Source organism: Cyanistes caeruleus, chromosome 3, assembly GCF_971803275.1.
Source record: "Cyanistes caeruleus chromosome 3, bCyaCae1.hap1.1, whole genome shotgun sequence".
Lineage (NCBI taxonomy): Eukaryota > Metazoa > Chordata > Aves > Passeriformes > Paridae > Cyanistes > Cyanistes caeruleus.
This window is the reverse complement of record NC_141703.1, coordinates 115,695,862-115,767,950: the sequence shown is the minus strand read 5'-3', so window position 1 is coordinate 115,767,950 and position 72,089 is coordinate 115,695,862. Positions and strand designations below refer to the sequence as shown.

General features: G+C 40.6%; 3 protein-coding genes across 3 annotated transcripts; 2 read left to right on the top strand and 1 right to left on the bottom strand.

The window, feature by feature from the left end:
- Positions 1–14,303: 14,303 nt before the first annotated feature.
- On the bottom strand, positions 14,304–16,511 carry LOC147654490 (protein NYNRIN-like). The gene has a single exon (XM_086883806.1). It carries the CDS (start codon positions 16,509–16,511, stop codon positions 14,304–14,306), a length of 2,208 nt encoding a protein of 735 aa, XP_086739932.1.
- A 23,426-nt stretch (positions 16,512–39,937) lies between these two features.
- LOC147654489 (protein NYNRIN-like) lies at positions 39,938–42,145 on the top strand. The gene has a single exon (XM_086883805.1). The coding sequence runs from the start codon at positions 39,938–39,940 to the stop codon at positions 42,143–42,145; it is 2,208 nt and encodes a 735-aa protein (XP_086739931.1).
- A 24-nt stretch (positions 42,146–42,169) lies between these two features.
- Positions 42,170–46,177, top strand: LOC147654488 (endogenous murine leukemia virus Env polyprotein from Emv-2 locus-like). The gene has a single exon (XM_086883777.1). The coding sequence runs from the start codon at positions 42,727–42,729 to the stop codon at positions 44,782–44,784; it is 2,058 nt and encodes a 685-aa protein (XP_086739903.1). The 5' UTR covers positions 42,170–42,726; the 3' UTR covers positions 44,785–46,177.
- The last annotated feature ends 25,912 nt before the right edge of the window (positions 46,178–72,089 follow it).

Genomic DNA, 72,089 nt, shown 5'->3' with positions numbered 1-72,089 from the left:
GAATTTGGTGGGCCTTTTCAAGGACTTTGTGTGGTTTTGAGGAGAGTTGAAGTATTTTGAGGAATTTTTCTTAGATTTTGTGGAAACTTGTGGAGGTTTTGTGTGATTTTTGTGGAATTTTGTGGGATATTGAGGCGATTTAGGGATCTTGAGGGATTTTTCATGTATTTTGTGGGAATTTGTGGAGATTTGGTGGGATTTTTTTTTAGAATTTGGTCATGTTTTGAGAAGATTTCGGGAATGTTGTGGGATTTTTCCTGGAATTTTGTTGGATTTTGAGGAGATTTTGTGGGATGGTTGTGGAATTTTGAGGGTCTTTTCTGGAATTTTCTGAGATTCTGCAGAGAATTGAGGAATTATCTGTGATTTTTCATGTATTTTGTAAGAATTTGTGGAGATTTGGTGGGATTTTTGTGGAATTTGGTAGAGTTTTGGAATGATTTAGGTCATTTTGTGGGACATTTCTGGAATTTGATGGGGCTTTACAAGAATTTTGTAGTATTTTGAAAAGATTTAGGGAATTTTGTGTTGTTTTTCTTGAATTTTGTGGGAAACTGTGGTGATTTTATGGGGCGTTTCTGGAATTTGGTCAAGATTTCAGAAGATTTAGGGATTTTTGTGGGATTTTTGTGGGATGTTCTGGGAATCGGTGGAGATTTTGTGGGACATTCCTGTGAATTGGTAGGGTTTTGAAATGATTTAGGGAATTTTGTGGGACTTGTCTGTAATTTTGTGGGGGTTTTTCTGGAATTGTGTGGGATTCTGAGGAGACTTGAAGAATGTTGAGGAATTTGTTTTAGATTTTGTGGGAATTTGTGTAGATTCTGTGGGATTTTTGTGGAATTTGGTGGGCCTTTTCAAGGACTTTGTGTGGTTTTGAGGAGAGTTGAAGTATTTTGAGGAATTTTTCTTAGATTTTGTGGAAACTTGTGGAGGTTTTGTGTGATTTTTGTGGAATTTTGTGGGATATTGAGGCGATTTCGGGATCTTGAGGGATTTTTCATGTATTTTGTGGGAATTTGTGGAGATTTGGTGGGATATTTTTCTAGAATTTGGTCGTGTTTTAGAAGAATTAGGGAATTTTGTGGGATTTTTCTTGGATTTTGTGGACATTTGTGGACATTTTGTGGGATGTTGGTGGAACTTTGAGGGTCTTTTCTGGAATTTTGTGAGATTCTGCAGGGAATTGAGGAATTATCTGTGATTTTTCATGTATTTTGTAAGAATTTGTGGAGATTTGGTGGGATTTTTGTTGAAATTTGTAGAGTTTTGAGAAGATGTAGGGAATTTGGTGGGATTTTTGTGGAATTTGGTGGGCCTTTTCAAGGACTTTGTGTGGTTTTGAGGAGAGTTGAAGTATTTTGAGGAATTTTTCTTAGATTTTGTGGAAACTTGTGGAGGTTTTGTGTGATTTTTGTGGAATTTTGTGGGATATTGAGGCGATTTAGGGATCTTGAGGGATTTTTCATGTATTTTGTGGGAATTTGTGGAGATTTGGTGGGATTTTTTTTTAGAATTTGGTCATGTTTTGAGAAGATTTAGGGAATGTTGTGGGATTTTTCCTGGAATTTTGTTGGATTTTGAGGAGATTTTGTGGGATGGTTGTGGAATTTTGAGGGTCTTTTCTGGAATTTTCTGAGATTCTGCAGAGAATTGAGGAATTATCTGTGATTTTTCATGTATTTTGTAAGAATTTGTGGAGATTTGGTGGGATTTTTGTGGAATTTGGTAGAGTTTTGGAATGATTTAGGTCATTTTGTGGGACATTTCTGGAATTTGATGGGGCTTTACAAGAATTTTGTAGTATTTTGAAAAGATTTAGGGAATTTTGTGTTGTTTTTCTTGAATTTTGTGGGAAACTGTGGTGATTTTATGGGGCGTTTCTGGAATTTGGTCAAGATTTCAGAAGATTTAGGGATTTTTGTGGGATTTTTGTGGGATGTTCTGGGAATCGGTGGAGATTTTGTGGGACATTCCTGTGAATTGGTAGGGTTTTGAAATGATTTAGGGAATTTTGTGGGACTTGTCTGTAATTTTGTGGGGGTTTTTCTGGAATTGTGTGGGATTCTGAGGAGACTTGAAGAATGTTGAGGAATTTGTTTTAGATTTTGTGGGAATTTGTGTAGATTCTGTGGGATTTTTCTGGAATTTGGTGGGCCTTTTCAAGGACTTTGTGTGGTTTTGAGGAGAGTTGAAGTATTTTGAGGAATTTTTCTTAGATTTTGTGGAAACTTGTGGAGGTTTTGTGTGATTTTTGTGGAATTTTGTGGGATATTGAGGCGATTTAGGGATCTTGAGGGATTTTTCATGTATTTTGTGGGAATTTGTGGAGATTTGGTGGGATATTTTTCTAGAATTTGGTCGTGTTTTAGAAGAATTAGGGAAATCTGTGGGATTTTTCTTGGATTTTGTGGACATTTGTGGACATTTTGTGGGATGTTGGTGGAACTTTGAGGGTCTTTTCTGGAATTTTGTGAGATTCTGCAGAGAATTGAGGAATTATCTGTGATTTTTCATGTATTTTGTAAGAATTTGTGGAGATTTGGTGGGATTTTTGTTGAAATTTGTAGAGTTTTGAGAAGATGTAGGGAATTTTGTGGGATTTTTGTGGAATTTGGTGGGCCTTTTCAAGGACTTTGTGTGGTTTTGAGGAGAGTTGAAGTATTTTGAGGAATTTTTCTTAGATTTTGTGGAAACTTGTGGAGGTTTTGTGTGATTTTTGTGGAATTTTGTGGGATATTGAGGCGATTTAGGGATCTTGAGGGATTTTTCATGTATTTTGTGGGAATTTGTGGAGATTTGGTGGGATTTTTTTTTAGAATTTGGTCATGTTTTGAGAAGATTTAGGGAATGTTGTGGGATTTTTCCTGGAATTTTTTTGGATTTTGAGGAGATTTTGTGGGATGGTTGTGGAATTTTGAGGGTCTTTTCTGGAATTTTGTGAGATTCGGCAGAGAATTGAGGAATTATCTGTGATTTTTCATGTATTTTGTAAGAATTTGTGGAGATTTGGTGGGATTTTGGTGGAATTTGGTAGAGTTTTGGAATGATTTAGGTCATTTTGTGGGATATTTCTGGAATTTGGTAGGGCTTTTCAGGAATTTTGTAGTATTTTGAAAAGATTTAGGGAATTTTGTGTTGTTTTTCTTGAATTTTGTGGGAAACTGTGGTGATTTTATGGGGCGTTTCTGGAATTTGGTCAAGATTTCAGAAGATTTAGGGATTTTTGTGGGATTTTTGTGGGATGTTCTGGGAATTGGTGGAGATTTTGTGGGACATTCCTGTGAATTGGTAGGGTTTTGAAATGATTTAGGGAATTTTGTGGGACTTGTCTGGAATTTTGTGGGGATTTTTCTGGAATTGTGTGGGATTCTGAGGAGACTTGAAGAATGTTGAGGAATTTGTTTTAGATTTTGTGGGAATTTGTGGAGATTTGGTGGGATATTTTTCTAGAATTTGGTCGTGTTTTAGAAGAATTAGGGAATTTTGTGGGATTTTTCTTGGATTTTGTGGACATTTGTGGACATTTTGTGGGATGTTGGTGGAACTTTGAGGGTCTTTTCTGGAATTTTGTGAGATTCGGCAGAGAATTGAGGAATTATCTGTGATTTTTCATGTATTTTGTAAGAATTTGTGGAGATTTGGTGGGATTTTTGTTGAAATTTGTAGAGTTTTGAGAAGATGTAGGGAATTTGGTGGGATTTTTGTGGAATTTGGTGGGCCTTTTCAAGGACTTTGTGTGGTTTTGAGGAGAGTTGAAGTATTTTGAGGAATTTTTCTTAGATTTTGTGGAAACTTGTGGAGGTTTTGTCTGATTTTTGTGGAATTTTGTGGGATATTGAGGCGATTTAGGGATCTTGAGGGATTTTTCATGTATTTTGTGGGAACTTGTGGAGATTTGGTGGGATTTTTTTTTAGAATTTGGTCGTGTTTTGAGAAGATTTCGGGAATGTTGTGGGATTTTTCCTGGAATTTTGTTGGATTTTGAGGAGATTTTGTGGGATGTTTGTGGAACTTTGAGGGTCTTTTCTGGAATTTTGTGAGATTCTGCAGAGAATTGAGGAATTATCTGTGATTTTTCATGTATTTTGTAAGAATTTGTGGAGATTTGGTGGGATTTTTGTTGAAATTTGTAGAGTTTTGAGAAGATGTAGGGAATTTGGTCAAGATTTTTCTGGAATTTGGTGGGCCTTTTCAAGGACTTTGTGTGGTTTTGAGGAGAGTTGAAGTATTTTGAGGAATTTTTCTTAGATTTTGTGGAAACTTGTGGAGGTTTTGTGTGATTTTTGTGGAATTTTGTGGGATATTGAGGCGATTTAGGGATCTTGAGGGATTTTTCATGTATTTTGTGGGAATTTGTGGAGATTTGGTGGGATTTTTTTTTAGAATTTGGTAATGTTTTGAGAAGATTTAGGGAATGTTGTGGGATTTTTCCTGGAATTTTTTTGGATTTTGAGGAGATTTTGTGGGATGGTTGTGGAATTTTGCGGGTCTTTTCTGGAATTTTGTGAGATTCGGCAGAGAATTGAGGAATTATCTGTGATTTTTCATGTATTTTGTGGGAATTTGTGGAGATTTGGTGGGATATTTTTCTAGAATTTGGTCGTGTTTTAGAAGAATTAGGGAATTTTGTGGGATTTTTCTTGGATTTTGTGGACATTTGTGGACATTTTGTGGGATGTTGGTGGAACTTTGAGGGTCTTTTCTGGAATTTTGTGAGATTCGGCAGAGAATTGAGGAATTATCTGTGATTTTTCATGTATTTTGTAAGAATTTGTGGAGCTTTGGTGGGATTTTTGTTGAAATTTGTAGAGTTTTGAGAAGATGTAGGGAATTTGGTGGGATTTTTGTGGAATTTGGTGGGCCTTTTCAAGGACTTTGTGTGGTTTTGAGGAGAGTTGAAGTATTTTGAGGAATTTTTCTTAGATTTTGTGGAAACTTGTGGAGGTTTTGTGTGATTTTTGTGGAATTTTGTGGGATATTGAGGCGATTTCGGGATCTTGAGGGATTTTTCATGTATTTTGTGGGAATTTGTGGAGATTTGGTGGGATATTTTTCTAGAATTTGGTCGTGTTTTAGAAGAATTAGGGAATTTTGTGGGATTTTTCTTGGATTTTGTGGACATTTGTGGACATTTTGTGGGATGTTGGTGGAACTTTGAGGGTCTTTTCTGGAATTTTCTGAGATTCTGCAGGGAATTGAGGAATTATCTGTGATTTTTCATGTATTTTGTAAGAATTTGTGGAGATTTGGTGGGATTTTTGTGGAATTTGGTAGAGTTTTGGAATGATTTAGGTCATTTTGTGGGACATTTCTGGAATTTGATGGGGCTTTACAAGAATTTTGTAGTATTTTGAAAAGATTTAGGGAATTTTGTGTTGTTTTTCTTGAATTTTGTGGGAAACTGTGGTGATTTTATGGGGCGTTTCTGGAATTTGGTCAAGATTTCAGAAGATTTAGGGATTTTTGTGGGATTTTTGTGGGATGTTCTGGGAATCGGTGGAGATTTTGTGGGACATTCCTGTGAATTGGTAGGGTTTTGAAATGATTTAGGGAATTTTGTGGGACTTGTCTGTAATTTTGTGAGGGTTTTTCTGGAATTGTGTGGGATTCTGAGGAGACTTGAAGAATGTTGAGGAATTTGTTTTAGATTTTGTGGGAATTTGTGTAGATTCTGTGGGATTTTTCTGGAATTTGGTGGGCCTTTTCAAGGACTTTGTGTGGTTTTGAGGAGAGTTGAAGTATTTTGAGGAATTTTTCTTAGATTTTGTGGAAACTTGTGGAGGTTTTGTGTGATTTTTGTGGAATTTTGTGGGATATTGAGGCGATTTAGGGATCTTGAGGGATTTTTCATGTATTTTGTGGGAATTTGTGGAGATTTGGTGGGATTTTTTTTTAGAATTTGGTCATGTTTTGAGAAGATTTAGGGAATGTTGTGGGATTTTTCCTGGAATTTTTTTGGATTTTGAGGAGATTTTGTGGGATGGTTGTGGAATTTTGAGGGTCTTTTCTGGAATTTTGTGAGATTCGGCAGAGAATTGAGGAATTATCTGTGATTTTTCATGTATTTTGTAAGAATTTGTGGAGATTTGGTGGGATTTTGGTGGAATTTGGTAGAGTTTTGGAATGATTTAGGTCATTTTGTGGGATATTTCTGGAATTTGGTAGGGCTTTTCAGGAATTTTGTAGTATTTTGAAAAGATTTAGGGAATTTTGTGTTGTTTTTCTTGAATTTTGTGGGAAACTGTGGTGATTTTATGGGGCGTTTCTGGAATTTGGTCAAGATTTCAGAAGATTTAGGGATTTTTGTGGGATTTTTGTGGGATGTTCTGGGAATTGGTGGAGATTTTGTGGGACATTCCTGTGAATTGGTAGGGTTTTGAAATGATTTAGGGAATTTTGTGGGACTTGTCTGGAATTTTGTGGGGATTTTTCTGGAATTGTGTGGGATTCTGAGGAGACTTGAAGAATGTTGAGGAATTTGTTTTAGATTTTGTGGGAATTTGTGGAGATTTGGTGGGATATTTTTCTAGAATTTGGTCGTGTTTTAGAAGAATTAGGGAATTTTGTGGGATTTTTCTTGGATTTTGTGGACATTTGTGGACATTTTGTGGGATGTTGGTGGAACTTTGAGGGTCTTTTCTGGAATTTTGTGAGATTCGGCAGAGAATTGAGGAATTATCTGTGATTTTTCATGTATTTTGTAAGAATTTGTGGAGATTTGGTGGGATTTTTGTTGAAATTTGTAGAGTTTTGAGAAGATGTAGGGAATTTGGTGGGATTTTTGTGGAATTTGGTGGGCCTTTTCAAGGACTTTGTGTGGTTTTGAGGAGAGTTGAAGTATTTTGAGGAATTTTTCTTAGATTTTGTGGAAACTTGTGGAGGTTTTGTCTGATTTTTGTGGAATTTTGTGGGATATTGAGGCGATTTAGGGATCTTGAGGGATTTTTCATGTATTTTGTGGGAACTTGTGGAGATTTGGTGGGATTTTTTTTTAGAATTTGGTCGTGTTTTGAGAAGATTTCGGGAATGTTGTGGGATTTTTCCTGGAATTTTGTTGGATTTTGAGGAGATTTTGTGGGATGTTTGTGGAACTTTGAGGGTCTTTTCTGGAATTTTGTGAGATTCTGCAGAGAATTGAGGAATTATCTGTGATTTTTCATGTATTTTGTAAGAATTTGTGGAGATTTGGTGGGATTTTTGTTGAAATTTGTAGAGTTTTGAGAAGATGTAGGGAATTTGGTCAAGATTTTTCTGGAATTTGGTGGGCCTTTTCAAGGACTTTGTGTGGTTTTGAGGAGAGTTGAAGTATTTTGAGGAATTTTTCTTAGATTTTGTGGAAACTTGTGGAGGTTTTGTGTGATTTTTGTGGAATTTTGTGGGATATTGAGGCGATTTAGGGATCTTGAGGGATTTTTCATGTATTTTGTGGGAATTTGTGGAGATTTGGTGGGATTTTTTTTTAGAATTTGGTAGTGTTTTGAGAAGATTTAGGGAATGTTGTGGGATTTTTCCTGGAATTTTTTTGGATTTTGAGGAGATTTTGTGGGATGGTTGTGGAATTTTGCGGGTCTTTTCTGGAATTTTGTGAGATTCGGCAGAGAATTGAGGAATTATCTGTGATTTTTCATGTATTTTGTGGGAATTTGTGGAGATTTGGTGGGATATTTTTCTAGAATTTGGTCGTGTTTTAGAAGAATTAGGGAATTTTGTGGGATTTTTCTTGGATTTTGTGGACATTTGTGGACATTTTGTGGGATGTTGGTGGAACTTTGAGGGTCTTTTCTGGAATTTTGTGAGATTCGGCAGAGAATTGAGGAATTATCTGTGATTTTTCATGTATTTTGTAAGAATTTGTGGAGCTTTGGTGGGATTTTTGTTGAAATTTGTAGAGTTTTGAGAAGATGTAGGGAATTTGGTGGGATTTTTGTGGAATTTGGTGGGCCTTTTCAAGGACTTTGTGTGGTTTTGAGGAGAGTTGAAGTATTTTGAGGAATTTTTCTTAGATTTTGTGGAAACTTGTGGAGGTTTTGTGTGATTTTTGTGGAATTTTGTGGGATATTGAGGCGATTTCGGGATCTTGAGGGATTTTTCATGTATTTTGTGGGAATTTGTGGAGATTTGGTGGGATATTTTTCTAGAATTTGGTCGTGTTTTAGAAGAATTAGGGAATTTTGTGGGATTTTTCTTGGATTTTGTGGACATTTGTGGACATTTTGTGGGATGTTGGTGGAACTTTGAGGGTCTTTTCTGGAATTTTCTGAGATTCTGCAGGGAATTGAGGAATTATCTGTGATTTTTCATGTATTTTGTAAGAATTTGTGGAGATTTGGTGGGATTTTTGTGGAATTTGGTAGAGTTTTGGAATGATTTAGGTCATTTTGTGGGACATTTCTGGAATTTGATGGGGCTTTACAAGAATTTTGTAGTATTTTGAAAAGATTTAGGGAATTTTGTGTTGTTTTTCTTGAATTTTGTGGGAAACTGTGGTGATTTTATGGGGCGTTTCTGGAATTTGGTCAAGATTTCAGAAGATTTAGGGATTTTTGTGGGATTTTTGTGGGATGTTCTGGGAATCGGTGGAGATTTTGTGGGACATTCCTGTGAATTGGTAGGGTTTTGAAATGATTTAGGGAATTTTGTGGGACTTGTCTGTAATTTTGTGAGGGTTTTTCTGGAATTGTGTGGGATTCTGAGGAGACTTGAAGAATGTTGAGGAATTTGTTTTAGATTTTGTGGGAATTTGTGTAGATTCTGTGGGATTTTTCTGGAATTTGGTGGGCCTTTTCAAGGACTTTGTGTGGTTTTGAGGAGAGTTGAAGTATTTTGAGGAATTTTTCTTAGATTTTGTGGAAACTTGTGGAGGTTTTGTGTGATTTTTGTGGAATTTTGTGGGATATTGAGGCGATTTAGGGATCTTGAGGGATTTTTCATGTATTTTGTGGGAATTTGTGGAGATTTGGTGGGATATTTTTCTAGAATTTGGTCGTGTTTTAGAAGAATTAGGGAAATCTGTGGGATTTTTCTTGGATTTTGTGGACATTTGTGGACATTTTGTGGGATGTTGGTGGAACTTTGAGGGTCTTTTCTGGAATTTTGTGAGATTCTGCAGAGAATTGAGGAATTATCTGTGATTTTTCATGTATTTTGTAAGAATTTGTGGAGATTTGGTGGGATTTTTGTTGAAATTTGTAGAGTTTTGAGAAGATGTAGGGAATTTGGTGGGATTTTTGTGGAATTTGGTGGGCCTTTTCAAGGACTTTGTGTGGTTTTGAGGAGAGTTGAAGTATTTTGAGGAATTTTTCTTAGATTTTGTGGAAACTTGTGGAGGTTTTGTGTGATTTTTGTGGAATTTTGTGGGATATTGAGGCAATTTAGGGATCTTGAGGGATTTTTCATGTATTTTGTGGGAATTTGTGGAGATTTGGTGGGATATTTTTCTAGAATTTGGTCGTGTTTTAGAAGAATTAGGAAAATCTGTGGGATTTTTCTTGGATTTTGTGGACATTTGTGGACATTTTGTGGGATGTTGGTGGAACTTTGAGCGTCTTTTCTGGAATTTTGTGAGATTCTGCAGAGAATTGAGGAATTATCTGTGATTTTTCATGTATTTTGTAAGAATTTGTGGAGATTTGGTGGGATTTTTGTTGAAATTTGTAGAGTTTTGAGAAGATGTAGGGAATTTGGTGGGATTTTTGTGGAATTTGGTGGGCCTTTTCAAGGACTTTGTGTGGTTTTGAGGAGAGTTGAAGTATTTTGAGGAATTTTTCTTAGATTTTGTGGAAACTTGTGGAGGTTTTGTGTGATTTTTGTGGAATTTTGTGGGACATTGAGGCGATTTAGGGATCTTGAGGGATTTTTCATGTATTTTGTGGGAATTTGTGGAGATTTGGTGGGATTTTTTTTTAGAATTTGGTCGTGTTTTGAGAAGGGTTTGCAGGGACTAGGTATGGTTTTATTTTTTTCCCTGGGAGCCACCTAGGACCAGATGGTGTTAACACACAAGCATACCCTCTCCCCCAGCTAATCAATGGGAAAGGTCCTGATGTCTGTTGTGACTCAGGATCCTTGATCCGCATTGGTGACCTCTCTGTGAGTTTGGCATGGGTCAAATTAGAGAAGTGCCATACCTCTACAGGGGTATGTAGAACTACAGGGGGGTCGGGCTCTGTAGGTGAACAATTTAAAAAATTCATAACATGCAGAGCCTTACAGAGCCTCTCAATGGGAAGAATGATCTTTGTTCCTCCCCACTGCTGATCAAGGACTCTTTTAAGGTTCTGATGTGTCCTTTCCACTATTGATTGCCCTGTGGGAGAGTGAGGTATGCCTGTGGCGTGCTTCACCCCGCACTGGCTGAAGAAATCTCTCAGTCTATGGGAGGTGTAAGCGGGCCCATGATCTGTTTTTATTTGTTCTGGGACTCCCAGGGTAGCAAACACAAGGAGAAAATGTTGGCTGGTATGTTTGGCATTTTCTCTTGTGTGGGCTGAAGCAAACACTGCACCTGTGACCTAAGTCCCCATGGAGGCGGGATGGTAGTTTTTGCAGGAGGGATGGAGTGGTGCGGCATTTGATTTGATGTCAGTGCACGGGGCTGTCCCATGCTCTGATTGAAGTTTCCTTAATGCCAGTTTGGTCTGGGTAACCATTGGTGGTTGGGTGGCTATAAAAAATGTCTCTCGGGGCAATCCTTAAAAAAGTGTCCAGGCTTGCCGCAGTTAAAACAGTGGCTTGAGCTTGAGTCCTTTATCATTTCAGCTGCATAGGCACTGGATATCCTTTCTGCCAGCCCTTTAGAACCCGCAAGGGCTACTGTGTTTTCGGTAGAAGTGGAGACATGCTTGGCGCAGGCTTCAACCATTTGGTCTTATGGTTGGTTCAGGGTCAGGTGGGAGGGCCTGTAAAACTGCTTTACATTCCATGTTGGCATTGGCCATTGCTATTTTTACCAACAATTCTTTTTGTGCCTTTGGGCACTCTATTTGCTTTTCAATGGCAATTTCAGCTTGTCTATATATTTAATGAAATACTCACTTGCCCCTTGCTTAATGTTAGTGAAGCACTGCGTTGGCACCTTGTTACCTGGGGTGACAAGAAGAGATGTCAGAGATTGCAGCATTGGCAATATCATGGAGAGTGTTATGAATACACGAATACACTAGAAAGAGAGATATATAAGGAAAGGTTTTATTAATTATAGCAAGCCAGCAATAAGCAAAGTCGGCGCCGGGCGGCAGGGAGGAGAAGGAGAAACCTCTTCCCACGGAGCTGCCGCGCTTCCTGCTTCCATGTTTGTCCTTTTATTCGTTTCGGCCTCCTGATGATGTGGCTTTCCTCTGGCGTTTCTACGCATGCGTCTCTGGTCATTAGATGATCTTTCTCTGCCCTCTTGTGGTCGTAGAAGGGAGGCTCCAAGTCTTCCTCACTCCTACTCTACTGACCTTTTCTCACTGTTTCTGTCTCAAGGTTTATCTTGTCCTAGTGTTCCAGGAATTTCTGCTAGTCTGTTATTAATTATGCCAGCTTCAGCAAGTTAGTGGCCTTCAGCCCCTTCTCAACTTTATATCTAAAGTACAATTTCGCAAAGCATTCTATCATATCTTTTTATTTAGGCGAACAAAAGAGTTTCTATCTATCACAACCCCCCCTTTTTCTATTTCTTACTTTTGTTCGCTGAATCTTTGTAGTTCTTTTTTACTTAATTCTAAATAATCTTCTGTTTCTTCTCCCTTTAAGGCCTCATATTTAGCATGTATTAACATAAGGTGTGCTGCTTCTAATCTGTTTTTTACGATATTAATAATTTTATTAAGAATGCAAGGGCCTAAAGTAAGTACTAAAATTAGTAAAATTGAGGGCCCCATTATGGTGGATAATAAAGTACTTAACCAGGGGGAGTAATTAAACCAAGATTCATACCAATTCTGTTGCATTTCTTGTTCTTCTTTTCTCTTTTTCAGTCCTTCCTGTAATTTGGCCATGGTTTCTCTTACTATTCCACTTTTATTTACATGTACACAACGTTCTTCCTTAAGGGCAGCACAAAGGCCTCCTTGTCGTAAAAATAATAGATTTAATCCCCTTCTATTTTGTAAGGCCACTTCAGCCAGTGGGTCTAGGGAGTCTGTGAGATCCTTTATAGATTTATCAATTCTTCTTAAATCCTCATCTACTGAAATTCTAAGCTCTCTGAGTCCCTGGTGCTGATTTACTAAAGATGCTACACCTGTTCCTAATCCAGCCCCTCCTATGCCTAGCAATACAGCTACTGTTAGTGCTGTGAGGGGTTCTCGCTTCACTAAATGATGTTCTGGGTTTTGATATTGTGTATACACATATTCTTCAGAATGATAAATAATTCTGGGAACTATTATGACCTGTATGCAGAATTCATAAGTTTCATTAAAGGCTGTTATAGAAACACATGGGGTTACTCCTAAAGTGTTACAAACCCATTTAGTATTAGGTGCTGGAATCAGCCACTGAGCTGGCTTGCGAGGGTCATTAATCAGTATTTTTGTTTGGCATAAGTAATTCTTATCTAGGGGCACATTTCCCACACATTTCCCTTTTCCAGTGACTCGAGATAATGTTATTCCTGGAGTATTTTCCCTTCCTGATTGCCATAAGCAAGCAGCAGGATTGGTACCATTCACTCTTTTTGGTTCTGCTATGGAGCCTATGGCCTCATAAAAGGGTGGATTAATGTTATAACATAACCAACATTCTCTAGTTAAATTTGGATGTGTATCATTTAATACTTTAAAGGTAGCTTGCAGAATTTTCCAAAGAGCTTTGTTTCCATATTCTTGGGGTGTCTCTACTGTGGTTAATACTTGGGTGTTATTTTCTAATTTTTCTGAATGGTTATTGTGATCCCTTACTTTAGGGTCTTCTACTCCCCACACCACTGGATTTGGTCCAACAGATCCCAAGTCATGGGGAACTACCTCTTTCTTTATGAGTATATGCACCCCCCGATCCCTTCCGGGTTCCCATACTCTGAGACCCCAGGTTCTTCCCAATAACCACCCAGGATCTTGGGATTGTGTAATATTTATATAGTGAAATTTGCAAGTTCCAATATATGTTATCTCCCCTGAGGGGCCTATCCAGGGCTTTACACATCCGTGTGGACCCCGTTCAACCTTTAGATACTTATCTGGGTTTTGTACTTTCCATCCCATGGAAATTGTCTCACAGCCCCAATATCTACAGTAAAATTCTCCGGGATAATTACAATACCCTCTGCCTGGATTAGAAGCTGGGCACATGTATAGTACCTTATGCCCAGGTGGGAAATAATTAATACCCTTCCACTTAATGAGAGAGTCTAGTGTAACTTGAAAGCTAGGGGCTCCAGAGGTAATTTGTGATAGAATAATAACCTGGTCCTCCCATCGGGTTAAGGACCAATTAAAGGGTTCATGAGTCTTACTTGTACAAATGTTAAATGTGCTAATTAAAATTATAAATATTACTGACCTTTTTAATGAGCATTGGCTTCCCTTGCTATAATAGAGGCTTTTCTTTTGTAAAATACCAATTTGGGCTTCCCATAAATTATTTTGCTGGGTTGTCTCATTCCCATTCTTGTGGCATTTCCAGGACCATGACCTTTTGGTCCCATGTATTTTGGAGTGTTTCCCTCCACAGTTTATTACTCCTCTGCCTCTCCCGTCGTCGACCCGGTTGCCTCGGGCCACGGGGTGTACCATCGTCTCGGCAGCAAGAGTATTCTTCAGGAGGGAGATTACTCCTTTTTTTATTCTTTCTTTGTATATATTTTTCCCAACTTCTATGTTTTACTAAAGGGGTATCACACCTCAATTCCTGGAGCCACCGTCTGCACGACCCAGCTACTATATTTATTACAAAAGGTGCAGGTTCGTTTGGATGGTAACAATAATACAAGGAATTGACTCCTTTTGAGTAAATGGCCCACCACTTTTCTGATCCTTTCTCAAATTCCCCTGCCTGTGTTTTGGTTCTTAAGGCCCAATCGGTGAGTCTCCTCTGGGCAATGTAGCAAAATCTACACACCCCTCTCGGTGGGTAGCCTCTATGACAGTGGGTCCACCAATGTTCTTCACATACTATACTTTTAAAACAAACAAAAGGGTAACAATTCTGGCATACAGCACAACCTATTTTAACATTACTATTATATATTTCCTCCCTACTAGATGGGGGTATCTTATATTCTATATAAAAGCCTTTATGGAGTTTACTATTCATAAGTTTCTAAGCAGATTAATAATTTTCAGATTTTTTTTTTTTTTTTTTTTTTTTTTTTTTTTTCAGGATATTTTAAGTCTCAGGTCCCCAGCCGGGCTAACCACTTCCCAGTTATTAGTTTTTGGTGGCTCCACAGGTCCCTTAATTCGACTGGCATGTGTCCATCCCTTCTCCGCAGTTCGGATTGCAGAATCAGTTGTTAGCAGGACTTGATACGGTCCTTCCCACTTTGGTGTTAGGGGGTTCTCTTTCCAACTTCTTATCAACACCCAATCTCCGGGTTGTACTTGGTGTAATATAAAATCCAATGGTGGTCTTTGAGCTAGCATTCCTTTTTCCCACAATGCCTTCTTATACTTCATTAATTTTATTAAGTACTTATTGATATACTGATCACTTACATTTGGATGTGTTTGAACTTCTTCTATATTATAAGGCATACCATATAACATCTCAAAAGGGGAAATTCCCAAATCTGCCCTTGGCTGAGTTCGAATATTCAGAAAGGCTAATGGAACACATTTGACCCATGATAGTTTTGTTTCCATTACTAGCTTAGTAAGTTGTTTTTTTATTTCTCCATTCATTCTTTCTACTCTCCTAGAACTTGGAGGGTGCCAAGGGGTGTGTTGTTCCCACTTTATTCCTAATGCCTCCGACACCTCCTGAGTTATTTTTGATGTAAAATGGGGACTTTTGTCAGAGTCTATTGTCTCTGGTACCCCATATCTGGAAATTATTTCTTCCAATAACACCTTTACAACTGTTCGTGAAGTTTCCCTAGATGTAGGGAAAGCTTTTACAAAATGGGTGAGATGATCCACTAGGACCAGGAGATATTTAAGTCTCCCTACCTTTGGTAGTTCTGCAAAGTCAATCTGAATATTTGCAAAAGGTCTTTTTGCTAAGGGTCTCCCTCCATAAGGTAATTTTCTGAGATTCTTTCTATTTGTTTTTAAACATGGGAGGCAGCTTCTAGTAATTTGCTTAGCTAAGTCTCGAATACCTGTGCTCATATACTTTGCTGCAAAATAATCGATTAGTCCTTGTGCTCCCCAATGTGTCCTTTGATGCATTTTTTCTAATATTCTCTGAGCTATGGCTTTTGGTAGTACTTCTCGGCCATCTGGAAGGAACCATCTCCCCTCTGAGTTTTCTATCGCTCCTGTCTCTGGGAGTTTTAATCTCTCTTCCTCAGTAAATTTACTTCTTAAATCACTATCCTTATGTTCCATAATTTCTTCATGCCCCCCTTTTTCTTTTAGGACCATTGTCCGTAATGCCACCCGTTTTGCCTCCTGATCTGCGGCATTATTTCCCCTACTCCTCAAGTCCATTCCCGTCTGATGTCCTTTCAAATGAACCACTGCCAACTTTTTGGGCCCTCTCAGGGCTTTTAATACTGCAATTATGAGTTTTTGATGGACTAAATCTTTCCCTTGGGAATTTATTAAACCTCTTTCTTCCCACAGTTTACCAAACGTATGCACCACTCCATAACTATATCTGGAATCTGTATATATTGTCCCCTCCTTTCCTTCTAATAATTCCAATGCTCTTAATACTGCATACAATTCACAAGCTTGGGCTGACCAAGATTTGTCTAATGGACCTGATTCTAGGACTTGCAAATCAGGTCCTCGTACAATGGCATAGCCTGTTTTCCTCTTTCCTTCTATTACTCTGGAGGACCCATCCACAAACAACTTTTCTCCGCTTTCTAATTCCTCTGCTTCCAAATGAGGTCTAATTTTGGTTTGTTCCTCAATTGTAGTTATACAGTCATGTGTCAGGGATTCGCCTTCGGGTTCTCCATACAAAAATGCAGCCGGATTTTGTAAAGTGGTGGTTTCTAATATTAAGTTTGGGGCCTCAACTAAAATTCCTTCATATTTTAGAAGTCTAGCATCTGAAATCCACTTATCCGCCTTTTGTTGTAACACACCCCGAATATTATGGGGGAACATTACCTTCAAATTGCTATTAAAGGTGATTTTCCTAGCTTCCTCCACCAGCAGGGCACATCCTGCTACTGCTTGCAAACAAGTTGGCCAGCCCTTACTCACGGGGTCCAAGATCTTTGATAGATACCCTATCGGCTTCTTTCTCCCTGCCCACTCCCGAGTCAAAACTCCGAAGGCAATTCCATCTTCCACATTTACAAACAAATAAAAAGGTCTCCTTAAATCTGGGAGACTCAAGACAGGAGCATGAATTAAACTTTCTTTTAGCTCCCGGAATTTTTCTGTATCTTCTAAACTCCATTTCATTAATCCCTCTTGTGTCAATTTATGATATAAAAATGTAACTTTGCTACTATAATTTTCAATCCACTGTCTACAGTATCCTGTTAATCCCAAGATTTGACGTATCTGTCTTTTATTTTTTGGAATTGGTAATGATAAAATTCCTTGTACTCTTTCAGGATCTATCTTTTTTTTTTCCTTCTTTAAGGTAATGACCTAAATATCTTACCTCTTTTTCAACGAATTGGAGCTTTGCCTTGGATACTTTCAATCCCTTTAAACCCAGAAAATTTAACAACTTAATACTCTCTCTCTTTACGTCTTCTTCCTCTTTCCCAGCTAAAAGCAAGCCATCCACATATTGTATCAAGGTCACTCTTGGGTCTATCTGATAATCCTGTAAAATCTGTTCTAATGCTTGCCCAAATAAATTGGGGGATTCGGTGAATCCCTGGGGTAATACCGTCCATCTCAGTTGTTGTCTCCTCCCCGTATCTGGATCTTCCCATTCAAAAGCGAAATAATCTCGACTAGCCTCATCAAGAGGACAGGCCCAGAATGCATCTTTTAAATCTATAACACTGTACCACAAACTGTCAGGCCCCAACTTACTTAATAACGTGTACGAATTTGCAACTACGGGGAACCGTGCTACTGTGCGTTTGTTAATTTCTCTTAAATCTTGTACCAAACGTTATGTCCCATCTGGCTTCTTTACTGGCAGTATGGGTGTGTTAAAAGGTGACATACATGGTTCTAATAGTCCCTTGCTTAACAATCTGTCAATTTCTGGTTTCAACCCTCTTCGTCCCTCAGGTGACAAGGGATATTGTTTTATTCTGACTGGAATTTCTGGGTTTTTAATAGTAACCGAGAATGGGGTTATCTTCAGCTGTCCCACACTCTCAGGTGTATACCACACTTCTGGGTTTATTTTTTCTTCATCTTCTATTCTTAAAGGACATAATCTTATTTTCCACTCCTTATCAACTACATCTAAATGTATTCCCAATTCAATAATTAAATCTCGTCCCAACAAATTATAATCTGCTTCTGGTACTAATAAAAAAATTTCCCACCCCAATTTTTGACTCTGATTCTATTATCACATCTTTAATAACCCCCACTTCAAAGGGTTCCCCCTTTGCTCCCACTACCGTGGCAGTTTCTTTAGATATACTACATCCTGTAGGTAAAAACTGAATGGTTGATCTCTCAGCTCCAGTATCCACCAAGAATGTTATTTCTTGGTGCTGGGGACCCACTTTTAGCTTTATCAAGGGCTCTTTAGGGTGGTCTTGGGTCCCTAAAAAAAAGAGCCCCTGACCTCCCTAGTCTTCTTTGAACATCTTTTCATCCTGGATCCTTACCCTACATTCTCTTTTAAAATGTCCTTTCTTTCCACAGTAAAAACAAGTTTTAGCGTTTTGTTTTTCTTTTGAATCTCTCATTGGTCTCTGTTGTTTCCCTTTCCAGGTTTGATCCCTACTCTCTCTTACAGCAGCCGCCATCATTTTAGTCTGCCTCTTCTGAGCCTCCTCTTCTCTTCTAACATACACTTTTTGTGCTTCTCTCAAAAGTTCATCCAAACTTCTATCTTGCCACCCATCCAATTTTTCTATCTTCCTCCAAATATCCTCCCAGGCTTTTGCCACAAATTGTGCTTTAAGCAGTGCTTGTCCCAGTTGGGTATCTGGATCCATTCCAGAATATAATTGAAAATTCTTTCTTAGTCTTTCTAACCATTCTGTAGGAGTTTCATCCTTCTTTTGCCTCTCATTAAATGCTTTATTAATATTATGACCCCTTGGGACTGCCTCCCTAATTCCCTGAATTATAATAGTTCTTAAATCCTGCATGTGTACTCTATGGGCTGGATTCTGATGATCCCAATGGGGATTTTGAAAGGGGCCATTTTACATCTGCCAGTGGTCCCTGGGCATGCTGAGCATCCCAGATGCGCATTCCTTCCCTTCTAATCATGTTTCTCTCTTCTGCCGTAAATAAAATACTCAAAATAGATTGTAATTCTTCCCAGGTGTATATATTAGGTCCTAAGAATTGATCAACTCTTTCTGCAACCCCCAATGGATCTTCCAATAAATGCCCCATCTCCTTTTTAAAATCTCTGACATCCCCCGAACTAAGGGGGACAGATATAAATCCTATTCCAGCTTGGGGGCCACCCATTGGCATCTCTCTCAATGGGAATAGGTTCTCCTGTCTCCTTCTGAATCTATTCCTGGTAATAGGCCCCACCTCTGGCATGTCTAAATCCTCCTCCTCGGGATTCGGAGGGGGAGGGGCTCGTGGTGGTGGTGGTGGTGGTACAAATGGAGGGGGGGGGATTATCAAAGCATCTTCTTTTCGAGGTTTCTTTTTCTTTCCCTTCCCCTCCCCCGAATTCTCTGTCAACCTAAATATAAAAGCCTCAGGATTTACTACCCGGATCTCTGCATAAGCACTTTCCTCTGGGTTAAAGGGAATCTTTGTTCTTACCCATGAATTTAATTTTTGTTTAACCCAATCTTCAGTTGATCCAAATACAGGCCAAAATACATTCCTTGAAATTTCCTTTCCTCCCTGTATTTCTACACAATAATGAATCATTTTTGCCTTATCCTTATTTTCTGTTCCTGGGAAATGCTCCCAATTCTCTAATATAAAACCCAACGGACTATCTCTAGGTACGGGTGGAAGTTTAATAGATACAGGGTGCTTGCTTCTCCCCTGCCCCATTCTTCCGGAGTGCCTTCAATCACACAGCCGCTTTCGCTTCCCCTTGTTTGTGGCCCACGCCCTCGCGGGCTAATGGGAACCGCACTACTGAAGGGCCCGAACTCGCTTGGGGAATCCGTCGACCAGTCCCCCTCTCACACACACCCCACTCGCCACAATCCGGGATCCCGACCCCGACCGAACGGTTCCCGTAATACTCACGCGTCCTGCGTCTTCGTCCGGACTCTGTGCACAGATTTTAAGGGGTCGACCGGTCTCCCTTTTGCTTATTGCTTAGATCTTTTAGGTTCGTCGGTGCAACTGAGGCAGGAACCGGTCCTCCGGACCGCTAAATATTAAAGCGGGGGCGCCCACCGGTGGTGCCGAGTATCCGTCCTGCAGATTGCATCCGAGTCACGGGACCAAATTTGTTATGAATACACTAGAAAGAAATATATAAGGAAAGGTTTTATTAATTATAGCAAGCCAGCAATAAGCAAAGTCGGCGCCGGGCGGCAAGGAGGAGGAGGAAAAACCTCTTCCCACGGAGCTGCCGCGCTTCCCGCTTCCGTGTTTGTCCTTTTATTCGTTTCGGCCTCCTGATGATGTGGCTTTCCTCTGGCGTTTCTGCACATGCGTCTCTGGTCATTAGATGATCTTTCTCTGCCCTCTTGTGGTCGTAGAAGGGAGGCTCCAAGTCTTCCTCACTCCTACTCCACTGACCTTTTCTCACTGTTTCTCTCTCAAGGTTTATCTTGTCCTAGTGTTCCAGGAATTTCTGCTAGTCTGTTATTAATTATGCCAGCTTCAGCAAGTTAGTGGCCTTCAGCCCCTTCTCTACTTTATATCTAAAGTACAATTTCGCAAAGCATTCTATCATATCTATATATTTAGGCGAACAAAAGAGTTTCTATCTATCACAGAGAGCTGCCTCAGGCAGTTCTCAGGCCTGTTCCCATGGTTTCTAGAAGTCACTTTCTCCTGCCAACTGCTCTAGTGTTAAATTAGGTTTGTTGGCATCTTTCATATATGATGCGTCTGCCAATTGCTTAAAATGTTTCTTCCACTGCCTTTCCCACAGCATATATTCTGATGGGGAGAGAAGACAGTTCATAATATTTTTAATGTCATGGGACACCATGACATGGGCTGCAAAGGTGGCTTCCAGTAAGTGTTTAAAAAAATGAGAGCCTTGACTATGCTCCTCAGTGGCTGCACAGCACCTGCAAATCCCTGTAGTCTAGGGACTCCCATACATTTATGAGTGCCCCTGCCCTGTTCTTCTTATATACCACAGGGAAAGCTAATATTGTTTTAGACAGGGCTGAGTCTCCTGCCCGCGTGGCTTCCCTTTGTACCTCGGCCCAGTGGTCTTCACATTCAGATTCTGAATATGAGGGCTCACTGCTCTCATCTCCTGGTGGGGATGGGGGGGCTCTTGATGACAGTGCATGGCTGTTTCCGGCAACCGGTACTGGCTTGCTTGTGAGCATCTGAAGAAGCCAAGATGGCTTCCTTCCGGTTGCCGCCATTCTGACTTCCAGTCCTCATGTTGGGAGGACTGGAGGTTGGAGTGACATCGGGAGTGGAGCTCTGGTAGGAAGGGGCATGACTGGGGTCCACAACGGGGAGGAGTTTCCCGGTGGATGGGGAAGGGCCTAACGCGGTTACACCCAACGACGCAGTGGAAAGGGAGGAGGAGCAGGGCGTGGCAGGAAGAGAAGGGGTAGAGGCGGGAAAGTGGCCATTTTGAGGTACAAGGGCAGGAAAACTGGCGTGTGAGGGAGACAAGACGGCAGGGCTGGCCATGTTGCCAGCGCCATCTTTAGCATTATCATGAACCGTGGGGGATATAACTGGGTATGTAAGCATAGGGAGGAAGGTAGAGGAAAGACCCAGAAGGGCATGGCCAGTACCATCCTGGCAAGGGTAGAGAGGAGGTGGGGGGGTGTTAGAGAGACGGAAGCAACCCTGTGCCTGGTGGCTACGTCCAGCCACCAACTGCCCCTCAGATAAGGAAGAGGGTTTAAGGACACTCGGAGAGGTTAATGGGGATGGGGGTTTTAACTGGGGATTCCAAACACCCTCAACATTTTTCCCCTCTTTCTCAAATGAAAGAATAATAGTTTGAAACAAAGGAAAAAGCTTAGCAACAAAAAAATCTCCATCCGCTTGAACCATGTACAACTTTCTCTCCACATTGTCCCAAAAATCTCCCAACTAAACAGAATTAGAATCAACTTTAAAATGCTTAAAAATCTAATGAATAGATCTCTCCAATTCCTCTTTTGAAAACTTAAAATTTCCCGCATTAAGGGTGCCCACAACTTGGAGGTAAAAATCTCTCTCAAGAGGGCTCAGCTTGGGTCTAGAAAACTGATTCCCCATCCTTTTCACTCCCCACCCAGCAGCGAAATGCAAACTGAAATAAGAAAGGCCAAAAAAACCCTTGAGAGTATAAATTTACAACTTTTCTTCGGCCGATGCCAATGGAGCCAATGGAAAGGTGGTGGGCAGGTGGTCATCTGGTGGCCGGTCCTCAGGGGCTCTTCTGTCTTCTGTCTTCTTGGCCCCAGATGCTCAACGAGGGTCCCAGTCGCAGCCCTTCGGATTGCCTCTTGCTAGAATGCGAGAGGTTCTCCTCAAGGGGTGGCAGCTCCAACAGCAACACACTCTGCAGTTAAAACTGCAGGCGGACGCTTCTTCCGGGGCTCTTCAGATGCCCCATGTTGGGCGTCACCTGCCGTGATGGGGTCGATGGCAGGGAGTGCCACGACTACTCTGAAGAAGCTGTCCTGAAAAGGACAGCTCAGGGGCACAGGCACGTCCCTTGCCCGGCGAGTGATCTCAGCTCAGCGGCAGCTTGCAGACGACGCGGAGAGAGCGATTAGAGCGCTGTATGGCATTCCACCAAGAAATGGCCTTTATTATAACACAGTCCTCAGTGAAGGGAGCCAGTGACAGCAGCTCTCTTCAACTGGGGAAAAACCACAGTATATATAGGGAAGGAGAGGGGCGGGGGAAACTTAGATACAAGTAGCAGGGTGGAATGACAATGCACCAATGGGGTGCAACAGTTTAACAGAAAACAGGAAAGGGTGTCTGGGAGATACATTTCTCTCACTATGAGGGGAAGTGCCTGGCCTAGTATGAAGCTTTCCAGGGGAGTGCCAGCACTCATCTGTTTGCCAGTTCCTTGCCCCCCACACTAGCAGTAGTTCAAAGTGATCATTGAATTGACAGGATAATCTCCTAGCCTTTGGAGAAGGCTATTGAGCAAAACAAACCTTTGGCAGAGGCCTGTAATTATCTAGTCTAAATTAAATCTTGATGAAAAGCAATGCTTCTCTTAAAATCGAAGTCATGAGAAAGAAGGAAAACTTCTCCCTTGTTGAAACGATGATGGATCAGTTACCAAGCTGTTCTGCTCTTCTCAGGGGTGTCTCTCACAGCTCCCCTTTGGAACGTGTTTGATGGAGAGATGTGGCCATATACCCGTGCATCCTGCCTGGACCAACTTCCTCTCTTGGCAGCCCTTTGTCTCTGGACCAGGGGCAAAGGCTTTCCCCACTGCCTGATGCTGCTGCTTCTCACTCTGCTCACCTCACTCCCTAGCTGTTTGGGCTCACCTGTTTTACAGTAAAGAAATGGGTGCTTCAGGCTGTGCAGAGGCTGGCTCTGCCCACTGTGTATGAGCGCTTTACTGGCGGGGCGGGGTAACACAGATGTGGCTCTACTCCTGCTGGGGACGGAGATGGAGATGGAGGAGGCCTTTGTAGTGGCAGGGGTGTGCGGTGCCTCACGGTGTTCCTGGCGCTGCTGCAAGTGGGGTGGGGCCGCCGGGGCTCTCCACACAGCTCCGGACTCCAACTCCCTTTTCCATTTTCTCGACATTTGGGGAGCTGGAGCATGGCTTTAGTTTCTCTTTCCGCAGTGCAGGCAGCATCCCGGAAGGGTGCAGGCTGAGCCAGCACGGCAATGCTGCTTCCAGGCACAGGCTGCTGCTGACACGGCTGGCCGGCCCAGCTCCAGCCAGAATGCTACACGCCTGCTTCTTCCCCTGCTCTTGCCCCTCCCCGCCGCCATCTGCTGGTGGTTTGGGCATCCCTCTGGAGAAGGGGATCACACAGGACCCCAAGCTCTTCTGTCTAACTGTTATAAATCCATATTGTGATATTGGCTTTTCGCAAGTATTAAGATGAACGTTATATGTTATATGCTTTTGCTATGTCTTTTTCTCCTGCTAGCAAGCTTAGGTATAGGTCGAGAAGAATTCTGAATGTTAGAGCGAGGTCCTGACTGTTACAAAACAAGATAACTTCCAGTGGACAAGATGATGGGGTCCAGACTGTTATCAGCACTGACCGCCTGCAGAGGAAGGAACCCCAGCCCAAATAAAATTATGAAAAGAAGGAATCAAGCTTCTACGATACATGCTCTAAAAAGATGGCTCCAAGGAGTGGCTATGCAAACTAGTTCTTGGAAAAGAATGCATTAAACTTCTACAGCAAAAATAGATAAAAGGAACATTCCAAAGACACCAGGTGTGGTCTTGGCAGAGAGACAGGCACCTGACCCTTTTTTACCCTTTGATTTCTTATCATTGTCTCCTAAAGGTCTTTTTGTTTATATTAAACCTTTTATAATTTATAAAGCGAGTGAACCTCATTTTTCACATCCCCCACCTCCCCTGTTCCTCCGGCTGTGAAGACCTTTACCCTGCTGGTCCTGGTGGCTGTGCCTTGCTCATGGCCTGCTCTGCTGGCTCCTGTGGAGACTGGCACAGGAGTCCTCCCTTCCCAACTCTGTAGCATCAAACATCCTGTCGGAGCACCACTTGGATTCACGGGCGTTCCAAAACATATTTGTTTCTTTCCTAAGTTGCCAGTCAAACCTCTTGCTTACCTCATTGATGTCTTACATCCTATGCATGTCTTTTTGTCTAGTTCAATTTCTGAAGAGCAACTTTTAAACTTCTGCATACTGGAGGGAAGTGGAGTCTAACCCCACCAATTTTTTGTTTGTTTCTTTTTTTACTTCCTCTTCTTCAGTTGTGAAAGTACAACGCAGAGTACTCTCTTTGCATGCTGAAGTGTGGCTACTATTTAAACCTTTATGTACCTGTCCTTTAATTTTCTTGTATCAGGCCACTTCCTATTAGTGTAGCTCTGTATTTTGAATTAAAAACTGTTGGGTGATTGGGCTGATTGCAGGTTTTTGTTTGTAATTTGTTTCTGCAAAAGCATCCACATATGGTGGGTTTAGTGCTAGCTAAAATCACCAGTGTACCTACTACAAGAATGTACTCATTTCCTGCTGCGAGATACAAATCTCGGAGGAAGGCAAAAGAGGCTCAGAACTTAAAAGGTATGAAGAAAACTATTAACAAAATTAAAGAATAATAAGAATCAAATTAAAACCTTCTCCTTCCTTCCCCACAATCTCCTTGCTTTTCTACAGACAACGTAGAGAAAAAAACCAAGGATTTTCAATCAGTTACTACTCTACAATAGTCTTTCATCAGTTCCTATATAAAGGGAAGTTTCTCTTTCCATGCCATAGAGACTTCTCCACAAGAAAGAGTTATCCTGTGTCTTCAACTTCACAGTTGTAAAAAACAAGGTCCATTCTCCTAATAAATTTTAAAAGGTTTAATATAAACAAAAAGACAACAGGAGACAAAGATAATAAAGCAAAGGGTTGAAATGGCTGGGTGCTTGGCTCTCTGCCAAGAACACACATGGTGTCTTGGAAACACCCTTTATTTATTGTGCCACGTGGACTTTCATGCATATGTAAATTTTTTCAGGAAATGTTTTACATAGCCACTCCTTAGATCCGCCTTTTTAGAGGATGCTTATTTCTTAGTTTTGTGGTTTTATCTTCTCTCTTATTATCTTTTCATTTGGGCCTAGGCTTCTTCTTTCACAGGAAGTAAACATTGACAGCAGTGTTGAGTAGCCTGGGCCTCATTCTTCTGTTCACTAGAGGTTATCTTTCCTGTTGAAGTAAGACCTAAATCTAACATCCAAAATTCTTCTGACCTATGCTTAAATTCTAGCTTATAAGAGGAGAAAAAGAAAATTACATAGCAAAAGCTATTCTAACATTATACATATAACATTCATCTTAATACTTGCAAAAAGCCAATAGCACAATATATATTTATTACACAGTCAATTCGTCGCCCAAGGAAAGGAAAGTCTGTTTGCAGTATCAAAGTCCCTCCCATGTCTTGCAACTTTCCCAAACTGCTTTCATGGGCCATGTCACCTTTTGGGGTACTATTTCAAGGATGAGCTGCTCTATCATAAAAAAACAAAAGTTCTTTTATCTCTGGGAACAGAGGCTTCACTGCTTTTCTCCCTGGGGCAATGTTTCTCATCTCTCTAAAGCTCAAGAGCTCCCGCAGAGAGCAGTAACAACAGGTAGCAGCACAAGGAAGCCTCTTGCGGTTACCTTCTCTGAGATCCGGAGTCTCGGCTTCTGCTTTTCTTGCTCTTAAAGCAAGCGGAAAGCTTTTGCACTGCGTCTGGCGAGGAGAACGTGTGACAGGACAAAGTATGTTTGTGCAGCCTGGCCCTGCCACTGACGCAAGCACGGATTTGCAGCACCCTATGCCACCCATGGTGTGACAGGTTTCTGTGCTGCGCATGTCATTTCTCTGCATCTGGGAGTGAAAGGGAAAGCGCAATTGTTGTCGCAGAGAGCAGCAGCAGCAGGGAGCAGCAGAAGGAAGTCGTGGCCGTACTTGTTCCACACGACAACTAGCGACTAATCAGCAAGAGTGCGACTGGCAGCTACGTTCCACTTGCAGTCTGAATGTCTAGCGCGACAGATGCCTGTTAAACACCTTATTCGCTTGCCCGCAGCGCTCGCTCTTTCCACCGCCCGCTCGCGGACCGGCACAGTCCCACAGACACGCTTGGTTCAATTGCCGGTTGCCAAAAGCTCGGGAAAGCAGCTTCTGCCGAAGGATGTTCGCCTCTTGCGGTTACCTTCTCCGAGCTGCGGAGTCGCGGTGCCTGCATTTCTTGCTCTTAATGCAAGGTAAAAGGTTTGCACTACATCTGGCGAGGAGAACGTGTGACAGGACAGCACATGTTTGTGCAGCTTACCTCTGCCACTGACACAAGCACGGATTTGCAGCACCCTATGCCACCCATGGTATGACAGCTTTCTGTGCTGCACAGGGCTTTCTCTGCGTCTGGCAGTAAAAGGGAAAGTGCAATTGTTGTCGCAGAGAGCAGCAGCAGCAGTAGGGAGCAGCAGAAGGAAGTCGTGGTCGTACTTGTTCCACACGACAACTAGCGACTAATCAGCAAGCGTGCGAGTGGCACCTACGTTCCACTTGCATTCTGAATGTCTCGCGCGACAGATGCCTGTTAAACACCTTATTCGCTTGCCCGCAGCGCTCGCACTTTCCACCGCCCGCACCATGACCGGCACTCTCCTTCAGACACATATGGTACTTTAGCCGGTTGCCAAGATCTCCGGAAAGCAGCTTCTGCCGAAGGATGTTCGCCTTCTGCGGTTACCTTCTCCGAACTGCGGAGTCGCGCCTTCTGCCTTTCTTGCTCTTAATGCAAGCGGAAAGCTTTTGCACTGCGTCTGGCGAGGAGAACGTGTGACAGGACAACGTATGTTTGTGCAGCTTACCTCTGCCACTGACGCAAGCACGGATTTGCAGCACCCTATGCCACCCATGGAGTGACAGCTTTCTGTGCTGCACAGGGCTTTCTCTGCGACTGGGAGTGAAAGGGAAAGTGCCATTGTTGTCGCAGAGAGCAGCAGCAGTAGAAAGCAACAGAAGGAAGTCGTGGTCGTACCTGTTCCACACGACAACTAGCGACTAATCAGCAAGCGTGCGGGTGGCACCTACGTTCCACATGCAGTCTGAAAGTTTCGTGCGCCAGATGCCTGTTAAACACCTTATTCGCTTGCCCGCAGCGCTCGCTCTTTCCACCGCCCGCTCGCTGACCGGCACAGTCCCACAGACACGCTTGGTTCAATTGCCGGTTGCCAAAAACTCGGGAAAGCAGCTTCTGCCGAAGGATGTTCGCCTCCTGCGGCTACCTTCTCCGAACTGCGGAGTCGCCCCTTCTGCCTTTCTTGCTCTTAACGCAAGCGGAAAGCGTTTGCACTGCATCTGGCGAGGTGAACTTGTGACACACCATGGGTGTCATAGGGTGCTGCAAATCCGTGCTTGTGTCAGTGGCAGAGGTAAGCTGCACAAACATACGTTGTCCTGTCACACGTTCTCCTCGCCAGACGCAGTGCAAAAGCTTTCCGCTTGCATTAAGAGCAAGAAAGGCAGAAGGCGCGACTCCGCAGTTCGGAGAAGGTAACCGCAGAAGGCGAACATCCTTCGGCAGAAGCTGCTTTCCGGAGATCTTGGCAACCGGCTAAAGTACCATATGTGTCTGAAGGAGAGTGCCGGTCATGGTGCGGGCGGTGGAAAGTGCGAGCGCTGCGGGCAAGCGAATAAGGTGTTTAACAGGCATCTGTCGCGCGAGACATTCAGAATGCAAGTGGAACGTAGGTGCCACTCGCACGCTTGCTGATTAGTCGCTAGTTGTCGTGTGGAACAAGTACGACCACGACTTCCTTCTGCTGCTCCCTACTGCTGCTGCTGCTCTCTGCGACAACAATTGCACTTTCCCTTTTACTGCCAGACGCAGAGAAAGCCCTGTGCAGCACAGAAAGCTGTCATACCATGGGTGGCATAGGGTGCTGCAAATCCGTGCTTGTGTCAGTGGCAGAGGTAAGCTGCACAAACATGTGCTGTCCTGTCACACGTTCTCCTCGCCAGATGTAGTGCAAACCTTTTACCTTGCATTAAGAGCAAGAAATGCAGGCACCGCTACTCCGCAGCTCGGAGAAGGTAACCGCAAGAGGCGAACATCCTTCGGCAGAAGCTGCTTTCCCGAGCTTTTGGCAACCGGCAATTGAACCAAGCGTGTCTGTGGGACTGTGCCGGTCCGCGAGCGGGCGGTGGAAAGAGCGAGCGCTGCGGGCAAGCGAATAAGGTGTTTAACAGGCATCTGTCGCGCTAGACATTCAGACTGCAAGTAGAACGTAGCTGCCAGTCGCACTCTTGCTGATTAGTCGCTAGTTGTCGTGTGGAACAAGTACGACCACGACTTCCTTCTGCTGCTCCCTGCTGCTGCTGCTCTCTGCGACAACAATTGCGCTTTCCCTTTCACTCCCAGATGCAGAGAAATGACATGCGCAGCACAGAAACCTGTCACGCCATGGGTGGCATAGGGTGCTGCAAATCCGTGCTTGTGTCAGTGGCAGAGGTAAGCTGCACAAACATACGTTGTCCTGTCACACGTTCTCCTCGCCAGACGCAGTGCAAAAGCTTTCCGCTTGCATTAAGAGCATGAAATGCAGGCACCGCGACTCCGCAGTTCTGAGAAGGTAACCGCAGAAGGCGAACATCCTTCGGCAGAAGCTGCTTTCCGGAGATCTTGGCAGCCGGCAATTGAACCAAGTGTGTCTGTGGGACTGTGCCTGTCAGCGAGCGGGCGGTGGAAAGCGCGAACGCTGCGGGCAGGCGAATAAGGTGTTTAACAGGCATCTGTCGCGCGAGACATTCAGACTGCAAGTGGAACGTAGCTGCCAGTCGCACTCTTGCTGATTAGTCGCTAGTTGTCGTGTGGAACAAGTACGGCCACGACTTCCTTCTGCTGCTCCCTGCTGCTGCTGCTCTCTGCGACAACAATTGCGCTTTCCCTTTCACTCCCAGATGCAGAGAAATGACATGCGCAGCACAGAAACCTGTCACACCATGGGTGGTATAGGGTGCTGCAAATCCGTGCTTGTGTCAGTGGCAGAGGTAAGCTGCACAAACATACGTTGTCCTGTCACAAGTTCACCTCGCCAGATGCAGTGCAAAAGCTTTCCGCTTGCATTAAGAGCAAGAAAGGCAGAAGGGGCGACTCCGCAGTTCGGAGAAGGTAGCCGCAGGAGGCGAACATCCTTCGGCAGAAGCTGCTTTCCCGAGTTTTTGGCAACCGGCAATTGAACCAAGCGTGTCTGTGGGACTGTGCCGGTCAGCGAGCGGGCGGTGGAAAGAGCGTGCGCTGCGGGCAAGCGAATAAGGTGTTTAACAGGCATCTGGCGCACGAAACTTTCAGACTGCATGTGGAACGTAGGTGCCACCCGCACGCTTGCTGATTAGTCGCTAGTTGTCGTGTGGAACAGGTACGACCACGACTTCCTTCTGTTGCTTTCTACTGCTTCTGCTCTCTGCGACAACAATTGCACTTTCCCTTTCACTCCCAGGCGCAGAGAAAGCCCTGTGCAGCACAGAAAGCTGTCACTCCATGGGTGGCATAGGGTGCTGCAAATCCGTGCTTGCGTCAGTGGCAGAGGTAAGCTGCACAAACATACGTTGTCCTGTCACAAGTTCACCTCGCCAGATGCAGTGCAAAAGCTTTCCGCTTGCATTAAGAGCAAGAAAGGCAGAAGGCGCGACTCCGCAGTTCGGAGAAGGTATCCGCAGGAGGCGAACATCCTTCGGCAGAAGCTGCTTTCCCGAGTTTTTGGCAACCGGCAATTGAACCAAGCGTGTCTGTGGGACTGTGCCGGTCAGCGAGCGGGCGGTGGAAAGAGCGAGCGCTGCGGGCAAGCGAATAAGGTGTTTAACAGGCATCTGTCGCGCGAGACATTCAGAATGCAAGTGGAACGTAGGTGCCACTCGCACGCTTGCTGATTAGTCGCTAGATGTCGTGTGGAACAAGTACGGCCACGACTTCCTTCTGCTGCTCCCTACTGCTGCTGCTGCTCTCTGCGACAACAATTGCACTTTCCCTTTTACTGCCAGACGCAGAGAAAGCCCTGTGCAGCACAGAAAGCTGTCACACCATGGGTGGCATAGGGTGCTGCATATCCGTGCTTGTGTCAGTGGCAGAGGTAAGCTGCACAAACATGTGCTGTCCTGTCACACGTTCTCCTCGCCAGATGTAGTGCAAACCTTTTACCTTGCATTAAGAGCAAGAAATGCAGGCACCGCGACTCCGCAGCTCGGAGAAGGTAACCGCAAGAGGCGAACATCCTTCGGCAGAAGCTGCTTTCCCGAGCTTTTGGCAACCGGTAATTGAACCAAGCGTGTCTGTGGGACTGTGCCGGTCCGCGAGCGGGCGGTGGAAAGAGCGAGCGCTGCGGGCAAGCGAATAAGGTGTTTAACAGGCATCTGTCGCGCTAGACATTCAGACTGCAAGTGGAACGTAGCTGCCAGTCGCACTCTTGCTGATTAGTCGCTAGTTGTCGTGTGGAACAAGTACGGCCACGACTTCCTTCTGCTGCTCCCTGCTGCTGCTGCTCTCTGCGACAACAATTGCGCTTTCCCTTTCACTCCCAGATGCAGAGAAATGACATGCGCAGCACAGAAACCTGTCACACCATGGGTGGCATAGGGTGCTGCAAATCCGTGCTTGCGTCAGTGGCAGGGCCAGGCTGCACAAACATACGTTGTCCTGTCACACGTTCTCCTCGCCAGACGCAGTGCAAAAGCTTTCCGCTTGCTTTAAGAGCAAGAAAAGCAGAAGCCGAGACTCCGGATCTCAGAGAAGGTAACCGCAAGAGGCTTCCTTGTGCTGCTACCTGTTGTTACTGCTCTCTGCGGGAGCTCTTGAGCTTTAGAGAGATGAGAAACATTGCCCCAGGGAGAAAAGCAGTGAAGCCTCTGTTCCCAGAGATAAAAGAACTTTTGTTTTTTTATGATAGAGCAGCTCATCCTTGAAATAGTACCCCAAAAGGTGACATGGCCCATGAAAGCAGTTTGGGAAAGTTGCAAGACATGGGAGGGACTTTGATACTGCAAACAGACTTTCCTTTCCTTGGGCGACGAATTGACTGTGTAATAAATATATATTGTGCTATTGGCTTTTTGCAAGTATTAAGATGAATGTTATATGTATAATGTTAGAATAGCTTTTGCTATGTAATTTTCTTTTTCTCCTCTTATAAGCTAGAATTTAAGCATAAGTCAGAAGAATTTTGGATGTTAGATTTAGGTCTTACTTCAACAGGAAAGATAACCTCTAGTGAACAGAAGAATGAGGCCCAGGCTACTCAACACTGCTGTCAATGTTTACTTCCTGTGAAAGAAGAAGCCTAGGCCCAAATGAAAAGATAATAAGAGAGAAGATAAAACCACAAAACTAAGAAATAAGCATCCTCTAAAAAGGCGGATCTAAGGAGTGGCTATGTAAAACATTTCCTGAAAAAATTTACATATGCATGAAAGTCCACGTGGCACAATAAATAAAGGGTGTTTCCAAGACACCATGTGTGTTCTTGGCAGAGAGCCAAGCACCCAGCCATTTCAACCCTTTGCTTTATTATCTTTGTCTCCTGTTGTCTTTTTGTTTATATTAAACCTTTTAAAATTTATTAGGAGAATGGACCTTGTTTTTTACAACTGTGAAGTTGAAGACACAGGATAACTCTTTCTTGTGGAGAAGTCTCTATGGCATGGAAAGAGAAACTTCCCTTTATATAGGAACTGATGAAAGACTATTGTAGAGTAGTAACTGATTGAAAATCCTTGGTTTTTTTCTCTACGTTGTCTGTAGAAAAGCAAGGAGATTGTGGGGAAGGAAGGAGAAGGTTTTAATTTGATTCTTATTATTCTTTAATTTTGTTAATAGTTTTCTTCATACCTTTTAAGTTCTGAGCCTCTTTTGCCTTCCTCCGAGATTTGTATCTCGCAGCAGGAAATGAGTACATTCTTGTAGTAGGTACACTGGTGATTTTAGCTAGCACTAAACCCACCATATGTGGATGCTTTTGCAGAAACAAATTACAAACAAAAACCTGCAATCAGCCCAATCACCCAACAGTTTTTAATTCAAAATACAGAGCTACACTAATAGGAAGTGGCCTGATACAAGAAAATTAAAGGACAGGTACATAAAGGTTTAAATAGTAGCCACACTTCAGCATGCAAAGAGAGTACTCTGCGTTGTACTTTCACAACTGAAGAAGAGGAAGTAAAAAAAGAAACAAACAAAAAATTGGTGGGGTTAGACTCCACTTCCCTCCAGTATGCAGAAGTTTAAAAGTTGCTCTTCAGAAATTGAACTAGACAAAAAGACATGCATAGGATGTAAGACATCAATGAGGTAAGCAAGAGGTTTGACTGGCAACTTAGGAAAGAAACAAATATGTTTTGGAACGCCCGTGAATCCAAGTGGTGCTCCGACAGGATGTTTGATGCTACAGAGTTGGGAAGGGAGGACTCCTGTGCCAGTCTCCACAGGAGCCAGCAGAGCAGGCCATGAGCAAGGCACAGCCACCAGGACCAGCAGGGTAAAGGTCTTCACAGCCGGAGGAACAGGGGAGGTGGGGGATGTGAAAAATGAGGTTCACTCGCTTTATAAATTATAAAAGGTTTAATATAAACAAAAAGACCTTTAGGAGACAATGATAAGAAATCAAAGGGTAAAAAAGGGTCAGGTGCCTGTCTCTCTGCCAAGACCACACCTGGTGTCTTTGGAATGTTCCTTTTATCTATTTTTGCTGTAGAAGTTTAATGCATTCTTTTCCAAGAACTAGTTTGCATAGCCACTCCTTGGAGCCATCTTTTTAGAGCATGTATCGTAGAAGCTTGATTCCTTCTTTTCATAATTTTATTTGGGCTGGGGTTCCTTCCTCTGCAGGCGGTCAGTGCTGATAACAGTCTGGACCCCATCATCTTGTCCACTGGAAGTTATCTTGTTTTGTAACAGTCAGGACCTCGCTCTAACATTCAGAATTCTTCTCGACCTATACCTAAGCTTGCTAGCAGGAGAAAAAGACATAGCAAAAGCATATAACATATAACGTTCATCTTAATACTTGCGAAAAGCCAATATCACAATATGGATTTATAACAGTTAGACAGAAGAGCTTGGGGTCCTGTGTGATCCCCTTCTCCAGAGGGATGCCCAAACCACCAGCAGATGGCGGCGGGGAGGGGCAAGAGCAGGGGAAGAAGCAGGCGTGTAGCATTCTGGCTGGAGCTGGGCCGGCCAGCCGTGTCAGCAGCAGCCTGTGCCTGGAAGCAGCATTGCCGTGCTGGCTCAGCCTGCACCCTTCCGGGATGCTGCCTGCACTGCGGAAAGAGAAACTAAAGCCATGCTCCAGCTCCCCAAATGTCGAGAAAATGGAAAAGGGAGTTGGAGTCCGGAGCTGTGTGGAGAGCCCCGGCGGCCCCACCCCACTTGCAGCAGCGCCAGGAACACCGTGAGGCACCGCACACCCCTGCCACTACAAAGGCCTCCTCCATCTCCATCTCCGTCCCCAGCAGGAGTAGAGCCACATCTGTGTTACCCCGCCCCGCCAGTAAAGCGCTCATACACAGTGGGCAGAGCCAGCCTCTGCACAGCCTGAAGCACCCATTTCTTTACTGTAAAACAGGTGAGCCCAAACAGCTAGGGAGTGAGGTGAGCAGAGTGAGAAGCAGCAGCATCAGGCAGTGGGGAAAGCCTTTGCCCCTGGTCCAGAGACAAAGGGCTGCCAAGAGAGGAAGTTGGTCCAGGCAGGATGCACGGGTATATGGCCACATCTCTCCATCAAACACGTTCCAAAGGGGAGCTGTGAGAGACACCCCTGAGAAGAGCAGAACAGCTTGGTAACTGATCCATCATCGTTTCAACAAGGGAGAAGTTTTCCTTCTTTCTCATGACCTCGATTTTAAGAGAAGCATTGCTTTTCATCAAGATTTAATTTAGACTAGATAATTACAGGCCTCTGCCAAAGGTTTGTTTTGCTCAATAGCCTTCTCCAAAGGCTAGGAGATTATCCTGTCAATTCAATGATCACTTTGAACTACTGCTAGTGTGGGGGGCAAGGAACTGGCAAACAGATGAGTGCTGGCACTCCCCTGGAAAGCTTCATACTAGGCCAGGCACTTCCCCTCATAGTGAGAGAAATGTATCTCCCAGACACCCTTTCCTGTTTTCTGTTAAACTGTTGCACCCCATTGGTGCATTGTCATTCCACCCTGCTACTTGTATCTAAGTTTCCCCCGCCCCTCTCCTTCCCTATATATACTGTGGTTTTTCCCCAGTTGAAGAGAGCTGCTGTCACTGGCTCCCTTCACTGAGGACTGTGTTATAATAAAGGCCATTTCTTGGTGGAATGCCATACAGCGCTCTAATCGCTCTCTCCGCGTCGTCTGCAAGCTGCCGCTGAGCTGAGATCACTCGCCGGGCAAGGGACGTGCCTGTGCCCCTGAGCTGTCCTTTTCAGGACAGCTTCTTCAGAGTAGTCGTGGCACTCCCTGCCATCGACCCCATCACGGCAGGTGACGCCCAACATGGGGCATCTGAAGAGCCCCGGAAGAAGCGTCCGCCTGCAGTTTTAACTGCAGAGTGTGTTGCTGTTGGAGCTGCCACCCCTTGAGGAGAACCTCTCGCATTCTAGCAAGAGGCAATCCGAAGGGCTGCGACTGGGACCCTCGTTGAGCATCTGGGGCCAAGAAGACAGAAGACAGAAGAGCCCCTGAGGACCGGCCACCAGATGACCACCTGCCCACCACCTTTCCATTGGCTCCATTGGCATCGGCCGAAGAAAAGTTGTAAATTTATACTCTCAAGGGTTTTTTTGGCCTTTCTTATTTCAGTTTGCATTTCGCTGCTGGGTGGGGAGTGAAAAGGATGGGGAATCAGTTTTCTAGACCCAAGCTGAGCCCTCTTGAGAGAGATTTTTACCTCCAAGTTGTGGGCACCCTTAATGCGGGAAATTTTAAGTTTTCAAAAGAGGAATTGGAGAGATCTATTCATTAGATTTTTAAGCATTTTAAAGTTGATTCTAATTCTGTTTAGTTGGGAGATTTTTGGGACAATGTGGAGAGAAAGTTGTACATGGTTCAAGCGGATGGAGATTTTTTTGTTGCTAAGCTTTTTCCTTTGTTTCAAACTATTATTCTTTCATTTGAGAAAGAGGGGAAAAATGTTGAGGGTGTTTGGAATCCCCAGTTAAAACCCCCATCCCCATTAACCTCTCCGAGTGTCCTTAAACCCTCTTCCTTATCTGAGGGGCAGTTGGTGGCTGGACGTAGCCACCAGGCACAGGGTTGCTTCCGTCTCTCTAACACCCCCCCACCTCCTCTCTACCCTTGCCAGGATGGTACTGGCCATGCCCTTCTGGGTCTTTCCTCTACCTTCCTCCCTATGCTTACATACCCAGTTATATCCCCCACGGTTCATGATAATGCTAAAGATGGCGCTGGCAACATGGCCAGCCCTGCCGTCTTGTCTCCCTCACACGCCAGTTTTCCTGCCCTTGTACCTCAAAATGGCCACTTTCCCGCCTCTACCCCTTCTCTTCCTGCCACGCCCTGCTCCTCCTCCCTTTCCACTGCGTCGTTGGGTGTAACCGCGTTAGGCCCTTCCCCATCCACCGGGAAACTCCTCCCCGTTGTGGACCCCAGTCATGCCCCTTCCTACCAGAGCTCCACTCCCGATGTCACTCCAACCTCCAGTCCTCCCAACATGAGGACTGGAAGTCAGAATGGCGGCAACCGGAAGGAAGCCATCTTGGCTTCTTCAGATGCTCACAAGCAAGCCAGTACCGGTTGCCGGAAACAGCCATGCACTGTCATCAAGAGCCCCCCCATCCCCACCAGGAGATGAGAGCAGTGAGCCCTCATATTCAGAATCTGAATGTGAAGACCACTGGGCCGAGGTACAAAGGGAAGCCACGCGGGCAGGAGACTCAGCCCTGTCTAAAACAATATTAGCTTTCCCTGTGGTATATAAGAAGAACAGGGCAGGGGCACTCATAAATGTATGGGAGTCCCTAGACTACAGGGATTTGCAGGTGCTGTGCAGCCACTGAGGAGCATAGTCAAGGCTCTCATTTTTTTAAACACTTACTGGAAGCCACCTTTGCAGCCCATGTCATGGTGTCCCATGACATTAAAAATATTATGAACTGTCTTCTCTCCCCATCAGAATATATGCTGTGGGAAAGGCAGTGGAAGAAACATTTTAAGCAATTGGCAGACGCATCATATATGAAAGATGCCAACAAACCTAATTTAACACTAGAGCAGTTGGCAGGAGAAAGTGACTTCTAGAAACCATGGGAACAGGCCTGAGAACTGCCTGAGGCAGCTCTCTGTGATAGATAGAAACTCTTTTGTTCGCCTAAATATATAGATATGATAGAATGCTTTGCGAAATTGTACTTTAGATATAAAGTAGAGAAGGGGCTGAAGGCCACTAACTTGCTGAAGCTGGCATAATTAATAACAGACTAGCAGAAATTCCTGGAACACTAGGACAAGATAAACCTTGAGAGAGAAACAGTGAGAAAAGGTCAGTGGAGTAGGAGTGAGGAAGACTTGGAGCCTCCCTTCTACGACCACAAGAGGGCAGAGAAAGATCATCTAATGACCAGAGACGCATGTGCAGAAACGCCAGAGGAAAGCCACATCATCAGGAGGCCGAAACGAATAAAAGGACAAACACGGAAGCGGGAAGCGCGGCAGCTCCGTGGGAAGAGGTTTTTCCTCCTCCTCCTTGCCGCCCGGCGCCGACTTTGCTTATTGCTGGCTTGCTATAATTAATAAAACCTTTCCTTATATATTTCTTTCTAGTGTATTCATAACAAATTTGGTCCCGTGACTCGGATGCAATCTGCAGGACGGATACTCGGCACCACCGGTGGGCGCCCCCGCTTTAATATTTAGCGGTCCGGAGGACCGGTTCCTGCCTCAGTTGCACCGACGAACCTAAAAGATCTAAGCAATAAGCAAAAGGGAGACCGGTCGACCCCTTAAAATCTGTGCACAGAGTCCGGACGAAGACGCAGGACGCGTGAGTATTACGGGAACCGTTCGGTCGGGGTCGGGATCCCGGATTGTGGCGAGTGGGGTGTGTGTGAGAGGGGGACTGGTCGACGGATTCCCCAAGCGAGTTCGGGCCCTTCAGTAGTGCGGTTCCCATTAGCCCGCGAGGGCGTGGGCCACAAACAAGGGGAAGCGAAAGCGGCTGTGTGATTGAAGGCACTCCGGAAGAATGGGGCAGGGGAGAAGCAAGCACCCTGTATCTATTAAACTTCCACCCGTACCTAGAGATAGTCCGTTGGGTTTTATATTAGAGAATTGGGAGCATTTCCCAGGAACAGAAAATAAGGATAAGGCAAAAATGATTCATTATTGTGTAGAAATACAGGGAGGAAAGGAAATTTCAAGGAATGTATTTTGGCCTGTATTTGGATCAACTGAAGATTGGGTTAAACAAAAATTAAATTCATGGGTAAGAACAAAGATTCCCTTTAACCCAGAGGAAAGTGCTTATGCAGAGATCCGGGTAGTAAATCCTGAGGCTTTTATATTTAGGTTGACAGAGAATTCGGGGGAGGGGAAGGGAAAGAAAAAGAAACCTCGAAAAGAAGATGCTTTGATAATCCCCCCCCCTCCATTTGTACCACCACCACCACCACCACGAGCCCCTCCCCCTCCGAATCCCGAGGAGGAGGATTTAGACATGCCAGAGGTGGGGCCTATTACCAGGAATAGATTCAGAAGGAGACAGGAGAACCTATTCCCATTGAGAGAGATGCCAATGGGTGGCCCCCAAGCTGGAATAGGATTTATATCTGTCCCCCTTAGTTCGGGGGATGTCAGAGATTTTAAAAAGGAGATGGGGCATTTATTGGAAGATCCATTGGGGGTTGCAGAAAGAGTTGATCAATTCTTAGGACCTAATATATACACCTGGGAAGAATTACAATCTATTTTGAGTATTTTATTTACGGCAGAAGAGAGAAACATGATTAGAAGGGAAGGAATGCGCATCTGGGATGCTCAGCATGCCCAGGGACCACTGGCAGATGTAAAATGGCCCCTTTCAAAATCCCCATTGGGATCATCAGAATCCAGCCCATAGAGTACACATGCAGGATTTAAGAACTATTATAATTCAGGGAATTAGGGAGGCAGTCCCAAGGGGTCATAATATTAATAAAGCATTTAATGAGAGGCAAAAGAAGGATGAAACTCCTACAGAATGGTTAGAAAGACTAAGAAAGAATTTTCAATTATATTCTGGAATGGATCCAGATACCCAACTGGGACAAGCACTGCTTAAAGCACAATTTGTGGCAAAAGCCTGGGAGGATATTTGGAGGAAGATAGAAAAATTGGATGGGTGGCAAGATAGAAGTTTGGATGAACTTTTGAGAGAAGCACAAAAAGTGTATGTTAGAAGAGAAGAGGAGGCTCAGAAGAGGCAGACTAAAATGATGGCGGCTGCTGTAAGAGAGAGTAGGGATCAAACCTGGAAAGGGAAACAACAGAGACCAATGAGAGATTCAAAAGAAAAACAAAACGCTAAAACTTGTTTTTACTGTGGAAAGAAAGGACATTTTAAAAGAGAATGTAGGGTAAGGATCCAGGATGAAAAGATGTTCAAAGAAGACTAGGGAGGTCAGGGGCTCTTTTTTTTAGGGACCCAAGACCACCCTAAAGAGCCCTTGATAAAGCTAAAAGTGGGTCCCCAGCACCAAGAAATAACATTCTTGGTGGATACTGGAGCTGAGAGATCAACCATTCAGTTTTTACCTACAGGATGTAGTATATCTAAAGAAACTGCCACGGTAGTGGGAGCAAAGGGGGAACCCTTTGAAGTGGGGGTTATTAAAGATGTGATAATAGAATCAGAGTCAAAAATTGGGGTGGGAAATTTTTTTATTAGTACCAGAAGCAGATTATAATTTGTTGGGACGAGATTTAATTATTGAATTGGGAATACATTTAGATGTAGTTGATAAGGAGTGGAAAATAAGATTATGTCCTTTAAGAATAGAAGATGAAGAAAAAATAAACCCAGAAGTGTGGTATACACCTGAGAGTGTGGGACAGCTGAAGATAACCCCATTCTCGGTTACTATTAAAAACCCAGAAATTCCAGTCAGAATAAAACAATATCCCTTGTCACCTGAGGGACGAAGAGGGTTGAAACCAGAAATTGACAGATTGTTAAGCAAGGGACTATTAGAACCATGTATGTCACCTTTTAACACACCCATACTGCCAGTAAAGAAGCCAGATGGGACATAACGTTTGGTACAAGATTTAAGAGAAATTAACAAACGCACAGTAGCACGGTTCCCCGTAGTTGCAAATTCGTACACGTTATTAAGTAAGTTGGGGCCTGACAGTTTGTGGTACAGTGTTATAGATTTAAAAGATGCATTCTGGGCCTGTCCTCTTGATGAGGCTAGTCGAGATTATTTCGCTTTTGAATGGGAAGATCCAGATACGGGGAGGAGACAACAACTGAGATGGACGGTATTACCCCAGGGATTCACCGAATCCCCCAATTTATTTGGGCAAGCATTAGAACAGATTTTACAGGATTATCAGATAGACCCAAGAGTGACCTTGATACAATATGTGGATGGCTTGCTTTTAGCTGGGAAAGAGGAAGAAGACGTAAAGAGAGAGAGTATTAAGTTGTTAAATTTTCTGGGTTTAAAGGGATTGAAAGTATCCAAGGCAAAGCTCCAATTCGTTGAAAAAGAGGTAAGATATTTAGGTCATTACCTTAAAGAAGGAAAAAAAAAAGATAGATCCTGAAAGAGTACAAGGAATTTTATCATTACCAATTCCAAAAAATAAAAGACAGATACGTCAAATCTTGGGATTAACAGGATACTGTAGACAGTGGATTGAAAATTATAGTAGCAAAGTTACATTTTTATATCATAAATTGACACAAGAGGGATTAATGAAATGGAGTTTAGAAGATACAGAAAAATTCCGGGAGCTAAAAGAAAGTTTAATTCATGCTCCTGTCTTGAGTCTCCCAGATTTAAGGAGACCTTTTTATTTGTTTGTAAATGTGGAAGATGGAATTGCCTTCGGAGTTTTGACTCGGGAGTGGGCAGGGAGAAAGAAGCCGATAGGGTATCTATCAAAGATCTTGGACCCCGTGAGTAAGGGCTGGCCAACTTGTTTGCAAGCAGTAGCAGGATGTGCCCTGCTGGTGGAGGAAGCTAGGAAAATCACCTTTAATAGCAATTTGAAGGTAATGTTCCCCCATAATATTCGGGGTGTGTTACAACAAAAGGCGGATAAGTGGATTTCAGATGCTAGACTTCTAAAATATGAAGGAATTTTAGTTGAGGCCCCAAACTTAATATTAGAAACCACCACTTTACAAAATCCGGCTGCATTTTTGTATGGAGAACCCGAAGGCGAATCCCTGACACATGACTGTATAACTACAATTGAGGAACAAACCAAAATTAGACCTCATTTGGAAGCAGAGGAATTAGAAAGCGGAGAAAAGTTGTTTGTGGATGGGTCCTCCAGAGTAATAGAAGGAAAGAGGAAAACAGGCTATGCCATTGTACGAGGACCTGATTTGCAAGTCCTAGAATCAGGTCCATTAGACAAATCTTGGTCAGCCCAAGCTTGTGAATTGTATGCAGTATTAAGAGCATTGGAATTATTAGAAGGAAAGGAGGGGACAATATATACAGATTCCAGATATAGTTATGGAGTGGTGCATACGTTTGGTAAACTGTGGGAAGAAAGAGGTTTAATAAATTCCCAAGGGAAAGATTTAGTCCATCAAAAACTCATAATTGCAGTATTAAAAGCCCTGAGAGGGCCCAAAAAGTTGGCAGTGGTTCATTTGAAAGGACATCAGACGGGAATGGACTTGAGGAGTAGGGGAAATAATGCCGCAGATCAGGAGGCAAAACGGGTGGCATTACGGACAATGGTCCTAAAAGAAAAAGGGGGGCATGAAGAAATTATGGAACATAAGGATAGTGATTTAAGAAGTAAATTTACTGAGGAAGAGAGATTAAAACTCCCAGAGACAGGAGCGATAGAAAACTCAGAGGGGAGATGGTTCCTTCCAGATGGCCGAGAAGTACTACCAAAAGCCATAGCTCAGAGAATATTAGAAAAAATGCATCAAAGGACACATTGGGGAGCACAAGGACTAATCGATTATTTTGCAGCAAAGTATATGAGCACAGGTATTCGAGACTTAGCTAAGCAAATTACTAGAAGCTGCCTCCCATGTTTAAAAACAAATAGAAAGAATCTCAGAAAATTACCTTATGGAGGGAGACCCTTAGCAAAAAGACCTTTTGCAAATATTCAGATTGACTTTGCAGAACTACCAAAGGTAGGGAGACTTAAATATCTCCTGGTCCTAGTGGATCATCTCACCCATTTTGTAAAAGCTTTCCCTACATCTAGGGAAACTTCACGAACAGTTGTAAAGGTGTTATTGGAAGAAATAATTTCCAGATATGGGGTACCAGAGACAATAGACTCTGACAAAAGTCCCCATTTTACATCAAAAATAACTCAGGAGGTGTCGGAGGCATTAGGAATAAAGTGGGAACAACACACCCCTTGGCACCCTCCAAGTTCTAGGAGAGTAGAAAGAATGAATGGAGAAATAAAAAAACAACTTACTAAGCTAGTAATGGAAACAAAACTATCATGGGTCAAATGTGTTCCATTAGCCTTTCTGAATATTCGAACTCAGCCAAGGGCAGATTTGGGAATTTCCCCTTTTGAGATGTTATATGGTATGCCTTATAATATAGAAGAAGTTCAAACACATCCAAATGTAAGTGATCAGTATATCAATAAGTACTTAATAAAATTAATGAAGTATAAGAAGGCATTGTGGGAAAAAGGAATGCTAGCTCAAAGACCACCATTGGATTTTATATTACACCAAGTACAACCCGGAGATTGGGTGTTGATAAGAAGTTGGAAAGAGAACCCCCTAACACCAAAGTGGGAAGGACCGTATCAAGTCCTGCTAACAACTGATTCTGCAATCCGAACTGCGGAGAAGGGATGGACACATGCCAGTCGAATTAAGGGACCTGTGGAGCCACCAAAAACTAATAACTGGGAAGTGGTTAGCCCGGCTGGGGACCTGAGACTTAAAATATCCTGAAAAAAAAAAAAAAAAAAAAAAAAAAAAAAAATCTGAAAATTATTAATCTGCTTAGAAACTTATGAATAGTAAACTCCATAAAGGCTTTTATATAGAATATAAGATACCCCCATCTAGTAGGGAGGAAATATATAATAGTAATGTTAAAATAGGTTGTGCTGTATGCCAGAATTGTTACCCTTTTGTTTGTTTTAAAAGTATAGTATGTGAAGAACATTGGTGGACCCACTGTCATAGAGGCTACCCACCGAGAGGGGTGTGTAGATTTTGCTACATTGCCCAGAGGAGACTCACCGATTGGGCCTTAAGAACCAAAACACAGGCAGGGGAATTTGAGAAAGGATCAGAAAAGTGGTGGGCCATTTACTCAAAAGGAGTCAATTCCTTGTATTATTGTTACCATCCAAACGAACCTGCACCTTTTGTAATAAATATAGTAGCTGGGTCGTGCAGACGGTGGCTCCAGGAATTGAGGTGTGATACCCCTTTAGTAAAACATAGAAGTTGGGAAAAATATATACAAAGAAAGAATAAAAAAAGGAGTAATCTCCCTCCTGAAGAATACTCTTGCTGCCGAGACGATGGTACACCCCGTGGCCCGAGGCAACCGGGTCGACGACGGGAGAGGCAGAGGAGTAATAAACTGTGGAGGGAAACACTCCAAAATACATGGGACCAAAAGGTCATGGTCCTGGAAATGCCACAAGAATGGGAATGAGACAACCCAGCAAAATAATTTATGGGAAGCCCAAATTGGTATTTTACAAAAGAAAAGCCTCTATTATAGCAAGGGAAGCCAATGCTCATTAAAAAGGTCAGTAATATTTATAATTTTAATTAGCACATTTAACATTTGTACAAGTAAGACTCATGAACCCTTTAATTGGTCCTTAACCCGATGGGAGGACCAGGTTATTATTCTATCACAAATTACCTCTGGAGCCCCTAGCTTTCAAGTTACACTAGACTCTCTCATTAAGTGGAAGGGTATTAATTATTTCCCACCTGGGCATAAGGTACTATACATGTGCCCAGCTTCTAATCCAGGCAGAGGGTATTGTAATTATCCCGGAGAATTTTACTGTAGATATTGGGGCTGTGAGACAATTTCCATGGGATGGAAAGTACAAAACCCAGATAAGTATCTAAAGGTTGAATGGGGTCCACACGGATGTGTAAAGCCCTGGATAGGCCCCTCAGGGGAGATAACATATATTGGAACTTGCAAATTTCACTATATAAATATTACACAATCCCAAGATCCTGGGTGGTTATTGGGAAGAACCTGGGGTCTCAGAGTATGGGAACCCGGAAGGGATCGGGGGGTGCATATACTCATAAAGAAAGAGGTAGTTCCCCATGACTCGGGATCTGTTGGACCAAATCCAGTGGTGTGGGGAGTAGAAGACCCTAAAGTAAGGGATCACAATAACCATTCAGAAAAATTAGAAAATAACACCCAAGTATTAACCACAGTAGAGACACCCCAAGAATATGGAAACAAAGCTCTTTGGAAAATTCTGCAAGCTACCTTTAAAGTATTAAATGATACACATCCAAATTTAACTAGAGAATGTTGGTTATGTTATAACATTAATCCACCCTTTTATGAGGCCATAGGCTCCATAGCAGAACCAAAAAGAGTGAATGGTACCAATCCTGCTGCTTGCTTATGGCAATCAGGAAGGGAAAATACTCCAGGAATAACATTATCTCGAGTCACTGGAAAAGGGAAATGTGTGGGAAATGTGCCCCTAGATAAGAATTACTTATGCCAAACAAAAATACTGATTAATGACCCTCGCAAGCCAGCTCAGTGGCTGATTCCAGCACCTAATACTAAATGGGTTTGTAACACTTTAGGAGTAACCCCATGTGTTTCTATAACAGCCTTTAATGAAACTTATGAATTCTGCATACAGGTCATAATAGTTCCCAGAATTATTTATCATTCTGAAGAATATGTGTATACACAATATCAAAACCCAGAACATCATTTAGTGAAGCGAGAACCCCTCACAGCACTAACAGTAGCTGTATTGCTAGGCATAGGAGGGGCTGGATTAGGAACAGGTGTAGCATCTTTAGTAAATCAGCACCAGGGACTCAGAGAGCTTAGAATTTCAGTAGATGAGGATTTAAGAAGAATTGATAAATCTATAAAGGATCTCACAGACTCCCTAGACCCACTGGCTGAAGTGGCCTTACAAAATAGAAGGGGATTAAATCTATTATTTTTACGACAAGGAGGCCTTTGTGCTGCCCTTAAGGAAGAACGTTGTGTACATGTAAATAAAAGTGGAATAGTAAGAGAAACCATGGCCAAATTACAGGAAGGACTGAAAAAGAGAAAAGAAGAACAAGAAATGCAACAGAATTGGTATGAATCTTGGTTTAATTACTCCCCCTGGTTAAGTACTTTATTATCCACCATAATGGGGCCCTCAATTTTACTAATTTTAGTACTTACTTTAGGCCCTTGCATTCTTAATAAAATTATTAATATCGTAAAAAACAGATTAGAAGCAGCACACCTTATGTTAATACATGCTAAATATGAGGCCTTAAAGGGAGAAGAAACAGAAGATTATTTAGAATTAAGTAAAAAAGAACTACAAAGATTCAGCGAACAAAAGTAAGAAATAGAAAAAGGGGGGGGTTGTGATAGATAGAAACTCTTTTGTTCGCCTAAATAAAAAGATATGATAGAATGCTTTGCGAAATTGTACTTTAGATATAAAGTTGAGAAGGGGCTGAAGGCCACTAACTTGCTGAAGCTGGCATAATTAATAACAGACTAGCAGAAATTCCTGGAACACTAGGACAAGATAAACCTTGAGAGAGAAACAGTGAGAAAAGGTCAGTAGAGTAGGAGTGAGGAAGACTTGGAGCCTCCCTTCTACGACCACAAGAGGGCAGAGAAAGATCATCTAATGACCAGAGACGCATGCGTAGAAACGCCGGAGGAAAGCCACATCATCAGGAGGCCGAAACGAATAAAAGGACAAACATGGAAGCGGGAAGCGCGGCAGCTCCGTGGGAAGAGGTTTCTCCTTCTCCTCCCTGCCGCCCGGCGCCGACTTTGCTTATTGCTGGCTTGCTATAATTAATAAAACCTTTCCTTATATATCTCTCTTTCTAGTGTATTCGTGTATTCATAACACTCTCCATGATATTGCCAATGCTGCAATCTCTGACATCTCTTCTTGTCACCCCAGGTAACAAGGTGCCAACGCAGTGCTTCACTAACATTAAGCAAGGGGCAAGTGAGTATTTCATTAAATATATAGACAAGCTGAAATTGCCATTGAAAAGCAAATAGAGTGCCCAAAGGCACAAAAAGAATTGTTGGTAAAAATAGCAATGGCCAATGCCAACATGGAATGTAAAGCAGTTTTACAGGCCCTCCCACCTGACCCTGAACCAACCATAAGACCAAATGGTTGAAGCCTGCGCCAAGCATGTCTCCACTTCTACCGAAAACACAGTAGCCCTTGCGGGTTCTAAAGGGCTGGCAGAAAGGATATCCAGTGCCTATGCAGCTGAAATGATAAAGGACTCAAGCTCAAGCCACTGTTTTAACTGCGGCAAGCCTGGACACTTTTTTAAGGATTGCCCCGAGAGACATTTTTTATAGCCACCCAACCACCAATGGTTACCCAGACCAAACTGGCATTAAGGAAACTTCAATCAGAGCATGGGACAGCCCCGTGCACTGACATCAAATCAAATGCCGCACCACTCCATCCCTCCTGCAAAAACTACCATCCCGCCTCCATGGGGACTTAGGTCACAGGTGCAGTGTTTGCTTCAGCCCACACAGGAGAAAATGCCAAACATACCAGCCAACATTTTCTCCTTGTGTTTGCTACCCTGGGAGTCCCAGAACAAATAAAAACAGATCATGGGCCCGCTTACACCTCCCATAGACTGAGAGATTTCTTCAGCCAGTGCGGGGTGAAGCACGCCACAGGCATACCTCACTCTCCCACAGGGCAATCAATAGTGGAAAGGACACATCAGAACCTTAAAAGAGTCCTTGATCAGCAGTGGGGAGGAACAAAGATCATTCTTCCCATTGAGAGGCTCTGTAAGGCTCTGCATGTTATGAATTTTTTTAATTGTTCACCTACAGAGCCCGACCCCCCTGTAGTTCTACATACCCCTGTAGAAGTATGGCACTTCTCTAATTTGACCCATGCCAAACTCACAGAGAGGTCACCAATGCGGATCAAGGATCCTGAGTCACAACAGACATCAGGACCTTTCCCATTGATTAGCTGGGGGAGAGGGTATGCTTGTGTGTTAACACCATCTGGTCCTAGGTGGCTCCCAGGGAAAAAAATAAAAACATACCTAGTCCCTGCAAACCCTTCTCAAAACACGACCAAATTCTAAAAAAAAATCCCACCAAATCTCCACTAATTCCCACAAAATACATGAAAAATCCCTCAAGATCCCTAAATCGCCTCACTATCCCACAAAATTCCACAAAAATCACACAAAACCTCCACAAGTTTCCACAAAATCTAAGAAAAATTCCTCAAAATACTTCAACTCTCCTCAAAACCACACAAAGTCCTTGAAAAGGCCCACCAAATTCCACAAAAATCCCACCAAATTCCCTACATCTTCTCAAAACTCTACAAATTTCAACAAAAATCCCACCAAATCTCCACAAATTCTTACAAAATACATGAAAAATCACAGATAATTCCTCAATTCTCTGCAGAATCTCACAAAATTCCAGAAAAGACGCTCAAAGTTCCACCAACATCCCACAAAATGTCCACAAATGTCCACAAAATCCAAAAAAAATCCCACAGATTTCCCTAATTCTTCTAAAACACGACCAAATTCTAGAAAAATATCCCACAGAATCTCCACAAATTCCCACAAAATCTAAAACAAATTCCTCAAAATTCTTCAAGTCTCTTCAGAATCCCACACAATTCCAGAAAAATCCCCTCAAAATTCCAGACAAGTCCCACAAAATTCCCTAAATCATTTCAAAACCCTACCAATTCGCAGGAATGTCCCACAAAATCTCTGCCAATTCCCAGAACATCCCACAAAAATCCCACAAAAATCCCCAAATCTTCTGAAATCTTGACCAAATTCCAGAAACGCCCCATAAAATCACCACAGTTTCCCACAAACTTCAAGAAAAACAACACAAAATTCCCTAAATCTTTTCAAAATACTACAAAATTCCTGAAAAGCCCTACCAAATTCCAGAAATATCCCACAAAATGACCTAAATCATTCCAAAACTCTACCAAATTCCACAAAAATCCCACCAAATTCCCTACATCTTCTCAAAACTCTACAAATTTCAACAAAAATCCCACCAAATCTCCACAAATTCTTACAAAATACATGAAAAATCACAGATAATTCCTCAATTCTCTGCAGAATCTCACAAAATTCCAGAAAAGACCCTCAAAGTTCCACAAACATCCCACAAAATCTCCTCAAAATCCAACAAAATTCCAGGAAAAATCCCACAACATTCCCTACATCTTCTCAAAACACGACCAAATTCTAAAAAAAAATCCCACCAAATCTCCACAAATTCCCACAAAATACATGAAAAATCCCTCAAGATCCCTAAATCGCCTCAATATCCCACAAAATTCCACAAAAATCACACAAAACCTCCACAAGTTTCCACAAAATCTAAGAAAAATTCCTCAAAATACTTCAACTCTCCTCAAAACCACACAAAGTCCTTGAAAAGGCCCACCAAATTCCACAAAAATCCCACCAAATTCCCTACATCTTCTCAAAACTCTACAAATTTCAACAAAAATCCCACCAAATCTCCACAAATTCTTACAAAATACATGAAAAATCACAGATAATTCCTCAATTCTCTGCAGAATCTCACAAAATTCCAGAAAAGACCCTCAAAGTTCCACCAACATCCCACAAAATGTCCACAAATGTCCACAAAATCCAAGAAAAATCCCACAAAATTCCCTAATTCTTCTAAAACACGACCAAATTCTAGAAAAATATCCCACCAAATCTCCACAAATTCCCACAAAATACATGAAAAATCCCTCAAGATCCCTAAATCGCCTCAATATCCCACAAAATTCCACAAAAATCACACAAAACCTCCACAAGTTTCCACAAAATCTAAGAAAAATTCCTCAAAATTCTTCAAGTCTCCTCAAAACCACACAAAGTCTTTGAAAAGGCCCACCAAATTCCAGTAAAATCCCACAGAATCTACACAAATTCCCACAAAATCTAAAACAAATTCATCAACATTCTTCAAGTCTCCTCAGAATCCCACACAATTCCAGAAAAATCCCCACAAAATTCCAGACAAGTCCCACAAAATTCCCTAAATCATTTCAAAACCCAACCAATTCACAGGAATGTCCCATAAAATCTCTGCCAATTCCCAGAACATCCCACAAAAATCCCACAAAAATCCCTAAATCTTCTGAAATCTTGACCAAATTCCTGAAACGCCCCATAAAATCACCACAGTTTCCCACAAACTTCAAGAAAAACACCACAAAATTCCCTAAATCTTTTAAAAATACTACAAAATTCTTGAAAAGCCCTACCAAATTCTAGAAATATCCCACAAAATGACCTAAATCATTCCAAAACTCTACCAAATTCCACAAAAATCCCACCAAATCTCCACAAATTCTTACAAAATACATGAAAAATCACAGATAATTCCTCAATTCTCTGCAGAATCTCACAAAATTCCAGAAAAGACGCTCAAAGTTCCACCAACATCCCACAAAATGTCCACAAATGTCCACAAAATCCAAGAAAAATTCCACAGATTTCCCTAATTCTTCTAAAACACGACCAAATTCTAGAAAAATATCCCACCAAATCTCCACAAATTCCCACAAAATACATGAAAAATCCCTCAAGAGCCCTAAATCGCCTCAATATCCCACAAAATTCCACAAAAATCACACAAAACCTCCACAAGTTTCCACAAAATCTAAGAAAAATTCCTCAAAATACTTCAACTCTCCTCAAAACCACACAAAGTCCTTGAAAAGGCCCACCAAATTCCACAAAAATCCCACCAAATTCCCTACATCTTCTCAAAACACGACCAAATTTCAACAAAAATCCCACCAAATCTCCACAAATTCTTACAAAATACATGAAAAATCACAGATAATTCCTCAATTCTCTGCAGAATCTCACAAAATTCCAGAAAAGACGCTCAAAGTTCCACCAACATCCCACAAAATGTCCACAAATGTCCACAAAATCCAAAAAAAATCCCACAGATTTCCCTAATTCTTCTAAAACACGACCAAATTCTAGAAAAATATCCCACAGAATCTCCACAAATTCCCACAAAATCTAAAACAAATTCCTCAAAATTCTTCAAGTCTCTTCAGAATCCCACACAATTCCAGAAAAATCCCCTCAAAATTCCAGACAAGTCCCACAAAATTCCCTAAATCATTTCAAAACCCTACCAATTCGCAGGAATGTCCCACAAAATCTCTGCCAATTCCCAGAACATCCCACAAAAATCCCACAAAAATCCCTAAATCTTCTGAAATCTTGACCAAATTCCAGAAACGCCCCATAAAATCACCACAGTTTCCCACAAAATTCAAGAAAAACAACACAAAATTCCCTAAATCTTTTCAAAATACTACAAAATTCCTGAAAAGCCCTACCAAATTCCAGAAATATCCCACAAAATGACCTAAATCATTCCAAAACTCTACCAAATTCCACAAAAATCCCACCAAATTCCCTACATCTTCTCAAAACTCTACAAATTTCAACAAAAATCCCACGAAATCTCCACAAATTCTTACAAAATACATGAAAAATCACAGATAATTCCTCAATTCTCTGCAGAATCTCACAAAATTCCAGAAAAGACCCTCAAAGTTCCACCAACATCCCACAAAATGTCCACAAATGTCCACAAAATCCAAGAAAAATCCCACAAAATTCCCTAATTCTTCTAAAACACGACCAAATTCTAGAAAAATATCCCACCAAATCTCCACAAATTCCCACAAAATACATGAAGAATCCCTCAAGATCCCTAAATCGCCTCAATATCCCACAAAATTCCACAAAAATCACACAAAACCTCCACAAGTTTCCACAAAATCTAAGAAAAATTCCTCAAAATACTTCAACTCTCCTCAAAACCACACAAAGTCCTTGAAAAGGCCCACCAAATTCCACAAAAATCCCACAGAATCTACACAAATTCCCACAAAATCTAAAACAAATTCCTCAGCATTCTTCAAGTCTCTTCAGAATCCCACACAATTCCAGAAAAACCCCCACAAAATTACAGACAAGTCCCACAAAATTCCCTAAATCATTTCAAAACCCTACCAATTCACAGGAATGTCCCACAAAATCTCTGCCAATTCCCAGAACATCCCACAAAAATCCCACAAAAATCCCTAAATCTTCCGAAATCTTGACCAAATTCCAGAAACTCCCCATAAAATCACAGTTTCCCACAAACTTCAAGAAAAACAACACAAAATTCCCTAAATCTTTTCAAAATAGTACAAAATTCCTGAAAAGCCCCACCAAATTCCAGAAATGTCCCACAAAATGACCTAAATCATTCCAAAACTCTACCAAATTCCACAAAAATCCCACCAAATCTCCACAAATTCTTACAAAATACATGAAAAATCACAGATAATTCCTCAATTCTCTGCCGAATCTCACAAAATTCCAGAAAAGACCCTCAAAATTCCACAACCATCCCCCAAAATCTCCTCAAAATCCAAAAAAATTCCAGGAAAAATCCCACAACATTCCCTAAACCTTCTCAAAACATGACCAAATTCTAAAAAAAAATCCCACCAAATCTCCACAAATTCTTACAAAATACATGAAAAATCACAGATAATTCCTCAATTCTCTGCAGAATCTCACAAAATTCCAGAAAAGACCCTCAAAGTTCCACCAACATCCCACAAAATGTCCACAAATGTCCACAAAATCCAAAAAAAATCCCACAGATTTCCCTAATTCTTCTAAAACACGACCAAATTCTAGAAAAATATCCCACAGAATCTCCACAAATTCCCACAAAATCTAAAACAAATTCCTCAAAATTCTTCAAGTCTCCTCAGAATCCCACACAATTCCAGAAAAATCCCCACAAAATTCCAGACAAGTCCCACAAAATTCCCTAAATCATTTCAAAACCCTACCAATTCACAGGAATGTCCCACAAAATCTCTGCCAATTCCCAGAACATCCCACAAAAATCCCACAAAAATCCCTAAATCTTCTGAAATCTTGACCAAATTCCAGAAACGCCCCATAAAATCACAGTTTCCCACAAACTTCAAGAAAAACAACACAAAATTCCCTAAATCTTTTCAAAATACTACAAAATTCCTGAAAAGCCCCACCAAATTCCAGAAATGTCCCACAAAATGACCTAAATCATTCCAAAACTCTACCAAATTCCACAAAAATCCCACCAAATCTCCACAAATTCTTACAAAATACATGAAAAATCACAGATAATTCCTCAATTCTCTGCAGAATCTCACAAAATTCCAGAAAAGACCCTCAAAATTCCACAACCATCCCACAAAATCTCCTCAAAATCCAAAAAAATTCCAGGAAAAATCCCACAACATTCCCGAAATCTTCTCAAAACACGACCAAATTCTAAAAAAAAATCCCACCAAATCTCCACAAATTCCCACAAAATACATGAAAAATCCCTCAAGATCCCTAAATCGCCTCAATATCCCACAAAATTCCACAAAAATCACACAAAACCTCCACAAGTTTCCACAAAATCTAAGAAAAATTCCTCAAAATACTTCAACTCTCCTCAAAACCACACAAAGTCCTTGAAAAGGCCCACCAAATTCCACAAAAATCCCACAGAATCTACACAAATTCCCACAAAATCTAAAACAAATTCCTCAGCATTCTTCAAGTCTCTTCAGAATCCCACACAATTCCAGAAAAACCCCCACAAAATTACAGACAAGTCCCACAAAATTCCCTAAATCATTTCAAAACCCTACCAATTCACAGGAATGTCCCACAAAATCTCTGCCAATTCCCAGAACATCCCACAAAAATCCCACAAAAATCCCTAAATCTTCTGAAATCTTGACCAAATTCCAGAAACGCCCCATAAAATCACCACAGTTTCCCACAAAATTCAAGAAAAACAACACAAAATTCCCTAAATCTTTTCAAAATACTACAAAATTCTTGAAAAGCCCCACCAAATTCCAGAAATGTCCCACAAAATGACCTAAATCATTCCAAAACTCTACCAAATTCCACAAAAATCCCACCAAATCTCCACAAATTCTTACAAAATACATGAAAAATCACAGATAATTCCTCAATTCTCTGCCGAATCTCACAAAATTCCAGAAAAGACCCTCAAAATTCCACAACCATCCCCCAAAATCTCCTCAAAATCCAACAAAATTCCAGGAAAAATCCCACAACATTCCCTAAACCTTCTCAAAACATGACCAAATTCTAAAAAAAAATCCCACCAAATCTCCACAAATTCTTACAAAATACATGAAAAATCACAGATAATTCCTCAATTCTCTGCAGAATCTCACAAAATTCCAGAAAAGACCCTCAAAGTTCCACCAACATCCCACAAAATGTCCACAAATGTCCACAAAATCCAAAAAAAATCCCACAGATTTCCCTAATTCTTCTAAAACACGACCAAATTCTAGAAAAATATCCCACAGAATCTCCACAAATTCCCACAAAATCTAAAACAAATTCCTCAAAATTCTTCAAGTCTCCTCAGAATCCCACACAATTCCAGAAAAATCCCCACAAAATTCCAGACAAGTCCCACAAAATTCCCTAAATCATTTCAAAACCCTACCAATTCACAGGAATGTCCCACAAAATCTCTGCCAATTCCCAGAACATCCCACAAAAATCCCACAAAAATCCCTAAATCTTCTGAAATCTTGACCAAATTCCAGAAACGCCCCATAAAATCACCACAGTTTCCCACAAAATTCAAGAAAAACAACACAAAATTCCCTAAATCTTTTCAAAATACTACAAAATTCCTGAAAAGCCCCACCAAATTCCAGAAATGTCCCACAAAATGACCTAAATCATTCCAAAACTCTACCAAATTCCACAAAAATCCCACCAAATCTCCACAAATTCTTACAAAATACATGAAAAATCACAGATAATTCCTCAATTCTCTGCCGAATCTCACAAAATTCCAGAAAAGACCCTCAAAATTCCACAACCATCCCCCAAAATCTCCTCAAAATCCAAAAAAATTCCAGGAAAAATCCCACAACATTCCCTAAACCTTCTCAAAACATGACCAAATTCTAAAAAAAAATCCCACCAAATCTCCACAAATTCTTACAAAATACATGAAAAATCACAGATAATTCCTCAATTCTCTGCAGAATCTCACAAAATTCCAGAAAAGACCCTCAAAGTTCCACCAACATCCCACAAAATGTCCACAAATGTCCACAAAATCCAAAAAAAATCCCACAGATTTCCCTAATTCTTCTAAAACACGACCAAATTCTAGAAAAATATCCCACAGAATCTCCACAAATTCCCACAAAATCTAAAACAAATTCCTCAAAATTCTTCAAGTCTCCTCAGAATCCCACACAATTCCAGAAAAATCCCCACAAAATTCCAGACAAGTCCCACAAAATTCCCTAAATCATTTCAAAACCCTACCAATTCACAGGAATGTCCCACAAAATCTCTGCCAATTCCCAGAACATCCCACAAAAATCCCACAAAAATCCCTAAATCTTCTGAAATCTTGACCAAATTCCAGAAACGCCCCATAAAATCACAGTTTCCCACAAACTTCAAGAAAAACAACACAAAATTCCCTAAATCTTTTCAAAATACTACAAAATTCCTGAAAAGCCCCACCAAATTCCAGAAATGTCCCACAAAATGACCTAAATCATTCCAAAACTCTACCAAATTCCACAAAAATCCCACCAAATCTCCACAAATTCTTACAAAATACATGAAAAATCACAGATAATTCCTCAATTCTCTGCAGAATCTCACAAAATTCCAGAAAAGACCCTCAAAATTCCACAACCATCCCACAAAATCTCCTCAAAATCCAACAAAATTCCAGGAAAAATCCCACAACATTCCCGAAATCTTCTCAAAACACGACCAAATTCTAAAAAAAAATCCCACCAAATCTCCACAAATTCCCACAAAATACATGAAAAATCCCTCAAGATCCCGAAATCGCCTCAATATCCCACAAAATTCCACAAAAATCACACAAAACCTCCACAAGTTTCCACAAAATCTAAGAAAAATTCCTCAAAATACTTCAACTCTCCTCAAAACCACACAAAGTCCTTGAAAAGGCCCACCAAATTCCACAAAAATCCCACAGAATCTACACAAATTCCCACAAAATCTAAAACAAATTCCTCAGCATTCTTCAAGTCTCTTCAGAATCCCACACAATTCCAGAAAAACCCCCACAAAATTACAGACAAGTCCCACAAAATTCCCTAAATCATTTCAAAACCCTACCAATTCACAGGAATGTCCCACAAAATCTCTGCCAATTCCCAGAACATCCCACAAAAATCCCACAAAAATCCCTAAATCTTCTGAAATCTTGACCAAATTCCAGAAACGCCCCATAAAATCACCACAGTTTCCCACAAAATTCAAGAAAAACAACACAAAATTCCCTAAATCTTTTCAAAATACTACAAAATTCTTGAAAAGCCCCACCAAATTCCAGAAATGTCCCACAAAATGACCTAAATCATTCCAAAACTCTACCAAATTCCACAAAAATCCCACCAAATCTCCACAAATTCTTACAAAATACATGAAAAATCACAGATAATTCCTCAATTCTCTGCCGAATCTCACAAAATTCCAGAAAAGACCCTCAAAATTCCACAACCATCCCCCAAAATCTCCTCAAAATCCAAAAAAATTCCAGGAAAAATCCCACAACATTCCCTAAACCTTCTCAAAACATGACCAAATTCTAAAAAAAAATCCCACCAAATCTCCACAAATTCTTACAAAATACATGAAAAATCACAGATAATTCCTCAATTCTCTGCAGAATCTCACAAAATTCCAGAAAAGACCCTCAAAGTTCCACCAACATCCCACAAAATGTCCACAAATATCCACAAAATCCAAAAAAAATCCCACAGATTTCCCTAATTCTTCTAAAACACGACCAAATTCTAGAAAAATATCCCACAGAATCTCCACAAATTCCCACAAAATCTAAAACAAATTCCTCAAAATTCTTCAAGTCTCCTCAGAATCCCACACAATTCCAGAAAAATCCCCACAAAATTCCAGACAAGTCCCACAAAATTCCCTAAATCATTTCAAAACCCTACCAATTCACAGGAATGTCCCACAAAATCTCTGCCAATTCCCAGAACATCCCACAAAAATCCCACAAAAATCCCTAAATCTTCTGAAATCTTGACCAAATTCCAGAAACGCCCCATAAAATCACAACAGTTTCCCACAAAATTCAAGAAAAACAACACAAAATTCCCTAAATCTTTTCAAAATACTACAAAATTCCTGAAAAGCCCTACCAAATTCCAGAAATATCCCACAAAATGACCTAAATCATTCCAAAACTCTACCAAATTCCACAAAAATCCCACCAAATCTCCACAAATTCTTACAAAATACATGAAAAATCACAGATAATTCCTCAATTCTCTGCCGAATCTCACAAAATTCCAGAAAAGACCCTCAAAATTCCACAACCATCCCACAAAACCTCCTCAAAATCTAAAAAAATTCCAGGAAAAATCCCACAACATTCCCGAAATCTTCTCAAAACATGACCAAATTCTAAAACAAAATCCCACCAAATCTCCACAAATTCCCACAAAATACATGAAAAATCCCTCAAGATCCCTAAATCGCCTCAATATCCCACAAAATTCCACAAAAATCACACAAAACCTCCACAAGTTTCCACAAAATCTGAGAAAAATTCCTCAAAATACTTCAACTCTCCTCAAAACCACACAAAGTCCTTGAAAAGGCCCACCAAATTCCACAAAAATCCCATCAAATTCCCTACATCTTCTCAAAACTCTACAAATTTCAACAAAAATCCCACCAAATCTCCACAAATTCTTACAAAATACATGAAAAATCACAGATAATTCCTCAATTCTCTGCCGAATCTCACAAAATTCCAGAAAAGACCCTCAAAGTTCCACCAACATCCCACAAAATGTCCACAAATGTCCACAAAATCCAAGAAAAATCCCACAAAATTCCCTAATTCTTCTAAAACACGACCAAATTCTAGAAAAATATCCCACCAAATCTCCACAAATTCCCACAAAATACATGAAAAATCCCTCAAGATCCCTAAATCGCCTCACTATCCCACAAAATTCCACAAAAATCACACAAAACCTCCACAAGTTTCCACAAAATCTAAGAAAAATTCCTCAAAATACTTCAACTCTCCTCAAAACCACACAAAGTCCTTGAAAAGGCCCACCAAATTCCACAAAAATCCCACAAAATTCCCTACATCTTCTCAAAACTCTACAAATTTCAACAAAAATCCCACCAAATCTCCACAAATTCTTACAAAATACATGAAAAATCACAGATAATTCCTCAATTCTCTGCAAAATCTCGCAAAATTCAAGAAAAGACCCTCAAAGTTCCACAAACATCCCACAAAATCTCCTCAAAATCCAACAAAATTCCAGGAAAAATCCCACAACATTCACTAAATCTTCTCAAAACACGACCAAATTCTAAAAAAAAATCCCACCAAATCTCCACAAATACCCACAAAATACATGAAAAATCCCTCAAGATCCCTAAATCGCCTCAATATCCCACAAAATTCCACAAAAATCACACAAAACCTCCACAAGTTTCCACAAAATCTAAGAAAAATTCCTCAAAATACTTCAACTCTCCTCAAAACCACACAAAGTCCTTGAAAAGGCCCACCAAATTCCACAAAAATCCCACAGAATCTACACAAATTCCCACAAAATCTAAAACAAATTCATCAACATTCTTCAAGTCTCCTCAGAATCCCACACAATTCCAGAAAAATCCCCACAAAATTCCAGACAAGTCCCACAAAATTCCCTAAATCATTTCAAAACCCTACCAATTCACAGGAATGTCCCACAAAATCTCTGCCAATTCCCAGAACATCCCACAAAAATCCCACAAAAATCCCTAAATCTTCTGAAATCTTGACCAAATTCCAGAAACGCCCCATAAAATCACAACAGTTTCCCACAAAATTCAAGAAAAACAACACAAAATTCCCTAAATCTTTTCAAAATACTACAAAATTCCTGAAAAGCCCTACCAAATTCCAGAAATATCCCACAAAATGACCTAAATCATTCCAAAACTCTACCAAATTCCACAAAAATCCCACCAAATTCCCTACATCTTCTCAAAACTCTACAAATTTCAACAAAAATCCCACCAAATCTCCACAAATTCTTACAAAATACATGAAAAATCACAGATAATTCCTCAATTCTCTGCAGAATCTCACAAAATTCCAGAAAAGACCCTCAAAGTTCCACCAACATCCCACAAAATCTCCTCAAAATCCAACAAAATTCCAGGAAAAATCCCACAACATTCCAGAAATCTTCTCAAAACACGACCAAATTCTAAAAAAAAATCCCACCAAATCTCCACAAATTCCCACAAAATACATGAAAAATCCCTCAAGATCCCGAAATCGCCTCAATATCCCACAAAATTCCACAAAAATCACACAAAACCTCCACAAGTTTCCACAAAATCTAAGAAAAATTCCTCAAAATACTTCAACTCTCCTCAAAACCACACAAAGTCCTTGAAAACGCCCACCAAATTCCAGAAAAATCCCACAGAATCTACACAAATTCCCACAAAATCTAAAACAAATTCCTCAAAATTCTTCAAGTCTCCTCAGAATCCCACACAATTCCAGAAAAATCCCCACAAAATTACAGACAAGTCCCACAAAATTCCCTAAATCATTTCAAAACCCTACCAATTCACAGGAATGTCCCACAAAATCTCCACCGATTCCCAGAACATCCCACAAAAATCCCACAAAAATCCCTAAATCTTCTGAAAACTCGACCAAATTCCAGAAACGCCCCATAAAATCACCACAGTTTCCCACAAAATTCAAGAAAAACACCACAAAATTCCCTAAATCTTTTCAAAATACTACAAAATTCTTGAAAAGCCCCACCAAAGTCCAGAAATATCCCACAAAATGACCTAAATCATTCCAAAACTCTACCAAATTCCACAAAAATCCCACCAAATCTCCACAAATTCTTACAAAATACATGAAAAATCACAGATAATTCCTCAATTCTCTGCCGAATCTCACAAAATTCCAGAAAAGACCCTCAAAATTCCACAACCATCCCGCAAAATCTCCTCAAAATCCAACAAAATTCCAGGAAAAATCCCACAACATTCCTGAAATCTTCTCAAAACATGACCAAATTCTAAAAAAAAATCCCACCAAATCTCCACAAATTCCCACAAAATACATGAAAAATCCCTCAAGATCCCTAAATCGCCTCACTATCCCACAAAATTCCACAAAAATCACACAAAACCTCCACAAGTTTCCACAAAATCTAAGAAAAATTCCTCAAAATACTTCAACTCTCCTCAAAACCACACAAAGTCCTTGAAAAGGCCCACCAAATTCCACAAAAATCCCACCAAATTCCCTACATCTTCTCAAAACTCTACAAATTTCAACAAAAATCCCACCAAATCTCCACAAATTCTTACAAAATACATGAAAAATCACAGATAATTCCTCAATTCCCTGCAGAATCTCACAAAATTCCAGAAGACCCTCAAAGTTCCACCAACATCCCACAAAATGTCCACAAATGTCCACAAAATCCAAGAAAAATCCCACAACATTCCCTAATTCTTCTAAAACACGACCAAATTCTAGAAAAATATCCCACCAAATCTCCACAAATTCCCACAAAATACATGAAAAATCTCTCAAGATCCCTAAATCACCTCACTATCCCACAAAATTCCACAAAAATCACACAAAACCTCCACAAGTTTCCACAAAATCTAAGAAAAATTCCTCAAAATACTTCAACTCTCCTCAAAACCACACAAAGTCCTTGAAAAGGCCCACCAAATTCCACAAAAATCCCACAGAATCTACACAAATTCCCACAAAATCTAAAACAAATTCCTCAAAATTCTTCAAGTCTCCTCAGAATCCCACACAATTCCAGAAAAATCCCCACAAAATTCCAGACAAGTCCCACAAAATTCCCTAAATCATTTCAAAACCCTACCAATTCACAGGAATGTCCCACAAAATCTCCACCGATTCCCAGAACATCCCACAAAAATCCCACAAAAATCCCTAAATCTTCTGAAATCTTGACCAAATTCCAGAAACGCCCCATAAAATCACCACAGTTTCCCACAAAATTCAAGAAAAACAACACAAAATTCCCTAAATCTTTTCAAAATACTACAAAATTCTTGAAAAGCCCCACCAAAGTCCAGAAATATCCCACAAAATGACCTAAATCATTCCAAAACTCTACCAAATTCCACAAAAATCCCACCAAATCTCCACAAATTCTTACAAAATACATGAAAAATCACAGATAATTCCTCAATTCTCTGCCGAATCTCACAAAATTCCAGAAAAGACCCTCAAAATTCCACAACCATCCCACAAAATCTCCTCAAAATCCAAAAAAATTCCAGGAAAAATCCCACAACATTCCCGAAATCTTCTCAAAACATGACCAAATTCTAAAAAAAAATCCCACCAAATCTCCACAAATTCCCACAAAATACATGAAAAATCCCTCAAGATCCCTAAATCGCCTCAATATCCCACAAAATTCCACAAAAATCGCACAAAACCTCCACAAGTTTCCACAAAATCTGAGAAAAATTCCTCAAAATACTTCAACTCTCCTCAAAACCACACAAAGTCCTTGAAAAGGCCCACCAAATTCCACAAAAATCCCACCAAATTCACTACATCTTCTCAAAACTCTACAAATTCAACAAAAATCCCACCAAATCTCCACAAATTCTTACAAAATACATGAAAAATCACAGATAATTCCTCAATTCTCTGCAGAATCTCACAAAATTCCAGAAAAGACCCTCAAAGTTCCACCAACATCCCACAAAATGTCCACAAATGTCCACAAAATCCAAGAAAAATCCCACAAAATTCCCTAATTCTTCTAAAACACGACCAAATTCTAGAAAAATATCCCACCAAATCTCCACAAATTCCCACAAAATACATGAAAAATCCCTCAAGATCCCTAAATCGCCTCAATATCCCACAAAATTCCACAAAAATCACACAAAACCTCCACAAGTTTCCACAAAATCTAAGAAAAATTCCTCAAAATACTTCAACTCTCCTCAAAACCACACAAAGTCCTTGAAAAGGCCCACCAAATTCCACAAAAATCCCACCAAATTCCCTACATCTTCTCAAAACTCTACAAATTTCAACAAAAATCCCACCAAATCTCCACAAATTCTTACAAAATACATGAAAAATCACAGATAATTCCTCAATTCCCTGCAGAATCTCAGAAAATTCCAGAAAAGACCCTCAAAGTTCCACAAACATCCCACAAAATGTCCACAAATGTCCACAAAATCCAAGAAAAATCCCACAAAATTCCCTAATTCTTCTAAAACACGACCAAATTCTAGAAAAATATCCCACCAAATCTCCACAAATTCCCACAAAATACATGAAAAATCCCTCAAGATCCCTAAATCGCCTCAATATCCCACAAAATTCCACAAAAATCACACAAAACCTCCACAAGTTTCCACAAAATCTAAGAAAAATTCCTCAAAATACTTCAACTCTCCTCAAAACCACACAAAGTCCTTGAAAAGGCCCACCAAATTCCAGAAAAATCCCACAGAATCTACACAAATTCCCACAAAATCTAAAACAAATTCCTCAACATTCTTCAAGTCTCCTCAGAATCCCACACAATTCCAGAAAAATCCCCACAAAATTACAGACAAGTCCCACAAAATTCCCTAAATCATTTCAAAACCCTACCAATTCACAGGAATGTCCCACAAAATCTCCGCCAATTCCCAGAACATCCCACAAAAATCCCACAAAAATCCCTAAATCTTCTGAAATCTTGACCAAATTCCAGAAACGCCCCATAAAATCACAACAGTTTCCCACAAAATTCAAGGAAAACAACACAAAATTCCCTAAATCTTTTCAAAATACTACAAAATTCCTGAAAAGCCCTACCAAATTCCAGAAATATCCCACAAAATGACCTAAATCATTCCAAAACTCTACCAAATTCCACAAAAATCCCACCAAATTCCCTACATCTTCTCAAAACTCTACAAATTTCAACAAAAATCCCACCAAATCTCCACAAATTCTTACAAAATACATGAAAAATCACAGATAATTCCTCAATTCTCTGCAGAATCTCACAAAATTCCAGAAAAGACCCTCAAAGTTCCACCAACATCCCACAAAATCTCCTCAAAATCCAACAAAATTCCAGGAAAAATCCCACAACATTCCCGAAATCTTCTCAAAACACGACCAAATTCTAAAAAAAAATCCCACCAAATCTCCACAAATTCCCACAAAATACATGAAAAATCCCTCAAGATCCCTAAATCGCCTCAATATCCCACAAAATTCCACAAAAATCACACAAAACCTCCACAAGTTTCCACAAAATCTAAGAAAAATTCCTCAAAATACTTCAACTCTCCTCAAAACCACACAAAGTCCTTGAAAACGCCCACCAAATTCCAGAAAAATCCCACAGAATCTACACAAATTCCCACAAAATCTAAAACAAATTCCTCAAAATTCTTCAAGTCTCCTCAGAATCCCACACAATTCCAGAAAAATCCCCACAAAATTCCAGACAAGTCCCACAAAATTCCCTAAATCATTTCAAAACCCTACCAATTCACAGGAATGTCCCACAAAATCTCCACCGATTCCCAGAACATCCCACAAAAATCCCACAAAAATCCCTAAATCTTCTGAAAACTCGACCAAATTCCAGAAACGCCCCATAAAATCACCACAGTTTCCCACAAAATTCAAGAAAAACACCACAAAATTCCCTAAATCTTTTCAAAATACTACAAAATTCTTGAAAAGCCCCACCAAAGTCCAGAAATATCCCACAAAATGACCTAAATCATTCCAAAACTCTACCAAATTCCACAAAAATCCCACCAAATCTCCACAAATTCTTACAAAATACATGAAAAATCACAGATAATTCCTCAATTCTCTGCCGAATCTCACAAAATTCCAGAAAAGACCCTCAAAATTCCACAACCATCCCGCAAAATCTCCTCAAAATCCAACAAAATTCCAGGAAAAATCCCACAACATTCCTGAAATCTTCTCAAAACATGACCAAATTCTAAAAAAAAATCCCACCAAATCTCCACAAATTCCCACAAAATACATGAAAAATCCCTCAAGATCCCTAAATCGCCTCACTATCCCACAAAATTCCACAAAAATCACACAAAACCTCCACAAGTTTCCACAAAATCTAAGAAAAATTCCTCAAAATACTTCAACTCTCCTCAAAACCACACAAAGTCCTTGAAAAGGCCCACCAAATTCCACAAAAATCCCACAGAATCTACACAAATTCCCACAAAATCTAAAACAAATTCCTCAAAATTCTTCAAGTCTCCTCAGAATCCCACACAATTCCAGAAAAATCCCCACAAAATTACAGACAAGTCCCACAAAATTCCCTAAATCATTTCAAAACCCTACCAATTCACAGGAATGTCCCACAAAATCTCTGCCAATTCCCAGAACATCCCACAAAAATCCCACAAAAATCCCTAAATCTTCTGAAATCTTGACCAAATTCCAGAAACGCCCCATAAAATCACAACAGTTTCCCACAAAATTCAAGAAAAACAACACAAAATTCCCTAAATCTTTTCAAAATACTACAAAATTCCTGAAAAGCCCTACCAAATTCCAGAAATATCCCACAAAATGACCTAAATCATTCCAAAACTCTACCAAATTCCACAAAAATCCCACCAAATTCCCTACATCTTCTCAAAACTCTACAAATTTCAACAAAAATCCCACCAAATCTCCACAAATTCTTACAAAATACATGAAAAATCACAGATAATTCCTCAATTCTCTGCAGAATCTCACAAAATTCCAGAAAAGACCCTCAAAGTTCCACCAACATCCCACAAAATCTCCTCAAAATCCAACAAAATTCCAGGAAAAATCCCACAACATTCCCGAAATCTTCTCAAAACACGACCAAATTCTAAAAAAAAATCCCACCAAATCTCCACAAATTCCCACAAAATACATGAAAAATCCCTCAAGATCCCGAAATCGCCTCAATATCCCACAAAATTCCACAAAAATCACACAAAACCTCCACAAGTTTCCACAAAATCTAAGAAAAATTCCTCAAAATACTTCAACTCTCCTCAAAACCACACAAAGTCCTTGAAAAGGCCCACCAAATTCCACAAAAATCCCACAGAATCTACACAAATTCCCACAAAATCTAAAACAAATTCATCAACATTCTTCAAGTCTCCTCAGAATCCCACACAATTCCAGAAAAATCCCCACAAAATTCCAGACAAGTCCCACAAAATTCCCTAAATCATTTCAAAACCCTACCAATTCACAGGAATGTCCCACAAAATCTCTGCCAATTCCCAGAACATCCCACAAAAATCCCACAAAAATCCCTAAATCTTCTGAAATCTTGACCAAATTCCAGAAACGCCCCATAAAATCACAACAGTTTCCCACAAAATTCAAGAAAAACAACACAAAATTCCCTAAATCTTTTCAAAATACTACAAAATTCCTGAAAAGCCCTACCAAATTCCAGAAATATCCCACAAAATGACCTAAATCATTCCAAAACTCTACCAAATTCCACAAAAATCCCACCAAATTCCCTACATCTTCTCAAAACTCTACAAATTTCAACAAAAATCCCACCAAATCTCCACAAATTCTTACAAAATACATGAAAAATCACAGATAATTCCTCAATTCTCTGCAGAATCTCACAAAATTCCAGAAAAGACCCTCAAAGTTCCACCAACATCCCACAAAATCTCCTCAAAATCCAACAAAATTCCAGGAAAAATCCCACAACATTCCCGAAATCTTCTCAAAACACGACCAAATTCTAAAAAAAAATCCCACCAAATCTCCACAAATTCCCACAAAATACATGAAAAATCCCTCAAGATCCCGAAATCGCCTCAATATCCCACAAAATTCCACAAAAATCACACAAAACCTCCACAAGTTTCCACAAAATCTAAGAAAAATTCCTCAAAATACTTCAACTCTCCTCAAAACCACACAAAGTCCTTGAAAAGGCCCACCAAATTCCACAAAAATCCCACAGAATCTACACAAATTCCCACAAAATCTAAAACAAATTCCTCAAAATTCTTCAAGTCTCCTCAGAATCCCACACAATTCCAGAAAAATCCCCACAAAATTACAGACAAGTCCCACAAAATTCCCTAAATCATTTCAAAACCCTACCAATTCACAGGAATGTCCCACAAAATCTCCACCGATTCCCAGAACATCCCACAAAAATCCCACAAAAATCCCTAAATCTTCTGAAAACTCGACCAAATTCCAGAAACGCCCCATAAAATCACCACAGTTTCCCACAAAATTCAAGAAAAACACCACAAAATTCCCTAAATCTTTTCAAAATACTACAAAATTCTTGAAAAGCCCCACCAAAGTCCAGAAATATCCCACAAAATGACCTAAATCATTCCAAAACTCTACCAAATTCCACGAAAATCCCACCAAATCTCCACAAATTCTTACAAAATACATGAAAAATCACAGATAATTCCTCAATTCTCTGCCGAATCTCACAAAATTCCAGAAAAGACCCTCAAAATTCCACAACCATCCCGCAAAATCTCCTCAAAATCCAACAAAATTCCAGGAAAAATCCCACAACATTCCTGAAATCTTCTCAAAACATGACCAAATTCTAAAAAAAAATCCCACCAAATCTCCACAAATTCCCACAAAATACATGAAAAATCCCTCAAGATCCCTAAATCGCCTCACTATCCCACAAAATTCCACAAAAATCACACAAAACCTCCACAAGTTTCCACAAAATCTAAGAAAAATTCCTCAAAATACTTCAACTCTCCTCAAAACCACACAAAGTCCTTGAAAAGGCCCACCAAATTCCACAAAAATCCCACCAAATTCCCTACATCTTCTCAAAACTCTACAAATTTCAACAAAAATCCCACCAAATCTCCACAAATTCTTACAAAATACATGAAAAATCACAGATAATTCCTCAATTCTCTGCAGAATCTCACAAAATTCCAGAAAAGACCCTCAAAGTTCCACCAACATCCCACAAAATCTCCTCAAAATCCAACAAAATTCCAGGAAAAATCCCACAACATTCCCGAAATCTTCTCAAAACACGACCAAATTCTAAAAAAAAATCCCACCAAATCTCCACAAATTCCCACAAAATACATGAAAAATCCCTCAAGATCCCGAAATCGCCTCAATATCCCACAAAATTCCACAAAAATCACACAAAACCTCCACAAGTTTCCACAAAATCTAAGAAAAATTCCTCAAAATACTTCAACTCTCCTCAAAACCACACAAAGTCCTTGAAAACGCCCACCAAATTCCAGAAAAATCCCACAGAATCTACACAAATTCCCACAAAATCTAAAACAAATTCCTCAAAATTCTTCAAGTCTCCTCAGAATCCCACACAATTCCAGAAAAATCCCCACAAAATTCCAGACAAGTCCCACAAAATTCCCTAAATCATTTCAAAACCCTACCAATTCACAGGAATGTCCCACAAAATCTCCACCGATTCCCAGAACATCCCACAAAAATCCCACAAAAATCCCTAAATCTTCTGAAAACTCGACCAAATTCCAGAAACGCCCCATAAAATCACCACAGTTTCCCACAAAATTCAAGAAAAACACCACAAAATTCCCTAAATCTTTTCAAAATACTACAAAATTCTTGAAAAGCCCCACCAAAGTCCAGAAATATCCCACAAAATGACCTAAATCATTCCAAAACTCTACCAAATTCCACAAAAATCCCACCAAATCTCCACAAATTCTTACAAAATACATGAAAAATCACAGATAATTCCTCAATTCTCTGCCGAATCTCACAAAATTCCAGAAAAGACCCTCAAAATTCCACAACCATCCCGCAAAATCTCCTCAAAATCCAACAAAATTCCAGGAAAAATCCCACAACATTCCTGAAATCTTCTCAAAACATGACCAAATTCTAAAAAAAAATCCCACCAAATCTCCACAAATTCCCACAAAATACATGAAAAATCCCTCAAGATCCCTAAATCGCCTCACTATCCCACAAAATTCCACAAAAATCACACAAAACCTCCACAAGTTTCCACAAAATCTAAGAAAAATTCCTCAAAATACTTCAACTCTCCTCAAAACCACACAAAGGCCTTGAAAAGGCCCACCAAATTCCAGAAAAATCCCACCAAATTCCCTACATCTTCTCAAAACTCTACAAATTTCAACAAAAATCCCACCAAATCTCCACAAATTCTTACAAAATACATGAAAAATCACAGATAATTCCTCAATTCTCTGCAGAATCTCACAAAATTCCAGAAAAGACCCTCAAAGTTCCACCAACATCCCACAAAATGTCCACAAATGTCCACAAATCCAAGAAAAATCCCACAAAATTCCCTAATTCTTCTAAAACACGACCAAATTCTAGAAAAATATCCCACCAAATCTCCACAAATTCCCACAAAATACATGAAAAATCCCTCAAGATCCCTAAATCGCCTCACTATCCCACAAAATTCCACAAAAATCACACAAAACCTCCACAAGTTTCCACAAAATCTAAGAAAAATTCCTCAAAATACTTCAACTCTCCTCAAAACCACACAAAGTCCTTGAAAAGGCCCACCAAATTCCACAAAAATCCCACCAAATTCCCTACATCTTCTCAAAACTCTACAAATTTCAACAAAAATCCCACCAAATCTCCACAAATTCTTACAAAATACATGAAAAATCACAGATAATTCCTCAATTCTCTGCAAAATCTCGCAAAATTCAAGAAAAGACCCTCAAAGTTCCACCAACATCCCACAAAATCTCCTCAAAATCCAACAAAATTCCAGGAAAAATCCCACAACATTCACTAAATCTTCTCAAAACACGACCAAATTCTAAAAAAAAATCCCACCAAATCTCCACAAATACCCACAAAATACATGAAAAATCCCTCAAGATCCCGAAATCGCCTCAATATCCCACAAAATTCCACAAAAATCACACAAAACCTCCACAAGTTTCCACAAAATCTAAGAAAAATTCCTCAAAATACTTCAACTCTCCTCAAAACCACACAAAGTCCTTGAAAAGGCCCACCAAATTCCACAAAAATCCCACAGAATCTACACAAATTCCCACAAAATCTAAAACAAATTCATCAACATTCTTCAAGTCTCCTCAGAATCCCACACAATTCCAGAAAAATCCCCACAAAATTCCAGACAAGTCCCACAAAATTCCCTAAATCATTTCAAAACCCTACCAATTCACAGGAATGTCCCACAAAATCTCTGCCAATTCCCAGAGCATCCCACAAAAATCCCACAAAAATCCCTAAATCTTCTGAAATCTTGACCAAATTCCAGAAACGCCCCATAAAATCACAACAGTTTCCCACAAAATTCAAGAAAAACAACACAAAATTCCCTAAATCTTTTCAAAATACTACAAAATTCCTGAAAAGCCCTACCAAATTCCAGAAATATCCCACAAAATGACCTAAATCATTCCAAAACTCTACCAAATTCCACAAAAATCCCACCAAATTCCCTACATCTTCTCAAAACTCTACAAATTTCAACAAAAATCCCACCAAATCTCCACAAATTCTTACAAAATACATGAAAAATCACAGATAATTCCTCAATTCTCTGCAGAATCTCACAAAATTCCAGAAAAGACCCTCAAAGTTCCACCAACATCCCACAAAATCTCCTCAAAATCCAACAAAATTCCAGGAAAAATCCCACAACATTCCCGAAATCTTCTCAAAACACGACCAAATTCTAAAAAAAAATCCCACCAAATCTCCACAAATTCCCACAAAATACATGAAAAATCCCTCAAGATCCCGAAATCGCCTCAATATCCCACAAAATTCCACAAAAATCACACAAAACCTCCACAAGTTTCCACAAAATCTAAGAAAAATTTCTCAAAATACTTCAACTCTCCTCAAAACCACACAAAGTCCTTGAAAAGGCCCACCAAATTCCACAAAAATCCCACAGAATCTACACAAATTCCCACAAAATCTAAAACAAATTCCTCAAAATTCTTCAAGTCTCCTCAGAATCCCACACAATTCCAGAAAAATCCCCACAAAATTACAGACAAGTCCCACAAAATTCCCTAAATCATTTCAAAACCCTACCAATTCACAGGAATGTCCCACAAAATCTCCACCGATTCCCAGAACATCCCACAAAAATCCCACAAAAATCCCTAAATCTTCTGAAAACTCGACCAAATTCCAGAAACGCCCCATAAAATCACCACAGTTTCCCACAAAATTCAAGAAAAACACCACAAAATTCCCTAAATCTTTTCAAAATACTACAAAATTCTTGAAAAGCCCCACCAAAGTCCAGAAATATCCCACAAAATGACCTAAATCATTCCAAAACTCTACCAAATTCCACGAAAATCCCACCAAATCTCCACAAATTCTTACAAAATACATGAAAAATCACAGATAATTCCTCAATTCTCTGCCGAATCTCACAAAATTCCAGAAAAGGCCCTCAAAATTCCACAACCATCCCGCAAAATCTCCTCAAAATCCAACAAAATTCCAGGAAAAATCCCACAACATTCCTGAAATCTTCTCAAAACATGACCAAATTCTAAAAAAAAATCCCACCAAATCTCCACAAATTCCCACAAAATACATGAAAAATCCCTCAAGATCCCTAAATCGCCTCACTATCCCACAAAATTCCACAAAAATCACACAAAACCTCCACAAGTTTCCACAAAATCTAAGAAAAATTCCTCAAAATACTTCAACTCTCCTCAAAACCACACAAAGTCCTTGAAAAGGCCCACCAAATTCCACAAAAATCCCACCAAATTCCCTACATCTTCTCAAAACTCTACAAATTTCAACAAAAATCCCACCAAATCTCCACAAATTCTTACAAAATACATGAAAAATCACAGATAATTCCTCAATTCTCTGCAAAATCTCGCAAAATTCAAGAAAAGACCCTCAAAGTTCCACAACCATCTTACAAAATCTCCTCAAAATCCAACAAAATTCCAGGAAAAATCCCACAACATTCACTAAATCTTCTCAAAACACGACCAAATTCTAAAAAAAAATCCCACCAAATCTCCACAAATACCCACAAAATACATGAAAAATCCCTCAAGATCCCTAAATCGCCTCAATATCCCACAAAATTCCACAAAAATCACACAAAACCTCCACAAGTTTCCACAAAATCTAAGAAAAATTCCTCAAAATACTTCAACTCTCCTCAAAACCACACAAAGTCCTTGAAAAGGCCCACCAAATTCCACAAAAATCCCACAGAATCTACACAAATTCCCACAAAATCTAAAACAAATTCATCAACATTCTTCAAGTCTCCTCAGAATCCCACACAATTCCAGAAAAATCCCCACAAAATTCCAGACAAGTCCCACAAAATTCCCTAAATCATTTCAAAACCCTACCAATTCACAGGAATGTCCCACAAAATCTCTGCCAATTCCCAGAACATCCCACAAAAATCCCACAAAAATCCCTAAATCTTCTGAAATCTTGACCAAATTCCAGAAACGCCCCATAAAATCACAACAGTTTCCCACAAAATTCAAGAAAAACAACACAAAATTCCCTAAATCTTTTCAAAATACTACAAAATTCCTGAAAAGCCCTACCAAATTCCAGAAATATCCCACAAAATGACCTAAATCATTCCAAAACTCTACCAAATTCCACAAAAATCCCACCAAATTCCCTACATCTTCTCAAAACTCTACAAATTTCAACAAAAATCCCACCAAATCTCCACAAATTCTTACAAAATACATGAAAAATCACAGATAATTCCTCAATTCTCTGCAGAATCTCACAAAATTCCAGAAAAGACCCTCAAAGTTCCACCAACATCCCACAAAATCTCCTCAAAATCCAACAAAATTCCAGGAAAAATCCCACAACATTCCCGAAATCTTCTCAAAACACGACCAAATTCTAAAAAAAAATCCCACCAAATCTCCACAAATTCCCACAAAATACATGAAAAATCCCTCAAGATCCCGAAATCGCCTCAATATCCCACAAAATTCCACAAAAATCACACAAAACCTCCACAAGTTTCCACAAAATCTAAGAAAAATTCCTCAAAATACTTCAACTCTCCTCAAAACCACACAAAGTCCTTGAAAAGGCCCACCAAATTCCACAAAAATCCCACAGAATCTACACAAATTCCCACAAAATCTAAAACAAATTCCTCAAAATTCTTCAAGTCTCCTCAGAATCCCACACAATTCCAGAAAAATCCCCACAAAATTACAGACAAGTCCCACAAAATTCCCTAAATCATTTCAAAACCCTACCAATTCACAGGAATGTCCCACAAAATCTCCACCGATTCCCAGAACATCCCACAAAAATCCCACAAAAATCCCTAAATCTTCTGAAAACTCGACCAAATTCCAGAAACGCCCCATAAAATCACCACAGTTTCCCACAAAATTCAAGAAAAACACCACAAAATTCCCTAAATCTTTTCAAAATACTACAAAATTCTTGAAAAGCCCCACCAAAGTCCAGAAATATCCCACAAAATGACCTAAATCATTCCAAAACTCTACCAAATTCCACGAAAATCCCACCAAATCTCCACAAATTCTTACAAAATACATGAAAAATCACAGATAATTCCTCAATTCTCTGCCGAATCTCACAAAATTCCAGAAAAGACCCTCAAAATTCCACAACCATCCCGCAAAATCTCCTCAAAATCCAACAAAATTCCAGGAAAAATCCCACAACATTCCTGAAATCTTCTCAAAACATGACCAAATTCTAAAAAAAAATCCCACCAAATCTCCACAAATTCCCACAAAATACATGAAAAATCCCTCAAGATCCCTAAATCGCCTCACTATCCCACAAAATTCCACAAAAATCACACAAAACCTCCACAAGTTTCCACAAAATCTAAGAAAAATTCCTCAAAATACTTCAACTCTCCTCAAAACCACACAAAGTCCTTGAAAAGGCCCACCAAATTCCACAAAAATCCCACCAAATTCCCTACATCTTCTCAAAACTCTACAAATTTCAACAAAAATCCCACCAAATCTCCACAAATTCTTACAAAATACATGAAAAATCACAGATAATTCCTCAATTCTCTGCAAAATCTCGCAAAATTCAAGAAAAGACCCTCAAAGTTCCACAACCATCTTACAAAATCTCCTCAAAATCCAACAAAATTCCAGGAAAAATCCCACAACATTCACTAAATCTTCTCAAAACACGACCAAATTCTAAAAAAAAATCCCACCAAATCTCCACAAATACCCACAAAATACATGAAAAATCCCTCAAGATCCCTAAATCGCCTCAATATCCCACAAAATTCCACAAAAATCACACAAAACCTCCACAAGTTTCCACAAAATCTAAGAAAAATTCCTCAAAATACTTCAACTCTCCTCAAAACCACACAAAGTC

Bases quoted from the DNA above. Each gene is read 5' to 3' on its own strand.
- LOC147654488 (XM_086883777.1), top strand. From the start codon at position 42,727: ATGGTACACCCCGTGGCCCGAGGCAACCGGGTCGACGACGGGAGAGGC.
- LOC147654489 (XM_086883805.1), top strand. From the start codon at position 39,938: ATGAAATGGAGTTTAGAAGATACAGAAAAATTCCGGGAGCTAAAAGAA.
- LOC147654490 (XM_086883806.1), bottom strand. From the start codon at position 16,511: ATGAAATGGAGTTTAGAAGATACAGAAAAATTCCGGGAGCTAAAAGAA.